This window comes from Manihot esculenta, chromosome 11, assembly GCF_001659605.2.
Source record: "Manihot esculenta cultivar AM560-2 chromosome 11, M.esculenta_v8, whole genome shotgun sequence".
Classification (NCBI taxonomy): domain Eukaryota; kingdom Viridiplantae; phylum Streptophyta; class Magnoliopsida; order Malpighiales; family Euphorbiaceae; genus Manihot; species Manihot esculenta.
Window position 1 is genome coordinate 30,436,369 of NC_035171.2, and position 72,089 is coordinate 30,508,457.

A 72,089-nucleotide genomic window follows, 5' to 3' on the forward strand; every position below is an offset into this window, starting at 1 on the left:
TGTCTCTGCTATACGGATATGGACGCTACAGGCGTAACGGCCTCTGATTCTCCTCGGGCACGCATGCTGAGGGACCCATAAGACGGATGGATCAGCTTCCTTCTTGGTTCCGAGCTGAGCCGGAAGATAAGATTAGAACTGAGCCCAAAGAGGATCTGCTTGATAAGCCGTATGGGCTGGGCTGGCCTGATTGAGAAATTTAGATGGAGCCCGGTCTCAAGGCAGCGCGGGCTGGACCTGGTTCACGCAGGAGACTTGAGGGCCTCCAGATAATGGGCTATTGTCATGGGCCTGGCCCCAGACCGAGATGAAGAAATCCAGCGGTCATCAATTGCCCCTTTACCTTCTCGTCAGTTATTGTCCGACTTATGAGGGGGTAAATATCGAGAGTAATAATGACCGCGCCACCCAAGGACAAAACTGCTCAAAACATCTTTTCGGCTTTTCATTGTTTCAAATTTCGTCTTCTGCCAGTCTTCTTAGAACGTTTGCTCTCCTCCGCTCTTCTCCTCTCTTTGCTTTCCTCTGCTCATCAGTCCTAACTGTATTCCAGGTACGCCTCTCCTTCCATCATGGATAGCTCTAGTCTTCCTGATGTTGTCAACCTAGAGTCTAGCATTACCCCGTCCAACATTAGGAATTTCATCTCTAGGGAATACCTGGATACCCCTCTTTATCACATTAGGGCTCCTTACCGGAATGAAAGGATCGTTCTCCCCGATCCTTCTCCCCCTGGCCTAGTCGACCCTCAAAGGGACGTCAGTCTAGTCTTCTTCATCAAGTAGAGGGAGTATGGCTTGTCTTTCCCCTTTTCTCCATTCTTCAAAGAGGTCTTCCGGTATTTCGAGATCACCCCTCGAATGCTAACCCTTAACTCTATTCTTTTCATGTCTTCTTTTGAATCTGTGTGTCTGAGCTGGGGGTTCACACCCACGGTTCATCTGTTCGTCAGCTTCTTCAGGCTGGTCAAAGAGAGCAAAAAATTCTACTACTTTGTCCCTCGCGAAGGATTGTCCATCTTTACGGGCTATAAGGACTCTATCAAAGGCTGGGTAGAGGGGTTTTTGGTGGTGGAGTTGAAGAAAGAGATGGGGTTGGCTTGGGAGTTTGATCTCCCCTGGGAGGATGTCTCTCTGGGTTGCAATGATCTGCCCCAGCTGAGCCTTACCGACCAGGTCGAATTCCTTCGACTGACTTCTGTGGATAAGAAGTATGACATCGAAAAGTGCTTGTACGCGTCCAACCTTCGGGATATTAAGGACGCGGGTACCTTATTTCATTTATCTGTTTTGCTTTATTTTTTCGTTTTTTGTTGAGAATTGCTTCTGACTTGCCGTGTTTTTGGATTTTTGCAGCTTCCGAGGTAAAAATGGACCAGATCAAGCCTCCCAAGAATCTCGTGCTGTCCCAGGAGAGCATGGACGCTGCTCTGGATGCCCTCCTGGCTGGGCAATCCGTGAGGGAGGCTACTCAAAGTGTGGCCGAGGCTATTTCTTCCAGGTCGGTTACCCGACCTCCTCTTCCCCCGGTATCTTCTCAGGCTCCCAGACTGAGCTCCCGACGTAGCAAGTCGTCTCGGCCCTCCAGCCGCAGCAGATCAAGCTCGGCTCGCCAGTCCTCTCAAGCCCCCCGGCCTCGACGCTCTTCTACTGAGAGGACAGAAGAGGTTCCAAGAGTTACTTCTGCAGTGATTGAGGACACCGGGCTGATGAGGACGAATCCTGTTTCTCCTTCCGAGGAAGCTCCTGAAGTGCGGCTGGAGGCTCCCGTCGCTGAAGAGGATGCTCTAGAGGAGAGAATGGAGGTTATTCTCGCAAGTGAAGGTGCCCAGGAGGCCCTTGTCGGAGTTTCCCCTGCTTCTGAGGGGGTTGGACCCAGTCCTGTTGATAGCGGGAGTGTCGGAGAGAACGTTGGAGACAAGCGTCCTGCCCCCCACCGAAGCGCCTGCCGGCTCCTGTCCCAAAGAAGTCCCGGGCTTCCAGGAGGCCGGCTCCAGTTCTCCCTCCTCTTGAGAAGAAGAAAGAGGCTCCCGTGGTCCCTTTGTTGTCTGCTCTTGACAACAACATCTTGAATGCAGAGGATATCTGTAACGACCCGGAAATCGGACTGCTACCGGCGCTAGGATCCAGATCGGTTTAAGGCCGTCGGGACCCGTAGCAAGCCTATCCTGAACTCTGTGTACCTGATAAATCCCATACATGATCAAACATAAACATGAAAAACTTTTCTTCCAGTTACCAAGCTTGACCTGTATGCACTATGTCTGTAAACATAGAACCCACTCTCATAGGGTCAGCATATCATATGTCAGCCTTGGTTCAACACATTTCTCATCAAGAAACATAAAACAGGATCCATGTACAAAGGGATTTTCCATACACCAGGGCAAAGTACAACTCTATCCATAAACACATTGACGTACAATCTATTACATAACTATACATCATTTTACAAAAACTGAAAAACTTTTCTTCTAGTTACCAAGCTTGACCTGTATGCACTATGTCTGTAAACATAGAATCCACTCTCATAGGGTCAGCATATCATATGTCAGCCTTGGTTCAACACATTTCTCATCAAGAAACATAAACCAGGATCCATGTACAAAGGGATTATCCATACACCAGGGCAAAGCACAACTCTATCCATAAACACATTGACATACAATCTATTACGTAACTATACATCATTTTACATTACATCACTTTGAATTTCATCATGTCCACTACTATTCTATTACATACACTTCATCCTAGCTGCTATCCCGTGCTATCTCTGACTGGCCCTGCAAAACTGGGAATTTGGGAGAGGGATGAGCTACTGATAGGCGGTTGTCGAAGCCGTCAAAAATAAACCTATTTAAACAATCAACAATAAACTTGTAGATAGTGGCAATAGGGTCGAACCACAGGGAATTGACACTAAAGATCTTCCTAATAATAACCAAGATGAGTAAATAACAAATAATTAAAAGAGGGGGGTTTGAGTTGATGAATTAAAACTAAATAGCAAAAGAAAGCAATAATTTAAAGATGAGTAAATCAATAAGAGAAAAGCTTCTAGTTGAAGTATGGATCTTATTTCAGATTGTTTAGAATTGATCATTGATTCTTTAACTCTCCTATTTATTCCAATAAATTAGTTTTGGATGTGGAAGACGCTTCTCACAATCCAAATTCCTCCTTAGTTCTAGTTTGATTAGGAAACGTTCGCTAATCAAACACTAGTTAACAAGTTGCCAAGGAACGTCCTTGGGGCATTATAGCATCGAACAACTGTTAACTGCATTAAGACTTAGAGAAACCTAATTCTATCCTTGCCAACCGCGTGGTCAAGTTTAGATTATGCAATTTGATTAAATGTGTATTTGAACAACCTAAGCAATTACGGACCTAAACCATTCAAACAATATTACTTCAGCAATTTAAAAGCAATGGGCCCTTATTGATTCTAAAAGCAAAGTAATATTTATGGAAAGCTCAAATTGCATAAATATTGAAAATAAATAGAAGTTTAACAATGGAGATTTAAATCTCCCAATTCATCACAAAATCTGAAATTCACCAACTTCAACTAGAAAAGAAAGAGTTTAGCCACTCATGGTGGACTAAATACACAAAAAGATGAAAAGAAAAGAAAAAGGAAGATGCTGGAGAGTTTCTGGCGAGTTGAGTTGCTGATCAGAAGATAAGATTGCTGGCTTGGAGGCTCTCCTTTTATAGTTGCAGAATTTTATCCATCTAGGGTTTTGAAATCCCTCTTTGATTTGGTGTTGGACTCCTCTTTTGATGTTGAATTTAATTGCAATTGGATTTCCTTGGATGAGAAGCTCTTTCGTGGCTCTTGGATAAGTGCTGGAAGTGATTGGATTGGATTTGGACTTCTGAAAATTCGGATTTCTGTTTGCTGTCCATTTTCCCGCTCTGCTGTAATTTTCTGCTGTCAAAGTGATTTGCCCGGCGATTTGACCAGTTTCTTGGGCAAATCACTGGGCAAATCGCTTCTCTGTGAGTCAGTCCTCTATGCCTCTGCGAGTGATTTGGCCAGTGATCCTCGATTGTCTTGGTCAAATCGCTTGCCCATGTCACTGCTGTCTGTTGCCTCTGGGTATCTGTTTTAGCTTGATCTGGGCAGTGATTGGAGCAGATTTTTGGGCAAATCACTGGGCAAATCATCCTTTTGCAAATTTTCTGCACTTTTTCTCCCATTTTCCAGATTCTTCCTTTTCTGTAAAAACAAGATAAAAACCATAAATTAAGCTAGAAAATGTGTAAATAAGCAATAAAAGGGATAATAAAAATGTGGCTAAATTGTGCTTGATCAAATACCCCCACACCTAGCTTTTTGCTTGTCCTCAAGCAACAAATAACTTAGCCAATCAAGTCCCTTTTTTCTTAGAACCTAAGCACCACTTAATCAGCCCCCCTAGACTCCTAATTTGAACTATCACAGTATAGAGTACATGCACTAAGGTCATCCTCTCCTTTCCTTGTTTCCTTTCACCTACCATGGTCAAGGGAAAGGTTTTTGATTCAATCATGCTTATTCTTTTATGTTAGGTTTAATGTAACCCCTAGGAGTGACTTGCCACCTTCTCTCTTTCTCTTTTTATTTATATTTTTATTTTCAGCAGCACTTATTCTTATCCTTGCCTGAAAAAGTCACTAACCTTTTTACACGATTGTGTACATGGGTGATACACCCCCGGTTACTCAGTTAGTCACTTGTTCAAGTGGCTACTAGCTCTGTTCATAGTCTAGACCATCGAAACTTATTTGCTTGAAAAAGTTACTGACCTTTTTACGCGATTGTGTACATGGGTGATACACCCCCGGTTACTCAGTCAGTTACTTCTCCAAGTGGCTATTAGGCTCAGTTCATAGTCTTAGACCATTGGAACAAGTTTGTGATTTGTGCTTTGTGCTGGTTTTTCATGATAATTTGGGCAAATCAGCTCATAGGGAGTTACACTAGCTTTGTGTTTGCATGTATTTGTATTTTTATTTCCCTTGACCTTAGCATATTTAAGGATTCAATTCAAGAGAAAAACTCCCTAAGTGAAGGTAACATACTGTGAATGATTCAATTTAGGCTTAAAGGGGTGGCAAATCAATGGGGTCATGAGATAAGGAAACTCTTTCAACCTTGTTATCTATGTTGAGTAGAGCAATTAGCTAAGACAAAATTCTGTGTGTGTGTGCAAAAAGTGAAAAAAATTCTGGTGTGTGCAAAAAGGGGTAAGAACAATGCAAAAAGAAACAAAAAGAAACAAATAAAAAGAAACAAAAAGATGATGGAATCGATGCAAAAATAACCTAACAGTACCCCCACACCTAGTCCAAACATTGTCCTCAATGTAAAACATATAAAGGAAAAATTTAAGAATGAAAGGGAAAGGGACTTCCTGGCCTGGGGGTGATTTGACCAGTGACTTGGGCAAGCACCGGGCAAATCACTGGGCAAATCGCTATCTGTCACGGTGCTGGGGCAGAAAGTGTTGAACCAGCAGCTGCCACATGCTTTCCATGTGTTGCATCCTGTCTTGAGCCTCCACCGAATGGTCTTGAGGTGCCTTTTATGTCCTCCAAGGTCCACCCAATTGCCTTTTTGTGTTTCCTCAATACATCAAGGAGCTTTTCCTCTTCTTCTTGGCTGAGCTGGTTGGAAATAATTACTGGAAGTGTATTTCCAGCTCCCAAGTAGGCATATTTGAGGTGGCTAGGCAAGGGTTTCAGATCTGGTGCATTCTCTGTCTGCTGGTTTTTTGTCTGCTTACTGTCTGATTTGAGCTGTGATTTGAGCAGATTTTCTGGTATTCTGGGCAAATCACTGGGCAAATCACTCACTTCCAGCAAGTTACAGCAGTCTGCTGTTTTCTTTGTTTCAGTGATGTTGCTGTCCACTTCTTCTCTCCTGCAAAGACCTTCATAGAGTAAGTTTTCTTGATCAAAATCAAAAATTTCTTGACTTAAATCATCAATTATATCAAGGCCATAAACAGGAGAAACATCATTGGGGAATTTCATGGCATCATAAACATTAAATTTTATAATTTCCCCTTCAAACTCCATGGTCAATGTGCCATCATGCACATCAATTTTTGTTCTTGCTGTGCTCAAGAATGGTCTCCCAAGTAAGATATCAGAGGTGATGTTGCCCTTGTCCTCCTCCATGTCAATCACATAAAAATCAGCTGGGAAGACTAGTTGGTCCACTTGCACCAACACATCTTCAAGCACTCCCTTGGGGTAGACAATGGATCGGTCAGCCAATTGGATCACAATGTTGGTGCCCTTGAGTGTACCTGCATTTAACAAGTTAAAAATAGAAAGGGGCATAACATTAATTGAAGCTCCAAGGTCACACATGGCTTTCTTTATCCCCACATTGCCTATCTTGCATGAAATGGCAAACATTCCTCTATCCTTGCATTTGGTTGGAAGTTTCCTTTGGATTACAGCTGAAACACACTCCCCCACACTTACCTTTTTATGTTCAGCAAGTTTCCTCCTATTGGTGCATAGCTCTTTGAGAAATTTAGCATACCTTGGTATTTGTTTGATAGCATCAAGTAGAGGTATGTTGATTTCTACCTTGCGAAGTGTCTCCAATATCTCTTTTTCCTCTTTCTCCTTTTGGGACCTTGCAAATCTCTTTGGGAAGGGAGGAAGTACCTTGAATTTCTCCATAGGTTGCTGTTTCTGCCTTTGGCTGGATTCTGCCTGGTCTGTTGATTTGGGCAGATCACTGCTGGACAGCTTAGTTTGCCCAGCGATCGGGTCAGAATTGGGCAAATCACTGCCCTGATCACTTTCTGGCAGAATTTCTTCCCTGGTCTGTTTTTGCAATTTTTCAACCCTATTGTCTTGCAACTCCTTTCCACTCCTCAATGTGATGGCACTAGCATTTTGCCTTGGATTTATCTCAGTTTGGGAGGGCAAACAACAATTTACCTGTGCTAGCAATCTGGTTGTGCTGGATTGTCCAGGGGGCTGGTTTGTTTCAGAAATTTCAGCAGATTTTGGTTCAGTTGGGGCACTTCCAGCAGTTGCTGGTTTATGGACAACAGCAGGGGATGTACCAGGAACTTCGGCTGGTGCTGATTTGCGGGCAGCAGTGGTTGTGGCAGTTTGACAGCAGTTGCTGTCTCTATTTTCAGCAACTTGGACAGCAGCAAATTCTGTAATTTCTGGTGTAATTTTGGCAGTTTCAGCAAGTGTAGCAACTTCTGGTTCAGTTGGGGCAATTTCTGAGGTTGCTGATTTTTGGACAGCAGGTGCTGTTTTTGCAGCAGGAGCTTCGGTTGGTGCTGATTTTTGGACAGCAGCAGGTTCTGCAGTGGTGATTTGTGCCGCAGATTCAGCAGCTTGGTCTGTTTCTTCGTCATTGTCCCATAGATCTTGAAGCTCTTCCTCTCTTCTTAATATGTGCGCGTTCATTGAGTTGACCGCTTGATCCACTTGCTGTTGGAGAATTTTTCCAGAAATTTCCAATTTTCTCACCATCTCTTCAAGTTCCTTATGGGAGTTTTTAGGTATTGCTTGGGCTTGATAGTTTTGGTAGTAGTCAGCCCTTGCATAGCCATAATTCGGATTGTCCCCCCAACATGGATTGTATTGCAGATCTCTTTGGTAGTCATGGTCTGTCCTTGTATAGCCATAGCTCATATTGTCTCCCCAACCTGAATTATATGTGTCAAGGTAGGGATTATGTCTTGGCTGTCCATAGAATCCTTCAAATGTATGTGCTTGTTGAAGTTGTTGAACTTGTCGAGCTTGACTATAATTTCTCACAATAGAGGTTAGTTCAGAAATTTGAGAAGAGAGAAAAGACATACTTACCGTAGCCATGCTTGTAAGGTCTTGGCAGTGCGTTCAATTTCAGGATCGTAAAGAAGAGCTTCTTTACGATCAGCCCTGATCATAAAAGGAAAATACGTTAGTTTAAATCAATTCCCCGGCAACGGCGCCAATTTTTGATAGGCGGTTGTCGAAGCCGTCAAAAATAAACCTATTTAAACAATCAACAATAAACTTGTAGATAGTGGCAATAGGGTCGAACCACAGGGAATTGACACTAAAGATCTTCCTAATAATAACCAAGATGAGTAAATAACAAATAATTAAAAGAGGGGGGTTTGAGTTGATGAATTAAAACTAAATAGCAAAAGAAAGCAATAATTTAAAGATGAGTAAATCAATAAGAGAAAAGCTTCTAGTTGAAGTATGGATCTTATTTCAGATTGTTTAGAATTGATCATTGATTCTTTAACTCTCCTATTTATTCCAATAAATTAGTTTTGGATGTGGAAGACGCTTCTCACAATCCAAATTCCTCCTTAGTTCTAGTTTGATTAGGAAACGTTCGCTAATCAAACACTAGTTAACAAGTTGCCAAGGAACGTCCTTGGGGCATTATAGCATCGAACAACTGTTAACTGCATTAAGACTTAGAGAAACCTAATTCTATCCTTGCCAACCGCGTGGTCAAGTTTAGATTATGCAATTTGATTAAATGTGTATTTGAACAACCTAAGCAATTACGGACCTAAACCATTCAAACAATATTACTTCAGCAATTTAAAAGCAATGGGCCCTTATTGATTCTAAAAGCAAAGTAATATTTATGGAAAGCTCAAATTGCATAAATATTGAAAATAAATAGAAGTTTAACAATGGAGATTTAAATCTCCCAATTCATCACAAAATCTGAAATTCACCAACTTCAACTAGAAAAGAAAGAGTTTAGCCACTCATGGTGGACTAAATACACAAAAAGATGAAAAGAAAAGAAAAAGGAAGATGCTGGAGAGTTTCTGGCGAGTTGAGTTGCTGATCAGAAGATAAGATTGCTGGCTTGGAGGCTCTCCTTTTATAGTTGCAGAATTTTATCCATCTAGGGTTTTGAAATCCCTCTTTGATTTGGTGTTGGACTCCTCTTTTGATGTTGAATTTAATTGCAATTGGATTTCCTTGGATGAGAAGCTCTTTCGTGGCTCTTGGATAAGTGCTGGAAGTGATTGGATTGGATTTGGACTTCTGAAAATTCGGATTTCTGTTTGCTGTCCATTTTCCCGCTCTGCTGTAATTTTCTGCTGTCAAAGTGATTTGCCCGGCGATTTGACCAGTTTCTTGGGCAAATCACTGGGCAAATCGCTTCTCTGTGAGTCAGTCCTCTATGCCTCTGCGAGTGATTTGGCCAGTGATCCTCGATTGTCTTGGTCAAATCGCTTGCCCATGTCACTGCTGTCTGTTGCCTCTGGGTATCTGTTTTAGCTTGATCTGGGCAGTGATTGGAGCAGATTTTTGGGCAAATCACTGGGCAAATCATCCTTTTGCAAATTTTCTGCACTTTTTCTCCCATTTTCCAGATTCTTCCTTTTCTGTAAAAACAAGATAAAAACCATAAATTAAGCTAGAAAATGTGTAAATAAGCAATAAAAGGGATAATAAAAATGTGGCTAAATTGTGCTTGATCAGCTACTAAAGCCCAGTGAGCAGAATAATCATACAAATCCATTTAAAACATATGCTCTCATGAAATGCATCACAACACAAACATATCACATCAAGGATGAACTTGTCACCAATAGCCTTCTACATATCGTAATATGTCCAACTACGCCAGGGGCGATACGGCCTCACCTGGGCTTCTCTTACATCTAACATAGTGCCAGGGGCGACCTGGTCTTTCTTTCTCATATCATATCTCATCTCATCTCAAGGGCTAAGGATCATCCAACATTCATCCACATGAACAACATATTATGCAATGCATCATATTCGTGGATTCTAATGCAAAACAACCTAATACATATCATGGCATTATATGATGCAGGATCATGCTCTAAAAGCATTTAATTTCTCAATTTAAAACATGAAGTGTAGTTCCACTCACCTTTAGCAACTGCTGGGCTAACTCAGGACCAACTAACTCTGAAGCAGCTAACTCTGCCGACCTCCTCGGTTCCCCAGGTCCGATCCTACACAGGTGGACGCAAATGAGGGACCAAACAATTCTAACATAATACTAACATCTCCCCAAAAACCCCTCTAAAACTCCTCAAAACATGCATGCAAAACAGGCAAAAAAAGGCTGGACAGGGCACCTTCAGCGGCACCTTCGGCGGCCAAACCCCCTCTCCAGAGATGAAACTCGGGTACTTTCGGCGGCACCTTCGGCAGCCGAAAGTCCCTTTCCAGAGACGAAAGTCAGGCACCTTCGGCAGCCGAACCTTCCTTCGGCGGCCGAAAGTCTACTTTCAAGCCAAAACTCAACTTTCGGGGGCAAGGTTAGGCGACCAAACCAAGCAGTCAAGGGCATGTTCGGCGGCCGAAACTACCTTCGGCGGCCGAACCTGAGTTCATCCAGAACTCAGCCTCTCATGCATACAAGCCTCCCAAACCTTCCAACACCCAAAACATGCCTCAAACCTCTCCAAAACATGCATAACTCATACAACAAGCATATAGGGGTCTCAAACTAGCCTAAAGCCCCAACAAAACATCACATAACATGCAATAACATACTTTTGTCACAAAGGGTATCAAAACCCTAAACATGCAACTCATGCAACACATGCATAAAACCCTCTCAACCCTTCCTAAAACTCATTTAAAACTTTATAGAAGCTAAGGATCTACACTTACCTCTTGAAGTACAAGAGTTGGTGCGACCTCAAACGTGAAGATATGGAGAATCCAAGCTCCAAAGTCTTCAAACTTCAAAATCTTGCTCAAAGCTCACAACTCTTCAAAACAAGGAGAAAACTCATGAAAACCTTGAAAGATTTGAATAAACATCATGAAAACAACCAAAAGAGAGCATGAGCCTATCCTTTGCACGAAAAGAGAGTGAATGCTCACTCCATTTCCGGTCAACTGGGCTTTTATAGGTGGCCAACCGCCTCTCCTTCGGTGGCCAAACCTGCATGCAAAACCTCACCACTTTCGGCGGCCGAACTTGGGGTTTCGGAGGCCGAAAGTAAGCCTCTTTCGGGAGCCAAACTTGAGCTTCGGAGGCAGCAAAACCATGCAATGTTCGGCGGCCGAACTTCACCTTCGGTGGCCGAACCTTGCAAAAGCTTCATTGGTCTTTTCTCTTCAAACCTCAATTCCTTTTGCATTAAAACCATGAAATCATATAAAAATATTTTAGAAAACACATTTTACCCCTCTAGAAGACTCTGACATATTCAGAATTCCAGATTCCAACGGAAAGTCCGCCAGAATATAGGGATTCCGATGCCGGAATCTAGCTGGGTATTACAACATCACCCACCAGTCTCCTGCAAGTGTAGTCGCCGAAATTATCAAGGAGCGAATGTTTGGTGGCGTCACAGAGGCTTCAGACCCACACCTATTTGCTCTTACTGGTCTTCTAGCCAGTTCTACCAGGGAGCAGGCAGCGTTCCGGTCTCGACCTCGAGGGGAGCTTGGGGACAGGAGATGCTCCTGATGGTAGGCCATCCTTTTCGATTTTTGCTCATGTTCTAGTTTTCTTTGTTTCTTCGTTCTAACAGTTTTCTCTTTTTGTACTAGGTGATGGGCCTCTTCATGAAGGTGGATGCTCGTGACTACTCTCTCCGGGAGTCTGTGGATTGCCGGATCGAGGAGGCACGTCTGGAGGAGAACCTGTCTGCAACCAGTGACGCCCGGGGCAATCTCGCGGCTGCACGAGAACATTCTAGGTCCCTCTAGATGGAGCTACATACCGCACTGGAGGCCCTCAAAAGGGCTGATGGGAGGACGGCTGAGGCGGAGGATCAACGTGACGAAGCAATAAAGCAGCTGTCCTCCTTGGAGGGGGTCCAGCGGGCAAAGGTGGAGGCCCTGAGTCAGAGGGATGAGGCTCGGCACCAACACGAGCTGCTGAAGGCGGATTTTGATGCCGTGCTGGCACAGAAAGAAGAAGCCCAGGCTCGGGTGGTGGTCCTCGAGCAAGAGCTGGCCAAGCGGGCAGATAAAGAGAAGGATTTGGCCCTGGCAGTAGAGACAGCTAAACTTCAAAATCAGCACCTCTGCCAGGAGGTCGAGATTCTCAAGAAGAGATGTGCAGCCTTGCTTGAGGATGCCAAGCTAGCTGAGGATAGAGTCCAGCTGGAGTGCGAGGAGCGCCTCAGAGAGTATAAAGAGTCGGCTGAGCTGAAAAAGGAAATCCAGCAAGCCTGTGAAGCTTATCTCAAGAATTACAAAGAGTCCCCTGAGTTGAAGGCTGAGATAGCTGAGGCTTGTGAGAGGCGACTTGCGGAGTTCCAAGGCTCTGATGAAATGAAAACTGCCATATGGAATAAGAGCTTCCGCATGTTCGTCTCTGGGTATAATCGAGGTCTGAGGACCGCTAGATATAACCCCTCCACTCCTTTAGCCGAACTCCGAGGTGCTGAAGAAGACTCTGATGGAGAGGAGGTACTTTATGGGGAGGATGACAGACCTCTACCCAAAGGAGCTTCTCGCACTGCAGCTGGGCCTCCTGAGGCAGAACCCGAGCTGGGGAATGACGATGCTGGGCCTCAAGGGCAGGAGATCGTGCCTTTCGTGGGCACTGGAGGGTCTGAGCAGGAGGATGCTGGGCCTCCCATGAACAGCAATGTAAACAATGTAAATATAGATAATGTAGATGATAGTGCTCCTAGGCATGTAAGTCCTTTAAGGACAGTTTTCCCTCCATCCCGTGTAGATAATTAGAATAGGTTGTAATGTACTTTTCTTTTAATGAAACTTAATTTTGTAATTGTGTTGGTACTTTGAGTTATTTTACTCGTTATTTATTTCTCTGGCTTCATCAGATAATCTGTCAAAACCTTATTGAGTTAATGCATTAAGAAATAACATTTAAGCCACTTTCTCAGCGATAAACACTTAAGCCGTATGCTCAGTGATCCCTCTAAGGCCCTTGAGCTAATCAGGGCTAACAATTCAGTGAGAGACTTGCCCTTTGACTTATGAATTTCTTTAATCTTGCAAAGGTATTCTTACCCACAGGCCTTTTCCGAGCTGGATTTACTTTAAGGGTAAAAATTTTTAAGCTGTACTCTTTCACAGATTTTGACCTCATTAGGTTTTTACCCTGAGCTCGATTTTTAACAGCTGACTCAACATCTTTCATTTTCTTTCCATTATTTCATACATATGAGCTCAGGCGTATAGCCTTTATAACCAAAGTGAAATGCATCACATACCCTTTAAAGTGATGAGCAGGGCTGGCCTTCTTAGTTTTAGTTCTGTTCCGACAGGATTTGAGGCTGAGGCCTTATCTTCTCACGCCATTGGACTTTTTCTTAGCTTATAGGAGGTTTGTTGTCTTCAGTTTGTCTTTGAGCTTTCTGATTCTCTCTTGCTTGGCTTTCCGAGTTCGTGTTTTCAGGTCGGCACTTTTGGCCTCTTGTTGCCTTTGTCTTCTTAGCTCGGCTTCCCGCACTGGGAGATCTTGGGGATCCCAGTCTTGTTATGCCAGGAGATCTTGGGGATCCTGATGCTCTACCTCCCTGAGGTCTCGATGTCTCATTTCGGTTTATGTTGGTGCCGGGATATCTTGGGGATCCCGGTCTTCCACCTCCCTGAGGTCTCTATGTCTCAGTTCGGTTGGTGTTGGTGCCGGGAGATCTTGGGGATCCCGGTCTTCTACCTTCCTGAGGTCTCTAAGTCTCAGTTCGGTTTATGTTGGTGCCGGGAGATCTTGGGGATCCCGGTCTTCTACCTCCTTGAGGTCTCTATGTCTCAGTTTGGTGTTGGTGCCGGGAGATCTTGGGGATCTCGGTCTTCCACCTCCCTGAGGTCTCTATGTCTCAGTTTGGTGTTGGTGCTGGGAGATCTTGGGGATCCTGGTCTTCTACCTCCCTGAGGCCTTGGGCATTTATACCTGTTTCATTTTTTCTTTTTTGTTTCTTTCATGAAAGCAATGTGAGTAGAGACAAATAATGAATTAGGACGGTAAGCAACGTCTGTTTTATTATCATGCTTTAAAATACGATAGGTTTTTTACATTTGATAATACCTCAGGGGAAGTACCTTTTCAAGTGCTGGATATTCTCTACATAAACTTCTACGTTCCTGCCGATCTGACTTTTGAAGATTTTGTTCATCAGTCTTTGGTATGTCGCCCCGACGTTCTTCAGCCCGAAGGGCATTGCTTTATAACAATAAGCCCCATCTTCTATTATGAGCGAGGTATTTTCTTCATCCGACTTCCTCCCTGGTGGCCTGTTGCTTTTCCCTTCCTACCACCCTTTTCTTCTGCTTCACCGGTTCATTCAACCTCCTGTTCCTCCAACGATCATGTTAATGGTCCCACTGAACCCATCATTCACTGGCCCCGCTCCCATTCTCCTGAGTGTTTGCGCTGCTGGGTTCGGCTAAGGCCTTTGTCCCTCCGGTTTCTTCATAAAGTTCTTGAGGTGTCACCTCTTCATCAGCCTCTCGATCTCAACAATCAATTGGAAGCAGTTATTGGTGTCGTGGCCATGTGTGCGATGATACTGACAGTATTTGTCAGAATCTCGCTGGTCTGCTTCCGTCCTCATAGGTCTAGGCCATTGTAAGAACTCCTTGTCTTGGACGGCCATGAGCACTTCGGCTCTGGAGGCATTGAGTGGGGTCGGCTTCTCTGGAACCCACGGCGGAAGTGATTTTTGTTCTGGGACCCTGGGAGGGAGGGGTCTTTGGTCCCTTCGCTCCCAGGGTTATCTGTAGGGCTTAGGCCTTCTGCCTTGCTTTTTCTCCTGCCTTTCCGGCCTCCTTTCCTCCGGGGCTTTCTCCTTATCTGCCACTCCTTTGGCGAACCTGCTCGTCATCAAGGCATCATCCTGCCTTATGTATTTCTCTGCCCTCTTCATCAGCTCGGCCAGTGAGGTAGGGGGCTTCCTGCTCAACGAGCCAAAGAACTCGGGCGAGGTCGTCCCTTTCTGCATGGCCTCCACTGCTCTATCTTCATCTAGCTCGGGGATCTGCAAGGCCTCCGTATTGAAACGGGCAACGTACTCCCTGAGCGACTCATCCCTTCTCTGCCTGACTGTCTCCAGATAACTCGTCTTTCTGTCTGCAGGCACCCCGGCAATGAACCGGCTGATGAAGCGAGTGGCCAGATCTCCAAAGCTTCTTATGCTTCCTGTCTCAAGGCTGTTAAACCATGCCCGTGCTGGCCCCGAGAGCGTCATCGGGAATACCTTGCACATCAAGGCATCTGACAAAGTCTGCAGCTCCATGAAAGTCTTGTAGTTCAAGACGTGCTCCCGAGGGTTTCCAGCTCCATCATATGCGGCTATAGGTGGCATCATAAATTTCTTTGGGACAGTCTCCTGCTGCACCCACTTCGAGAAAGGTGAAGAGGTGGGCAGGAGAGTTTGATTCTGATCTTTCGTTCCCAACTCGGCGAAGAGCTGCTCTCTCATCTTTTGCAGCTTTTGGTCTACACTCTCCTCCTCCTGCCTGGGTTTCTTCTCCCGGCGGTACTCATCTTCCTCCACTTCGCTTCTCGTCCACTTGGTTGTTCCGACAGAATAACTGTCGGCCTCATCATTCTCTATCAGCTCCCTCACCCTCCTTCCGTGAGCTCGGGCCTCCGGTTCTTCCTCTCCCCCGGCTCTTCACCCCCTTTCTCCGGTTTCTCTGCTAGCGGTTTGAGGGTGGCTGAAGGTAGGTTGAGGTTCATTGGTCCGGGGTTCTTCTACTACTGGCAACACATTCGCAGGAGTACTGAGGCCCCTCTGTTGCAACATCTGCCCCAGCCAGTGAGCGGTGTTTTATAACTGGAGAGCCATGGTTTGAAGGTCCTGGTTGGATAAAGTAGCTGCGGGCACGTTCCCTGCCGAGTTCGGCGAGGGGTTGAAGGGAATGGGTGGTTGGTTGTTTGAAATTGTAAGACTGGAGAAAGAGAACTGTTGCCCCTCTTGGACAGAGTTCAAGTCGTTAGAGTGTTAACGGTGTTGTTTTCATTGTGGTTAGCCATCGTGGATCTCAGTGGGTGTGTTTAGAGTGGAACTCCGGTGATGAAAAGATCTCCTTCGTTTCCACAGACCATGCCAATTGATGATCTGAGATCCAGAAAATAGGATTTCACAAAGGGTTTTGTGAACCTAGCCAAAAGCTCCTCTATGAGAAGAGTGTTTCTCCTTTTATCCATTTCCTTTTGTCCGCTAGTGACGTATAACGAAATTTCCACTATTGGGCCACGTGTCTCTGCTATACGGATATGGACGTACGAGAGGATCAGATTCCTGCCACAGGCGTAACGGCCTCTAATTCTCCCCGGGTGCACATGTTGAGGGACCCACAAGACGGATGGATCGACTTCCTTCTTGGTTTCAAGCTGGGCCGGAAGATAAGATTAGAACTGAGCCCAAAGAGGATCTGCTAGATAGAGTCCGGTCTCAAGGTAGAACGGGCTGAACCTGGTTCACGCGAGAGACTTTAGATAATGGCTTATTGTTATGGACTGGCCCTAAACCGAGATAAAAAAATTCAACAGTCATTGTAATGGATAAAAAAATACCCAACGAAGAAGAAAGAAAATATATATATATATATTGATGACACTAAAAAATTTTACAAAAAATAAAATTGTTCACTGTACATATTCTTTACCAGGAATACAGATCCAAATTCTTTTTTTAAAAAAAAAAAAAAAAAAAAAAAAAAACCCGTCTTCTTCAAGCCAATAGAAGGTCGAAAAAGAAGAAAAAGTGAAGAAATTATTCAAGACTCGAAAGAGGCATCTGAGTGATACCCAGTCGGAGTTGCTGGTGTTGATGGGGTTGAAATGTGGAAACCTCCATTTTCCTTGTGCTTTTTGCCATTTCCAGCAATTGCAGCTGCAGATCTCATGATGCTCTTGACGATCTTCTTCTTGATTTGTCCTCTCTTTGGGGGAATGATCTGGTGGGACTTGGCGGTAGAGTTATTAGCTGCAGCTAAATCCATTTTCTTGCAAAGGGATGGAGAAGATTTTGAAGACGAAAGAGAAAGTGAGAAAAGGAGAGGTGATTTGCTTAGTGAAGCAAAGAGATTGGAGAGTATTATATAGAGCAGAGCTTCAGACAGATAAATCTATATCCTTGCCCACCAAGATTTGACAAAGTCCCCCTTGACTATAATAAATTTTTTTTTTTTTCAGTCTTCAATGTCAATAGTTGGTTCGCCTTGTGATGGCTGATGATGGGTATATTTCAGGCAAGAAACAGAGAAGAAGAAAAAGTAAAAACAATAATAAATTTAAAAAACCAGTTCATATATAGAAAGAAACATCCCACCAAGAAAAAAAAAAACAAAAGGCATTTTTAAAATATAAATAATATATCTTTTTGAAGTTGCCACCAAAATGGCCGACCACATCACTATCCTATGAAGAATTAATGGTACGACTTTCTTATCCTGCTGCCATATTAATCAGTCTATTCTGTTTCTTTCAGGAATCTTTTGATATTTCTCCAGTCCCTGCTAGCTTAATTTCCATGAAAACGAAAAAGTTTCAAGCTTTGGACTGGTGTAAAATTAGGGTTAGATGTTTTCACATTAGGCTTATATATGATCTTTTTGAAAAGCTATTACCCATTTTATTTTTGTTTTCAACATATTTGATACGATGATTTTTATTATATTGCAAAAATTCTTATCTTAAAATATTTGAACAAATAAATCTGGACAGTGGCTTCTAGAAGGACCAAGCGGTAGTCTACTTATATGACTATTATAAAATTCTTACTATTTATATTTTTTTTCAAATTAATTTGATGTTAGAATTTAAAAATTAATTTTTTTTAAATCCCTATTAAACGAAAAGTCCACTTTTATTTGGATTAATCTTAGAACATAACTGTTACAAAACAGTTACTAGATAGCAGTTGCAACTTTTATCTCCAAATATGAATTTTTAAAAAATAAATTAAAAAATTATTTTCAATTATCAGAACTACTGAAATGTCATCTTTGACCTTTAAATATTTAATTTATTTTCAAGATCAATTCCAATTTACAATTTGGAGTTCTTTATCTTCCTTACCAATCAAATTTAGTTTTGATCATTTAAAGTTTATAAACACAAATAGTTTCTCATAAACTTTAGACGTGAGATTTGATAACTTTTCACTGACTGTTATGTTTAACATTGGATGGATATTTATCAAAATTATTAATTTATTTAGAGTTATTTGTATGAAAAATTTAAATTTTTTTGTTATTATATAATTTAATTTAAAATTATAAAAATTGATAAAATTATTTAAAATTATAAATTTTATTATAATTATATTAAAATTTAAAGCTTAAATTGAAAAAAGCGTTCAAACTTAAATCGAGTGTTTTGATATGAAAAGATAAATAAAAATTATTTATTATATTTATATATCATGTAAATAAATATTATTGATATAAAAATTTAATTTTTTTAATTATTTTATAATTTAATTTAAAATTTTTAAAAATAATATAATTTAATTTAAAATTTTTAAATTTATTTTCTTCCGCTGCTAAATATCCAGCATTTTATTATTATACTTAGTTTCTATATATTTGGTGTAAAAAATTATAACAGAATTTTTTTTTTTAATTATGATTGTTTTAATTTTTTTGAGTTTTAATTATTTTAGTTATTAATACAATATATCTCCTTATAATGGTAAGTGTTGGCTTGTATCGTATACTATTAAATTGTAATAGAAAATTAATAATACAATGGTAAATAGTAAGACTATAACAGATATAATGAAAATAATTATGATAGACATTTAATAAAGTATTTAAAAATTGATTCAAAAAAAATAAAGTATTTAAAAAATAAAAAATTAATAAATATAAGATTGTTAATTTTTTATTGAAATTAGTAGCAAATAAAAAAGTTAAAATTATAGGTTTTATATGATATCAAATGGAATAAAGATAAATAAATTTAAAGATTTTGGATTAAATTATAATAATTTTAAATTTTGAATTAAATTGTAAAATAGCTAAAAATTTTAAATCTTTTTATTAGTTCTGTGATATATAAATATAATAAAATAATTCATATTATTTTATCACAAGACACACTCTCTAATTTAAATTTTAAATTTGAAGATAATTATAATAAAATTTATATTTTAAATAATTTTATTAATTTTTAAATTAAATTATAAAATAGTAAAAAATTTTAGATTCTTCATACATTTATTTATTATTATTTAATAAAAATGACAGTTTTTAGTCCTTCATAATTATTTGTCCATAATTTTATTAATCGATAATGATTTGTTAATAGAGGAACTGAGATGGATTTTTGGATTTATGTTGTTCGTTAGTAAATGTTTTTGACATATGGGTCGTTTTGTTGTTAAGATTTTGGGTGATTTTTGTTGAATTTTAAATGATTTGTTAATGATTTTTGTAGGGTTATTTTTTTGAATTTTGGGTGATTTATATATATATAATATTTGTTATTATGAAAAAAATATTATTTAAATAAATGTATAATAATAAAATTCACAATTAACAAAATATAAATTTACTAACGATATATTAATAAAATCAAAATAAGAAAAATAAGAAAGTTAATATTAGCATATATTTATATATATATATATGAAATTTTTTTTTAAATAAAAAAAATAAATATTATTACCTTAAATTATAATGATCAAACAGACACATATCAACTCAGAGTTTAAAACGATCAAAACGAATAGACTGTCTTGCTAACAGATGAGCAGCCTTATTCGTACTACGTCTAATCCAGTATAACGAAATAATTGGACAAAAAAGCAGAATATCTTTACAATCCGAAACAATGACGCCAAACTCAGAAAAGTCCTCTGAATTAGAGCGAATGGCGAAAAATAAAACCTGACTATCAATGAAAATACTTTCAACCTGCAGGAAAGCATCACGAGCATACATTAAATATTGACGCAAGGCCAATGCCTCAGCAATAGCAGGAGAACCACGACCCTCAGTATAACCAGAAATTGCAATTGAAAAAACTTCTTCAGCATCTTCGAACACAGCACCAAATCCAAACAAATCCGAAGTTGAGAAAGTGGCACAATCCACATAAGCTAGCCAATCCAATGCACTAGAAGCCGAACCTGCATTATTAGAGAGAAGACTCGGACCTGGTGCACGTTGCTTATCAAAACCACAATCAAGATAATCTGTATAAAAAGTATTGGCAGTACTATGGATAGCTTATTATTTCACATTAACTTATTCCTTGCATGCCAAACTTTCTATGCATGAACCGTCAATCTTGAAGCACGTTCCCTGCCAAAACTCACATGGATATGAAGGAATAAGTCTTGAAATGACAACCAATAATTGGATAAGGCAACACCCACTAGTCTCCAAACCTCTCCGACCATGGGACAAGAAAAGAAAAGGTGGTCAATAGACTCATTCGCATCACAAAACAAGCATCCCAATGGAACGTCGACACCTCTCCTAGCCAAATTGTCACGAGTAGGCAAAACACCACGAAACAATCTCCATATAAAGTCCCGAACCTTTGGAGGGACATCAAGAGCCCACACTTTTATATATATGAAAATTTTGAATTTCATTTAATCGATTTAAGAGATTCTAAAAATATAAAATGAATACTCGGTTGTTTAGTAGTATCTCTTATTTTTATTTAATATTTATAAAATAATATAAAAATTAAAAATATAATTATTTTTTAAAATAATTTTTAATCATTTATTTTGTAATTATTATTTTTTAAATTATTTATTAATTTGTAGTTATTGATTTAATTAACTAGTAAAATAAATAATAATTGAAAGAAGAAAATTTATTATAGGCCCTTTAATGTATAAAATATTATTAAATGAGTTTTATAAAATTCATTTGAAATTCCATATGATAAAATTGATTTTTGTTATCAATTCAATTCTAAAAATTAAATTTTTTTTTAAATCAAACATACAAAATGTTGAATTTCACAAAATTTTAAAAATTAAAATTTAACTAAATATAATCTAAATAAAAACCAACATAAAATTCAATCAAATCTCACAAAATTTTAAAAATTAATCAGAAAAATATATTTTTTTTAAAACTAAATTTTACAAATTTCAAAACGAAAAAAGATTTTTCGTGAAAGAACTGGTGTTTTAATTAATTTTTTTTTCTCCTAAAAGTAAAAGTCCATTTATAAATTAAGCAGGTTGCACTATAAGAGCCAAAGTTACAAATAAGACTAAATCTAAAATTACTCGGCTAATCCAAACCAACTAAAAAACCTGGAGGCTCATCATTCAGCCGATCCAATTTGAATTAATTTATACTTCAAATGGAAATTGAAATAATTTAAAAATTAAAATTTATTAAAAATTTAAATCTAATAGTTCAATTTAGGTCTATCTCCATTATGGCAAACAATTATTGATTTTAATCTGAGATAAACCCAAAATTAGAGAAGTTTTCAAATTACATTTATTTAATCCAAATAAATTTTGAATGAGTTTACGTAGTATATAATTAATTATATATTTTATAATAATATTTATAATTTTTTTAATATAGTGTATATCAAACAAAAAGAATTTAAATATGTTTATTGAATAAATAAAAATTATAAATTAGTCTCTTAAATTATATATTAAATTAAAATTTATAAAATTAAACGATTTCAGATACTCTTCTATTTATAATAATTGAATTTAAAGTGGATTCGAAGATTCCTGAACATTTTCTTTTATCACTATCAATCTCAGGTCAAGCAGCCGTGGCCCGTGGAAATTGAATGTTTCAAGATGTGTTTTTGTCTAACAGATTATTGTTTTTGATTTTAGGTCTCTTGGCTACAAGATAAAATTCTTTTTTTAATTTTTTTTTATTAATACTTGGTGATGTTTATAAACATTACTATAAAAATAAATTTAATAATAATAGTAATTTTATATTAATTTAATGCATCAATATAAATGTTAGGCTGTTTGGCGGTAGAATATGGACCGATATTAACAATCTTTTTTCAGTCTTCAAAGTCAATAGTTGGTTTGCCTTGTGATGGCTGATGATGGGTGGCAAGAAAGAGAGAAGAAGAAAAAGCAAAAACAATAACAATTTAAAAAAAAAAACAGTTTATATATATATATAGAAAGAAACATTCCATCAAGAAAAAAAAAAAGACATTTTTAAAATATAAATAATATCTCTTTTTGGAGTTGCCACCAAAATGGCCGACCACATCACTATCCTATCCTATGGAGAGTGGTACCTGGATATACACAAAAAGCAGTACTAATTGTACAATTCAGTTTCGAATTTGATCGATTTGATTTTGCTTAAATTCACAATCCCAACCAGACTGTGATGTCTAGTTCTACTGCTATGTTATTGGTCTTATTCTTTTTTTTTTTTATTACTATTTACTGCGCAGTCTCCAATTTCTGATTGTTTTGGACTCTGTTAAGTGGCTGTTTCTATCACTTCCCATATTCTGTTTGTTTTAGGAAGCTTTTGATATATCAAATGGCTTGCTTTCCATGAAAATAAAGAAGTTCCAAGGTTTGGACCAGTATAAAATTAGGCTACGATCCACTTACATTAGGCTTAATAGTCCTTTTATAGTTTCTTACACATATATATATTAAATTTTTTTCGAAAGCTATTATCCTGTATCTCATGAAAATAAAGTTTAAAGATTAAATTACTATTTCTCAATTTTATAATTTTTATTTAATTTTTCTTAGTATCCTAAAATATCTTTTTACACTATATTAAAATATTAATCGATGATTATAATTATATTTAAATTTATTTTATTTTTAAAAAAGAATTAAAATAAGAGAAAGTCTTGAGATCAATAATTATGTTGACACGATTAAGGGAAGGTCCTGAGTTAATCTTTTTCAAGGAATGTTGATGATGATTAAAGGCTATAGTGTATGGTACGTGATGAAGAAAAAGTGTGCTTCAATATTTGAATTGTTCTTTAGGGAAACAAAAAAAAAAAGAAGCAAGAAATCTCACCATGCAAGAGAAGAATATGCCCTTAAAAAAAAAAAAGAATATGTCAACGTTTCTTGCTGGTAACTTCAAAATGAAGAAAATCCACAAATTAAAATTCTAAGTCATATTGTTAGGCATTAGATTAGCTGGCAATCTCCATTACGTGTCATAGTCGACATTGCCACCCAAATATTTCTATAGAGAACAACTTATAATATTAAATTCAACCCAGCACAACTCTAAAATAGAGAAAATCAAAAATCAAACAATAAATTTTATTACATTTTTTTTACACAATAAACTCTTACAAAATATAAAAAAGTTATTTTATATATATATATACCAAAAAATATAATAAAATATTTTATTAAACTCGAAATCAAAATTTTGCCCCTAATATTACGTAGGATGTATATATAATCTTAATTGAATTCCTTTAAGATTGCTTAATTAATCTATACTTTTTAATTTAGGTTTATCCAATTTATTTTTTTTGTTAAATTTAAATCACAATTTGTTTTTTATTCATCATATCTTAATTTTGATATCTTTAATATTTAGAATTATTTATCATTTTGAATCTTAACTACATTAAAAAAAAAAATAAAGAACAAACATTAGAATATAGAAGACTGCCAATAAAAAAAAAGCAGAAATTGCATGAAGACTAAAAATAAAATCCTCATCCAAAGTACAACAAATCAACCAAAGTAGAATTTGAAGATATATTTCAAGATTAAAATAAGAGAAATGTTACAGAATAATTTGAAGATTAAATTGAAACAAGGTGAGATAAAGCCATTCAGTGGAGAATGATAGTCGAAGCAGTGTGCTAGCGTCGGAAAGAGATTTCTGCCGATTTTGTGCTTGGGTTTTGTTATTTCCGTTTGTATTTTCAGTTTCATTTGGCCTTATTTGATTTTTACTCTGTTCTCTTTACTCTCTCATTAGGTGTAATTGTTTCTAGGTGAAGGGTCTGACGCCGCCTTTGGTTACTGGTGGTTAGTTTTGGTTTTGTTTCTATATATATATTTTTTTTAGATTTATGAAATTGTCTCTAAAGATACTTTGTTTTTTAAATCTGAGTGTGTTTATAAGATTGATGATTCCTTTTCTGGTTTTCTGAGAACATCTGTAATTTTACAATGTTAGCATCTTAGAACCGCACATATACGTTCGGTGAGTTATTACTGGCTGAGGTTTGCTATGCCTCCTCTCAGCATTTCCTGCTTTGTCATAGCCACTGTTGTCCATTCGTGACTTTCTCGTTTTCTACCGTTATATGCTTGTTTTGCTGGTTTGTTGTTTTCTTATTGTCATGGTGCTGAAATTTAGTTGTTGAGCTATCGGTCCTACGGCGATGGGTACAATTGACTGTGCAATGTTGGGTTGGATTCAATTGGAGTGTACTTTTGTACTTTAGCTCGAGCTGCTCTCTGAGTTTGCTTGTAGTATAAATGTATAAATTTTTTTTAAATTATTATTATATTATAATACAGATTTATATAAATTTGATTTAGGCCAAAATACGCATAAAAAATATTTTCAAAATAAAATTTTTGGTATTATCATTAACAGAATACAAGAAGTAGACATGACCTAACAGAGAATTAGAAGTACAAGACACCATCAAAAGTCCATAAATAAACAATCATCTCTTCCCTAAAACTCGAGAAATGATGAATACGACGCCTCAAAAAAAAAAAAGAAAGAAAGAGGCAAATCCACAGATTCAAACACACTGAAATTGCAAAATCTAAACAGAGATGGGTATAAATCCTGCTAAAACTAGCTCAAATACGAGTTTTGCAGAGAACCCATGTTGGAGTTCTACATCTTTAAGCTACTCAAAACGATTCAACTCGTTCACGGCCACCGATTTGATCGACTACAAGAACTCGGTATTTGTTTTGGAGTTGAAGGGACTAAGTGGTGGAGTTGGGGTTGCAGTGGAAGAACTTCCGTTATCTCCTCCGCCTTCACCTCCGGTTCTTTTCCGAGCTCCGCCTGCCTTGGAGGTTATGGAGACGACAGTCTTTGCAAAGCTCTCAAAAATTTGAGATTTGACTCGGCCTCTCTTTGGAACTGGAGGAAAAGTTGTGTTCCTGCTCTTCAGATGAGCACGAGGATCAGTTGGCATCACCACCATTAATTCTCTGTACTGCAAGAAGAAAACAGAGTATTCAAACAAAACCCAAAACCACAAAAATTAGCAAAAACGAACAGAATTTAGATCCAAAAAATCAAGCATATAAAGAAATGAAAACAAGGACTAACAATTTGAATTGGGTATTCTTGAAAGAAACGGAGTCTGTTTTTCAGTAACAAAAGAAAGCAATTCTGAAGATCTTTTGGCCTATCAAAGAGAAAATATGAGGAAGAAGAAGGGAAGAAGGCCCCAAGAGGGGGGCTTAGGAGGTTGAGTTGAAGGATAAATGAGAGGTGAAGTTGATAAAAGATTGGTGATTTGTATTTATAAGCAAAAGAAATTAGCACAAGGGCAATCCACGGAGAGTAGAGATCAAGGAAATGTTTTTTTTTTTTTTTTGGAAATTTATTATTTAATCTCGTAGGGCAATAAAGTCAGTGTCTTTCATTTCTGCCTAAAATCCCAACGCATGGTCCAGTTCGTGAGTTTGATCGCATTGTCATGCATCAAATTTCACTCTACTTCTTGCTTTCGAAATGGACCAAGCCATCACAGCAAAAAGTCCTATAAATAAAAATGTTGGGCATAAAAATTAATTAATTAATTTTTTTATAAAATTAAGCGATTTATTAATAAATTTTTAAAAATTATAAAAATTAAATAATAAAATATTTAACCATTAAAGTTAATAAAATGATTAATTATTAATTTTTTCAAAATTTTAAAAATATTTTAATATATTTTTAAAATTCAAAGGTTTTTCTAAAATAAAAAATTCATAAATATTGCACATTTATTGTCCCGTTAGGCAATAAGTTCATTAGTTTGGAGATGGTGGACCGGGGGCAAGTGGTTTCATAGCAAGTAGTGCTCGACTTCCTCCCAACTTCTGAACTCCACTAAGAAAATGCTTCACGTGGATTTTTTCAATATATATATATATATATATAATTTTATTTTAAACAATTTTTTTGAAATTTTTATTTTTTTAGTAAAAATTTAGATTTTAATTGTTTTATGAAAAATATTTTTTAGAAAAATATTTTTATATTTTTTAACATTTGAAAAACTTTAAAAAATTAGTTAAATATTATCTGATTAAAAAGAAAATTTAAATTATTTTTAAAAAATAACTCTTTTTTAAAAAGAAAAATTATCTTTCATATTTTAAAATTCTATTAAGATTTACATATAAATTATTGACATATTTTTTTTAAATAAAAAATTATTTATTAAAAAAATATTTTTCATAAAAAAAATTTTTACATACAAAAATATTTTTTAAATATAAGTTATTTTCTGTAAATAAATAAAATTTTACTTAATTTATTTTAATTATTATTAAAAAATTAAATAATATAAATATTTAAAATTATAAAAATTAAATAATATGACTGAAATTATAGACATTAAACTATATAAATACATGTATTCTATTTATTTTACATAGAATATTTTCTAACAATATTTTTAAAATATTTTTAATGTTTAGAGCACAAAAAAATTAAATTATTTTAAGGAAAGTTAATTATTTCTTTTTTGCATTTTAATAATTTTTTATATATAAGTTTATTATTATATTTTATTTTTAAAAAAATTTTCCAAATTATTTAAAAATATATTTTTTTAAATTTATTTAAAAATAAAGTATATCAATAAATTTATATAAATAATTTAAATAAAATTTTTAAAATTTAACAAAAGCTTCCTTTTTTAAAATAGATATTTTTCTTTAATAAAATATGTACCAATTTTTATATTAACAGTTTAACAATGTAATTCTTAAAAAACAAACTTTATTTTCTTAATGGAGCAGTGTCTAGGGTACAACGTTGACACTGTTTTTCTTTTTTTTTTTTAATTATAAGATATTTTATCATTTATAAAAAAAAAATCATCATTAAACCAATAGAAAAGAAAGGGCTAAAATGTATGAATATTTCTTTAGAAATTAATATAGTGGGCAAAAGTTTATACTAGATTACACAGCTACATTTGTAAAAAAAAAAATTATAATATTACTTAGAAAAACCAAAAGGAACTACTTAAAATGATTAATGTAGGATAATAGCTAAAATTAGGAAAATTAAGGATGCGTTGGCTATTATTTCATATTTTTTATTTTTTATTTTTTATTTTTAAAAATTAAAAATTGTTTTTCAATTTTTGTTTTACTTTTTAGAAACGTTTTTGAAAAACTCTTCGTATAAAAATAAGTATACATTTTTAGATGAAATGTTTTTTTTTTAATTATAATAATTTTTTTATATTATACAAATTAAATAATAATTTTCCATAAGCCGAATAACTAATTAATGAAATTTTCCATATCACATAAATTAAATAATAAAATATTTAATGATTAAAATTAATTAAAAAATTAATTAATAGATCTTTAAAAATATTAAAAATGTTTTAATTTATTTTTTAAAAATTAAAAAGTAATTAATAAAATTTTTTATATTATAAATATTAAATAGTAATTTTTTAAAGTAAATAGTAAATTTTTTATATAATAATAAAATAAAAATATATTTTATAAATTAATTAAATAAATATATATTTAAAAACATATATAAGATAAAATTTTAAAATTTTTTAATGATAATCTAATAAAAGTTGCCAAGAAAAATAATGGTTTGATAGAATTTATATTAAGAAAGCTAATCTTTATAGTTTTTATTTTTTATTTATTTTAAAAATATTTTTTAATAAATAGTAAAATAAATAAATAATATTTTTAAATAAATAAATTTTGTCTTTTTTATAAAATAAAAAATAAAAAATTACAACCATAACTAACGCATTCTAAATTAACTGCATAGGCAGTGGACCTAAGGTTATTTTTTATATCACACTTAAATAAAAACTAGTTATTTATATAACTACTATTAACATAATAAACTTTATAGAAATATAATTATTGAATTCTTATAAATTTTAAATATATATAGTATATATTTATCTATAAAAATTAAATAATTATATTTTCGTGAATACTGGGTGTCAAAAAATTAATAATAAAATATCAGAATATCAATTAAATTTTTATTAAAATTAAGAAACCAAATTATATATATTATTGTTTTATTTTTACTTTAATCACCCAATTGCAAGGATCTAGTTGCCGTAGGGATTACATTACAACATAAATTAAAGCCTAGGTGGCATAGTTATCGTTAACGTTGCCGCAGAAGAAACACGTGCAGTAAACCATAATAAAAAATGATTGGCTGCACCATATTAGTACTATAAATAAATAAATAAAAGATTCTTCCAAACTCAATACTATGTAACCTTTATAATAAGTCAATACTTATTAATTCATTTTTCGATTACGAAAATATATTAAAATATATTTAAAATTTTTAAAAATTTATTAGTATTTATATTAATTTTAATAATTAAATATTTTATTATTTAATTTTTATAATATGAAAAATTATTAATTAATTTTAAAATTTTATAAAAATATTTATTAATTAATTTCTCCATATTAAAAATATTTTAAATTTTTTTATAATTTTTAACCGTTAAAATTAATAAATAAATTATTATTTTTTAAATGAATAAATTAATTAATTAATATATTTTTAAAAATCTTATAAATATTATAATATATTTTTTAAAATTAAAAAATAATTAATATTTATATAACATATAGAATAAATAATAATTTATTTAAAAAATAGGAAAATGAGGTCTAGTTTTAGTCTCTTCGTTGATCTATTTTAAAATATTCACTTTTATATTTAATTTTTGTGTCTTCTCATTTGAATAAAAAAAAACACTAAATCTTATTAAATAAAATAGTTTCCTTCGTATATAGCTATTTAAGTTTTATTAAATGAATAAATTTAATTTTAAAGTTTTATAATTTATAAATAAATTAAGTTATTTTATATTATTAATAAATAAACAAACAAAATGATTTTAAAGCATTATGAGATAATTAAAATATTACGAAAATTTTATGAATATTTAAATTGATTAAAATATATAAAAATTGATTTGTATTTCAACAAACACGATTGAGGTTTTAAAAATCTCCAAATTACTAATTTGGGTAGTTTTAGGTGCGGAGTGTTTTACTATTACTTGTAATTTAGAAAAATTTAATAACTAATTTTTTTTAATTTTATAAAAGGTGAGAAGAAAACAATCTCTACAAACAACAAAATTAAAAAAAAAAGGCAAAATGAAAAAAAAATCACAGGTATAAATTAAAATTTTTCTCACTTTTAAAAATAAATCTGTAGAAAATAAACTAAAATCGTTATTTATTCATACAATCCACTTAAAAGAGATAAGAGAATAAATCCACGCTTTGAGTGAGGAAAGGAGACTGTCGGCTTTCCTAAAAGAGACAAGGCCACACAAACCGGTAAAAGAGAAAAATATATTCACTACAAAATCAGGAGGAGAGAGAAAAATGAGAGAGAGAGAGTTCTTTTTGAAAAAGGTTGAACCAAGCCCAAGACGAAGTAGAGATATGGGAAGCAAATTAAAGAATATCCTCAAAGAGAAAATGAAGCCGTACATGTATTTTTTTTCTTTTTGTGTTGACCCGTATGTGTTTTTAACCTTGTTAAATAAAGGTGGAAGAATGAAACGATATATGACATTTCAGCTTATGCACTGTGATTTTCTACTTCAATATAATAATTATAAAATTATTTTTATTTTATTTTTTAAATTTAATTAATTATATAAGTTTTTTATTTAAATTAAAATCGTTATACACTTATATTAGTATTTAACAAAATTATTAAGAGTTTATATCAATATTTTATTCTATTAAATTATATTTTTTATATTAATATTTAATTTATTAAATTATATTTTTTTATATAATCTAAAACAAAATTAAAACCTAAAAAGTATTATTTAAAAATCATAAAAATAATATTTTTAATAATACATACTTGAGTTCGATATTAATAATAAGATTAATGAGGATAAGTCTTAGCTCACTTTATAATATGATATGTTACATTTTTAAATGAAAATAATATACTTTTAAATAATTAAATATTTAAATTTAAAATTTTATTTGAATTTTTTTTTTAAACTGAAAATTAAGGATCGAAAGATAAAATTTAAGATCTCTCAAATTTATTTAGATTCACCTATCATCAGATTAAACTTGTGAGTACTTATTTAAAATTTTATAATTTTATTTATATATATTTAAATTTAGATAGATATTTGCTAATAAGAAAATGAGCGATTAAAAAAAAATTATAAAGTAATACCAATTATGTAGTCTATAAATATTAGTTATTAATAATTAAGCGTAAAATGTAGTTTAAAAAATATAATATGAATCAAGATTATGAGTAATCGATTAGTTATATGATGTGCTTTTAATTATTTTCTACTTATTAATCTTTAATTTAAGAATTTTCTTTTGCAATTTTCACACACATGTATATCTTAATTATATTTAAAATTTTTATATTAAGGCTTCCGCTTATTTGCAGAGATTAACTTATATTAGAAAAATCTTTTCTATAAAAATTTATGAAAAATATTTTTTAATGATATAATTTATTTTTTATTATTTAATTTTAATTTAAAAAATAAAATTTATTAACAAATTTATATATAATTCTTGATAAGGAATAATGAAATTAATAAAAATTAATATTATGCTAATAAAAATATATATTTAAGAGTTATTAGTAAAATAAAATTTTAGTGAATATATCATAATTTATTGTTAGCTTTTTAAATTTAATTTAATCCAATCCCTTTTTTACCTCTTACATTTTCTTCTTCCAAAAGCATTAGGTTTAGTGGCGGGAAGATCAAAAGACCGAGAAAGAGAGAGAGAGAGAGGAAATGGCTAATAAGCAGATAAGCGAAAAGGGACTGCCAAGGTACACTTTCTGGCTGAGAATCGTTGAAGGAGATTGACTAATCACCTGTTTGGAATTTTTGTTACTAATTCATTTTTTTTTCTTTTGGATTTTTCTAATGTTGTCATTTTGTTTGGATTCCTTGAAATATTAAACTGTTTTTGTTTGGTTCCAGGAGGAATCCTTGATAGAATTCGAGTTGAAGGAGCGTAGATGTGAAAATGGCGGATGTAGCATCTGCCGTAGCCCTCATCAGTGCAATTGTGTCGCCTCCATATCAAACTGTGACGATATCATGATAATAATAGTTCTAGTTTTATATAGTTCATTCAATTTACTAGAGCAATTTCATACTTTTGATTCATCGGAATTTGGATTTTTTTATTGTTCCCTTTTTAAATTCTTGCTCTTATTTCTGAGCAGGATTGTTTTCTCAGGAACTTTTTATGAGCAATTTTGCAGTCCATCTCCCTCTCCTGCCCTTCTCAAGGGATTAGATAATGCATTGAATATCATTCAGTGTTTTGACAGAGTTGGTCCAGCTGGAATTGGTAAAATACAAGTATGGCTTTGAAGTTTGAACTAACATCATTTTCACGTAATTTTCTTTGGCTTTGGGCTTATGGATAGCGTACTTGTGAGTTTAGTTTTATCATGTGTGTGTTTATGTGAGATTCGCATGCACATGCATTCTATATGAAGCTTTTAGACCACTGGGATTATGATGAATCTTGTAGCTTCACTCAACTTACGTTTAATAGATTAATCAAATCCTATGCTCAACGCAAAGCTGAATGTGGTTTTGTTTATTGTTTGCAGTCTGTGCATTTTGCATCACAATTTAAGCTTTTGGTGAAGCTGATGCGGGACAGGTTTATGTAATGGTTATTATAAGTAGAAATTTAGGTACATAATAGGGGCATGAAAAGTAATGGGTTTAAGATACAAAAATTTAGACTCTAAATAGAGGATTTTAGATTGATTTTGCTGCTGGTTAGTCCATGCACACATTAATTTATAACAAAAATGACTGTGTAGAGAGTAGAACTAGCATATAGCCGTAGATTTCTCACCTCTATTACAAATAAACCTTCAATAATCTATGATCTTGGCTCAAGAAGTGAAAGATTTGTCAAAAAAAAAAAGATAGGGGGGAAAGTTGGGAGAATTGCGAAACAGAGAAGCCTAAACCCCTACAAACCAGAAACAAAACAATGAATTGAGTTACTGACCCCATAAAAAAGAAAAAAGCAAGCGGTCATGTGACGCTTTATAAAGCTCACAAAGATAGCACACACTCGGACATGAGAGTGAACATTGAGAAAACTTCTCTACCAAAATTTATATTAATCAAAAGTTGAAATTCTGAACTGGAATTACATAAATTTAGTTCCTATTTGTAGAGTTTTAAAGTAATCCTAATAGGAATACCAAACTACTATTTAGGAACTCTAGATAAACTAAATACAAATAGAAAGATATAAATTAAATAGGAATGCTAAATTCTAACTAGAACAGGAAACTTAAATAACTAGTCCTAATTAAATAAGGAAACATAAAACAATCCGATTTGGAGGCTAAAAATCTTTCAGAATAGGCAGAAACTCTTACAAAACAGGTTGGATTATATTAGGATTGTAGGGGATCCATTTGGAGATGTATTTAACATGTTTTGAGGCTGTTAAGGTTGACTTTCGCAACTGATCCAAGAGATAGACGCCAAAGGGTAAAGTGTGTTGGATGTACGACTAAGGTTGCTTGAAGCTCGCAGCATTGGACATGCCCTGAGACATGTGGAGGGCTTTGCTGCTGTTGATTTATGCACTTTTAGTCTTCTTTCCTTCCTTGAGTTGTTTTCTCTTATTTTAATTTCAAAATGCTCACATCATCATGTGTAGACTGTTACCGTTACTCAACAGTAAATAATAACTTTACCATTAGCAACAGCCATTTCTGATAATTTTTTTTCCTATAAATATGGGGATAATGGTGAAGGAAGCCTGAAAAACCCGATGATATCATTATGTAACAACCGTTATGGCCCAAGTATAATAAATGCGGAGGAAGAATCTCAAGAAATGGTGAAATAATGTCTTGCAGTTGCCGCTTAGTTAGATGCATCTCTATTCTCTATGGATAATGTTAAATTTAGTAGTTCAATGATGTTTTGGTTTAACTGTAGTTTGCCTGAAGATATCACTGTTGGCTTCATTGCCTGAAAATTATAAAAGTTTAGATGGCCATGTAATATATATTGATTTACTGTCCAAATTTAGAACAAGAAGGTAATTGATATTACTTAGTTAATGTTTGTGACATTATTTTTCTTTTGTATATTCAGAGGCATAGAAAGATGTTTCAGCCTAGTTTGGCTTGGCCCAGTGGCTAAAGGTATTTGTAATTCACCTGGTTCTACTAGGTTCGTGTCCCCATTTTCTCATCCCTTACTTGAAGAAAAAGAAAAAGGGAAAGATGTTTCAAATTATGAAATACTTCCGGAGCAACAAGTTTTCTAGAGATATTTTGAAGGAGGGGAATGGCACAGGAGGTACAAGATGTCATCACTTGAGTTTTCAAGGACTGATTTTCCATCTATATTGCAGATGGCTGGTGGTATTCTTGTTTTGCAGCCAAGATCACTTTTTGGACAGTGATCCTACCTTATATACTTTTCCGCTCTTTTCATCAGCTCCCCAAGGTGGTAGGCAGCTTCCTGAACAGCGACCCAAAGAACTCTTAGGGAGGTGGTGCCCTTCTGCTTTGCTTCCACAACTGTTGCCTTATCGAGCTCTGGTATTTGCAAAGTCTCCGAGTTGAACTGGCCACATACTCCCTTACGGACTAGTTCCTCCTCTGCCGGATCGTCTCTAAATAACTTGTTAGGGCTCATTAATGTCCAATTTAATGGTGAAAATATCAAGCTGCAAAACCATTTTTCAAAGAAGTAAATCTTGCAAATAAATATTTAGATTGGAATTGCCTAAAATGTTCTAAAAGTAAAATATTTGAATAGACAATTATGGAACAGAGGATTGCCTTGGATCAATTTTTATAAATGTAGTGCACAAGATTGGTGTCATGTTATAATTTTGAACTGTGTTAGAAGCTGCAAGTTAAGAAATTGTTTTGTCCACTTTATTTTGGACAAATGAAGAGAATGCCTGCTACTTTGCTATATGATTGATTCAGTGATGAGTAATATTTGATCCTTAGTGCTGATGTCAAGGAAATTAAAGCAGGTCATTTTGCCTGTATAAAAGTGAATGATGGGATTAGACAGCAATGATTTTCGCTTTGTTTTGTTTCAACAGGAGGCTATAAATAAATGGTTGCAGTTGTGTTGTATTTAAGACCAATCATACCAAGAGAAAGTGTTGAATATATTGGGGAACACACTAATCACATTTGGTACAAAAGCTTCTTGCTTGGGCACATCAGAAAAAAAGTTTTAGGATGGTGCATCAAGCAAACTAAGAAGCAATTGGATGCATCTGCTTTTGATTATACAACTACTTTTTCTTGTAGACTATGAATGTTTGTCAAGGATAATGATACTAAAAGAAACATGTGATTATGCATCAAGGATAATGATTCCAAAGGAAACATGTGATTATGCATCTAAGATTTATTCTATGCTATGCTGGAAGGTGAGATTAGGATCATCCAATCCCCATTCACTTGCAAAAGGAAAAGTTATATTGATAACTTTTGTATCCTTGGAGGGTTATAAAAGTAGAAGAAGCTGGTGCAATTTTGTAAGCTAGGATTCTATTATTGATAATGATAAAGGGAAATTCATGTTTCTTTTTTGCCCCCCTTTTCTTCTAAGGCTGAAAAAGGATACTGTAATAGGAACTCCAGTAAAAACTTGGTAAATGGATCCTGAGAGTAAAAGCTTCAGCAATTTTGAGGTTTTGGTAATAGCTGATATGCTATGATTAAGTTAGAATTAAATTCTGTTTCTGTGCTTTTTTTACTTCTTTTTCCTCCCTTTGTTTTCTCCAGCTCATTGTTTGAATTATCTTTGTATGCTTGCTACAAAAAAAAAAAAAAAAAAAAACCTTTTTTATTGGTTGTTGCCTCCCCCTTCAATAATGCAGCCTAATTGTACTTTTTTTTTCCAGCTTGTTGGTAACAAATACTGTTGTTTATTTAGTAGCCTTAACTTGGAGCTTGGGACATGAGAAATCCAAGATAAGGACAGCTGATGGGTTTTGCCTACCTAGATTTCAAGGTAAGAGTCACTTTTTCTTTGTACAATATATTATGGAGGAAATATGCTTAACAAGCTGCAGAGGTCATTACATAGACCAATGCTTTCCTTGTGGGGCTTTTCAGTTTAGCCCCACAAAAATCAGCATAAGATCCAAAATCAAAGGCCTTAAACCCTCTGGATATTTATTGCTTGCATTTCCCTTAGTACAGTGGCATTATCGTCTTTTCTTGTTCTTATCTTCAACAAGAATACCGTAGCATGCACTCCATTAAGCTTCAAACAAAGTTGCTGTAGTTTAATCTTTAATCTTTGTTTGCAGTGACCGAGGAAAGGAACTATTAAATTATATAGAACATTTAAAAAAAAAAAAAAAGGTGAACCATGCTTTTTTTCCTTACTCTACAACCTTAAGGTATTGGTTTCTGAAACAAGAGAAGAAGTCTTGGAAGAAGAAGCCAAAGGTTGTGCTAGCCTTTAAGGTTACTTTCTTTTTTCCTTCTTTAGGTTTTGAATATAGTATATTGAGCAACTTTATCTACATAAAAAATCGTTTATTTGCATAGCTGTTTTGTATTTTTTGAAATCTAAATCATTCGCCCGGTGATAATAGTACTGTTTCTATCGATGTTACAGATCCTTACATCAAATGCTTATCTCATACTATTCTTTAAAGGTCACAAATAAATTTAAAATTAGGTGAGATTATTTATTTTAATATATTTGTAGCTAGAAACCAGCCTAACATTGACTTATACACGGAGATAATTTTCAAAATCTTGGTAAGCTGATGTGTTATTAAACTTATTTATGTTCTTAACTGCAGATGCATGCAAATCATGTTATATTAAATTAATGTAGAGTATACTTTCATTCTACTCTTAATGAATTATCATGTTTTTGTTTATTAATTGTTTTGGCATCTTAATCTCCCCGAAATATTATGATCAGGTGCTGTATTTGAATCAAGATATTTTCTCCATTTGGGATTATTTTATTAATTAGTGGCATCGTATCCAATGGCCACCATTAACAATGTAGTCTTTGTTTATTGGTCAATTATCTGTTCTGATGTCTATTAAGGTAAATTTGCTTGTGATAGCTACTGGAGGTTGCAATTGATTCTATTAGGCCTTTTCACCCCCAACATTTTCTCTGTTCCAAAACCTTTTTGTTTTCCCCTTTTTTTTAATCTTGAACTTTAATATTTGGCAAAAAAAAAATGAATTAAATTTGTTTGACCTTGAATAAAGGTGTATAGATTTAATTAGACTTATTTCAGAAAAAATCACTCAAATTCTAATTTTACTGTAGGATAATTTCATGCTTATTGCCATAAATTGTTTGGTTACCAAAACATATACAGAAAGGGAAAGAAAAGAGAAAATCTTGCAGGGTACAACAAAATCAGATATTATTTGAAAATGAGTTGAGTTGATTTGATTTGAGATTATCATTTATAGCTGGAATATTGAGTTTGTTTTTATGCTGAATGGCATTGCTTTTATTTGTGGCAATGCCTATTACTGTGCAAATAATATTATATGACGTGTTTGGTGTGATTTGCTAGTAATTCAACTTTATAAACAGCCTGTTAATTTTAATATTAAATAAATATCAATTTAGTATTTCTATACTCTGTTATGGGGCCAATCTATGAGTGTTATAGAAAAGCCCACCTATTTCATAATTTATTTTTAACTTTTCTATTTTTTGTGATTCTCAAATAGGGATATTATTATTATTATTATTATTTACCATTAATTGAAAAAGGGAAGATTAAAAGATCAAAATCGAAGAAAATTATAGTTAAAATTGGCTAATGAATTTCCTTTATATTACAAGGATAAGTACTTCTCAATTCGTAATTCTGATAATAAATAAATAAATATTAAAATTTCTTATATATAAATTTACATTAATTAGAAATACGCATTGGTAGGCAGTGGATTGGAAACAAATAATTTAAAAATCCTTAAACAAAACAAATGTCACATTTTTTTTTCGCAGTATATAATTGATGGATTGATGTTGACCACACCTTAGCCTATCTCCAAGACATCAATGTTTTTTCAGTACAAAGGCGGAAAGGCTGAGTGAGAAAAACGAAAGGACCAGAGCAAACCAAACCAATCCAATCTATCCTACGGGTTGGGTCCGAAGGGGCATTTATGTAAATTTATAAAGGTATATTATATCATTATTACTATATATATTTTTTTAATTGTGGCATTTTCAATCATTTCAAACTAATCAATAATTGCTGCGGTTGAAGGCAAATAAAGTATTTTTTATTGAAGAAAAAGGGAAATTGATTAAAATAATTATGACAGAAATAGTAATAATAATAATAATAAAAAGAAACTTTGACAAAACGACATGATTAAAATATTAATTTGTAGGAATGGACATGAAGCATCCACGTCTCCGTAGGTCTAAACCTCGTACGTCTCTTGCCGACAATATACCCACATTAAAAGAAGACCCCTTATTGTACTCGCCTTTTTATTTACCCCAATTTTATTTTTATTATTTTATTTTTTAGATATGGAGCTTTATTTTTCCTGCTCATTTTACTTAGATAATTTATAATAAATAAAATTCATAATTTAATCTCTACTATCTTTTTAATTTATTTTCAGATTATAATAATTTAATTTTTTAAATTTTATCTTTTTAACCATTTTCATTTTTTAGTTATAAATATAAATCATTTCTTATAATTTGTTTATTTATTATAATGTAATCCTTTAATTTAAATTAATTTATCTATTAATTTGTAGTCTGTTAATAATAAATTTAATAAAAAATTACTTTATTAATAAAACACAATTTTAAAAATTAAGTTAATTATTTTTAAAAATATACAATTTAGATTATAAATTTTGATAAATCTCAGTAAAATTTATATGACTTAAATTATAAATTTTTAAAAATATATGACTTAAATTATAAATTTTGATAAATGTAAGTAAAAATATGAGTTAAAAATCTATTTATAAGAATTTTTTTTTTCTAATCAGAATGTCATATAACTATTTTACATATTTAAATATAAATTTTTTTGATTTGTCACAATTATAATAAAAAATTAAATTAAATTTAAAAAATAATAATAAATTATAATATAATTTCTAAAATTTTATATGATTAATAAAACTTAAATATATATTTTTATTACAATAATATTATCTTTATTAATTACATTATTTATGAGCTATTCTCCTTTTTATATAATATTATATATTATTAATAAAAATTTAAAATATAAAAAAATTATAATTTAAAATATATAATATTTTATTTTATTTAGAATATTATTGATAAATAGTAAAATTTTCTGGATATAAAAAATATATTAAAATTGAGTATAAATATTTAATTAAATATTTTAATATATATTATTTATATATGATATTTTATATAATAAATTTTATTTATAATAAATATATAATTAATATAATATATAATAAATATAAAATAAATTTAATTTTAATATAAAATTTAAATTAAAAACTATATATTTTATTAATAATATAAAACTTTAAAAATATATTATAATTTATAATTAATTTTTTTCAAATTCAATTTAATTCTTTGAATTATAGTTGTGATAAATTAAAAAAATTATAATTTTATTATTTAAAATATAATTTGAATTATCATAAATTTTAAATTTTTTTTATCTAATACACTTAAATTTACATATTACTATTTCGAGCAATTATTTTTAATTATATATATATAATTATAGATATTTTAATTTTATTTTCACCGAATTGATTCATTAAAATGATAAAAATGCATTAATAATTTAAATAAATTATTATATTAAATTTTTGTATCAATTGTCTGCATTATCAGTAGACATTTAAATAAATTTAATATTATTATATTAAATTTTTATATCAAAATTTATGCAATGTAATTAATAATTATTGCGCAAAACACTATTTAATTATTTTAATTTTAACAAAATCAATTTGTAATTTAATATCTATGATAAAAATTAAAGTTTTAAGTAAAATCACAAGAAAATCATTTATTTCAAACTCTTTTTTTAAAGAAAATCTCGTTTCTTCCTAGTGGGAATTAGACTGAATTTGATTAGCTAACTAAATTTCTTGAAGAGCAAAACTCATATTCTAACCAAATTTCAATGATTTCATGTTAATCATCAGGGGAAAAATTATTACATTTTAGCAACTAGGCCCTATAAAATAATTATATTATCTTATTATAATATAATTAGTGAAATTTAAATTAAAAATTAAATTTATTGAGTAAATTAATAACGAAATAATTATTTTATTAAATTTATTGAGTAAATTGATAAAATAAATTTAAATTAAAAGGATTAAATTATTATAAAAATTAAAAATATTATAAATTATTAAAATTAAATAAACTGAATTATTATAAAAATAAATTTTAAAAATTAAATTATTATAATCTAACGGTAATCTTGATAAAATAACTTTATTGATATAATACATTTTTAAAAATTATATTATTTTTTATTAAAATGATTGAGATTAAATTATAAATTTTGTTAAATCTTTAATTTTATATTCTATATATATATTTTTTAGTTAAATTCCCAGAGGCATGGGTCAGTAACAGGAACCGTTGGATGAGAAGGTGATGGCATCCGTCAATTGATTAGAAGTGGCTGAAGAAGGGTAGAGTTGCCAATCAGAGAAAGGCAGAACACGTGGCATATAGCAATTGGTAAGAGGAGTGACTAAGCTTGGGAGATATTTTTTTAATCATGGGCAACCGGCAACCGGCTAGATGCGGTTGAGAGATCACGATCATGGAGGTTGTTTAGAAATTGCCAAAATAGGAAATAAGGTCACCAAACAAATTTTAAGGTAAGAGGATTACCTTAAGAGGAAGGTACTAACTGCTAATCATAGTTTTAAAGTAGTATAATATTCCTTTCATTGTCTTAATCTCTCTCCTTTAATTTTCATTCTTAACTGCCACGTGTAAGTTCTTTTAAAAATTATTCGTATTTTCTTTATAAAGTAAATCAAGGACCCATTGGTATTTCAATATTCTCTTTTTTTTTCGTGATATTTTTATCTAAAAGGAAACAGTATTAGTTTTAAATTATATTTTCTCAGTTTTATAATTTTTATAATTTTTTAAATTATTTTAAAATTATTATTTTTTAGATTATAATAATAAATAAATTAATTATTATTATTTTATTTTATTTTATTTTTAAAAAAATTTAAAATATTTCTAAATATTTAATATAATTTAATATAATTAAAATAAATATAATTAAAAAGTTAATAAAAAATTATATTTTATAATATAGGTAAAGTGTATAAAAATTATAAAACAGAAAAAGTATTAAAATATTTAATTTGAATTTAATTCTTTAATTCTCAGTTATATATTATTTATTGCAGTTTTCTTGTAAGTATAAAATTATTTTTTAATAAAGTTTTAAGGCAAAAAGTCTTTCCAATTATATCTACAATACTTTTACTCCACTTAATTAGATTTGAAATTAAGACTCCATATATTTTTCATAAAATACTTTTTAAAAAAAATATTTACTATACCTTTTTGTATTTAAAGTATTGAGAAAAATTAATTAATAAAAAATATTTTTATAATAAAAAAATTAATTCATTTTAAAGACTTTTGAAATTTTTATAATAATAATAATAATAATAAGCTACTTGATTTTGAAATTTATAATTTTATTAATTGAAATTTATTAGCTGTAAGTGGCCGAATCAAAAAAAGATCTCGCTGTCGATAACTTTGATGAAGAAAACATGCGATTAATATTAAAATTTTTGTAGACATTAAGTGACACGTGTCATTAAAAAATTGGATAACTGATGAAGAATTATACATGTGAGTTGAAACTATGTATTGCTTGAATGACACTAATAATGACGCCTGCCAGTGCCGAATGGTCAAGTCCAATTGTTACTGGAAAAGGTCTCTTTTTTTTTTTTTTTTTAAAAAAACTTTAATTTAAATATTTAATTTTAATATATTAATAATTTTAATTAAATTTAAAAATAAATAATTTAAATGATAAAACATGTAATTCTCACCTTTAATAATTTTTAATAAGGATTAATTTTATTACTTATGAATGAAGTACTAAATTTTCCATAAAAAAATCTTAATTATATAAATTCATGTGTTATATTAAAATTATGCAATAAACTAAATTATTAATAACTTAAAATCAAATAAAAAAAATTACCATTTCAAATAACATCACAAATCATGTGATATAAGAATATAAGAGCAATGCCATTAATCTTTGGCAAAAGGCAAAAAGCGAAAGACAAGGTGGTGGGTAGCCAACCAATTGGATTAAACCTTTTTATAAATAATTTATATTTTTATTATATACAAATCCCAATTAGTCAAAAATTGCAACTGAGAGAGATGGGGTTTTCTCAAAATCAATAAACAAAGCAAAATGTGAAAACTCCTAATCCTAGGAAACCAATGCCTTAGCTATTTTTTATTATTATTTTATTTTATTTTATTTTTGCATACCCATTTAGCTCGTGCTTAATGAGGTTGCCTACAAATCCAAGAAATCATGCTAAATTTTATTAATTTCTACAATCTTTTTCTAACTTTGTCGGTGAAACCCTAACTTCTTTTCACCTTATCAAGGTGGTAGGTGCAAATGCAATTTCTTTTTCTTGTTTTTTTTAATATTTTCTATTTTCTAATTTTTCTACCTTTACTTACATTTACCAATAAATTAAGAAGCTTCCACACTCCAAAACGTTGCGTTTTGGACACCATCGTCTTCTTCTCCATGTGTTATATTGACTTTAATTAGACATTGCTTGAGGATTGTGCAACTATATTAAAATATAAGTTTATTAATATTTGAGTTAATTAGATTAAAAAAATAAATCATAAATTTTAAAAAATAAATTCTATGATTGGATTAAATATTTTAAATTAATGAAATTATTATTCACAAGCTTGTATTTTCTTGGAAAAGTCTAGCCATGAGCTCTTTAATTCAAGCAGAATATTTAAAAAATAATAAATAAAATCAATTATACTTTTAATTTTCCTATCCTAAAATACTTAAGAATAAAAACATTAATGAAAAAATCAAAATTTTATAATATTTATCCCTAAATATAATAAATACTTACAACTATTTTCAAGAAAAAAGGGGGCACTTGGCTCTAAATATAACTTTTTCTCTAGGGAACAAATTGGCTAGGCACACAAGAAAAGGAAAAAAAAAAGGGTAATTTCGTAAATCAAAAAGCTTTTAACTCAAGGGTAACTATAACAGGGAAAAGAAAAACCGAGTGTAACGCATGTTAGGGAGAGGGCGGCGGCAAAGTCCCCATAATAATTTTTTTATAATATTTAATAATTAAAATTAATAAAAAAATTAATTAATAAACTTTTTAAAATACTTAAAATATTGTAATATATTTTTAAAATTAAAAAATTAATTAAAAATATCTTTATATTATAAAAATAAATAATAATTTCCCATATAAAATATAAATTATAATTTTTTATATATTTTATTTCAAAATTAGAATTTAATTTTTTAAAATAAAAATTATTAATTAAATTCTTTTTATATAGATTAAAATAATTAAAATTAAATCTTTTAAATTATTTCTTCATCATTTTCTTATTTTTTAAATTTATATTATCTAATATCATAGAAATCACAAATTATTAAATGATTTGGCTTTACATAAAATTTGAAATGATACGAATTTAAATAAATCATAAATTCAGAGTTTAATTGAAGGTTAAATTAATGATTTATATGACTTACAAATAATTAGATAAATTTAAATTCTGCCTTCAAAATTAAATTAATAATGAATATTTTTTTCAACTATTAAATATAAAATAATAATAATAATAATAAATAAATAAATATTATTCATATAATTATAAATTAATATTTTAAAAAAATTATACTTAAAATATAAAAAAGTATATTTTGATAATATTGTAGAAATAAATATTTTTAGTATTAATTGTTTATTTTATTATTAATTAATTATATTTTTAATGTAAAATAAAAAAAATAAAATTGAAATTCTTAGCCAGGCCTAGATAAGAATAATGAGACAGACAAACAAAACATGTCTGTAAACTTTAAATGGAAAAGTCCGAAAAACTTGAAAGGACAATTCTTAGACCTGCTCCATATAGTACTGTAACTTAAACCCTAACCGTTGGATTTCAGTCAATCCTCTTTTTTACTTTAATCTGATTGGATGGTCAAAAGTAGTTTGGCCCCACTAAACCAATCACTCTACTTACTCTGATTTGATTTGGATATCAGAGGTAAGATATCATTGTCCGTTACAGTCGTCAATACGATTTGGTATTTTCAACTCCATCACTTTGGAAAAAAAAAAAAAGAAACTCTACTTTTTTACTATATTTTTTTTAAAATTTCAGAACTTTTGAATAAAAAATATTTTTTTATATCTGAATTATGTCTAAACTAATATATCAAATTTAATATTCATCAATTGACTTTAATATTTTCATTTTTTTATTTTAATTTAAATATCTAAATTTTAAATGGATGGATTAAATAAATATTTAAATGTAACTTTGGTATATGCTGTATATAATATTTTTTTAAATATAAATTAATTGTATATATAAAAGTAATATTAATTTATACTTAAATATAATTAATGGATATATTTAATTAGAAAAAAATAAAAAATTTATTAATTCATATTAACTATAAATAATTGATATATTTAATTTTAAAAAATATTAATCTAATTGTAAATAAACGGTTCACACTTTAAATAGTAATAAATTTTATTTTATAATAATAATTATAAAAATTTTATAATTTTTTTTAATATGAAAAATTTTATAATTATATATTTAATTTAAAATATAAAAAAAATAATATATCTATTATAAAACTTTTATAATTCTTGTCGCAAGACAAATTTTATCACTATGGAAGGTGTTGATAGTATATTAAATCATTAAATAGCTTATTTTTATTTTTAATTTTAAAATAAAATTATATATAAATGTAAATATTGAGTCAATTTTTTAAATTTATATATTTAAATTAAAATATAAATAATTTAAACGTTAAGATTTTTTTCAGTCAATTAATCTTTAATTTTTATATTTTAATTAAAAAGTTTTTCATTGAATTTTTTAGTTAATTTTAGAAGAATTATCAAAATACCTTTAAGAATATACTAAAATTTTCATTCTTCAATTATATAAAAGTTAGTAATTGATTTTTTAAATATAAATGTTTTAATTTTTATATTTTAATTTAAATATTTTTTTTTACTTTGAATAGAGGAATGTTTCCAATTGGACGAAATGGCGAACTTTTTTTTTTTTTGAAGTTCTTCTTCAACTGAACTTAAAAATTTAATTAAATATAATTGTAAAAGAAATTACTTATTAAATTATTTATTTTTTTATAAAAAAATATTAACCAAATCAAGGTAATTAATTAGTATAAATATTTAAAATTATAAAAATAAAATTGAAGATTGTGCATATGAATGCTATCGTAAGCATAGAATTAGTTTATTTAAAAAAAATAAAGTTTGAATTATATTATATTTTTAATTTTCACATATAAAATTATTTCAATATTTCATATATTATTTCATGATAAAATTACTAAATGAAATCTTGAGCTCTTTTGGATTGGATTGATTGGTTGAATTTAAATATTCCGCAATGCGATCAAGATAATTACTATTTTTATATATATTATATATTTTTTTCGTAAAAAAATAGGGAGAAAATAAGAAAATGACCAAATTGCCAAAAGTAGCCTTATAGGCAAATAAAATAGAGTACAACATTAGGAAACATGTGACCTAAATCCCCTAGAAAAAAAGGTTAAAGAAAACCGACAAACTACATTAAATATTTCAACAAATCAACATTTATAAGGAAGAAGAAGAGGGAGAAAGGCTCTCCTGTCTCATCCTCACCTAAATTACAAATCATGCTTCCAATTGTTGCAAATAATATTTTTTTAATTTATAAATTATGAAAATATTTAACTATATTTTTACCTTTATTAAAAATGATAAATTGTAGATCATGTAAAATATGTTTACTAAAATAAATATGTATATCATATATTTATTATTTTTAATTTTAAATTTTAAATTTTAAAATGAATAAATTATTTTTCATTAAAAAATATTTTTCTTTGATTAATTTCTAAACACCTTAAAACTACCAAAAAATGAAAAAAGTTAAATCGAATTTTTCTTTTTAGGTGAAAAAAAGCTATATTATTTTACATAACGAGTTTTTTTATGTTAAAAATTAACTTATAAGCAATCTAAAAATACTAAATACATATTTAAAAAAAGATTTTGCAATTAATAAAATATAACTTAAAAATTAAGAGGGATATGTATGAAAAAATAAAAATTAATATTATTAAAAATTTTAAAGTAATGAGAGGTAATATAGTATTGCAGAAAATAAATAAATAAATAAATTTGATATGTGGTACTTGTATTAATGTTCCAAGCTGTTAGTAATACGAACAGCAGTCTAGAAGTCGTGGTATGGTCCTGCTCTGCAGCAAAGCCTAATAATAATAATAATAATAAATAAATAAATATTAATTAATTAATAAAAAAATCTCTCTTGGCAATACCAAAAAAACAGAGAGTACGGAGGAGGGACTGGTGACCGGCCAAGCCAGTTGTCTCTGTAGCTAAAATGAGAGAGAAAATGTTTATATATTGTCCATTGCCCTCTTCTCTTCACCCTCTGAAATGTTCACTCAAACGTCCCATCTCTTTCTCTCTTCGATGGAATCACCTACTCGCCGATGGTTCCACTAATGCCTACTCTACAACTCATAAACGCCCGTCGATTACTTTTCTAACTTTAAGATTCTTCTTCTCCGGCGACCGGAAACCTTCTCCGGTGACTTCATAGACAGGAGTACCTCATCTCTCTCTGTATCTCTCTCTCTCTCGCTCTTGCTCTCCGCTTTTTCTCTATATAGAAACACACTGATTTCAGCTCTTTGTTTTCTTTTTTCCTGCCTGCTCTATATTCGTTTATCTTCGATGCTTTGGACTTTTGTTTTATTTGAAATTTCGATCGGATCGATCTTCGGATTTGGATTATTCTTTGTTAGCTAGAAAAAGATACGTGCATCGAAGCTGAATTATTATTATTATTATTATTTGGCTATTTGAGCTTAGATAGCTTCAAAAATTGAGCTTAATTTTGGTTGAGGTGAGAAAAGAAAAAGAGTAACGTCTAGCGTGAAGATAATTCGTGAAGTGCTACTATGTTGGATCTTAATCTGAATGCTGAATCGTCCGAGTCTATTCAGAACTCGGACTCTGTGGCTTTGATGGACAAGTATCAGTACCAGTACCCGGAAGGATCGGGGACGTCAAATTCTTCAATCGTCAATGCGGATGTCTCCAGCAACGACGACTCGTGTTCTACACGCGCCTGCACTGGTGATGCTAGTAATAGCAGTAAGAACAATACTAGTAGTATGTTCACTTTCAACTTCGATATTTTGAAAGTGGGTGGTGGTGGTGGTGGAGGAAATGAGAATGAAACCGTCGCCGCTGTGACCAAGGAGTTTTTCCCGCTGAGTAATGGGAAGGGAGTGGCTGGAGATTACGGAAATTTTTTTGGGCAAGGCTCCTCTAAGAACTGGATCGATCTCTCCTTCGAAAGGCGGCATGATATTGGTGATGGAGAGGTACGGAAGGTGCAGCCACCGCTGCAGCAGGTGAAGAAGAGCAGGAGGGGACCCAGGTCCAGGAGTTCGCAATACAGAGGAGTCACCTTCTATAGGAGGACTGGACGATGGGAATCTCATATCTGGTACTATATATTGTTTTGTTTTTCCTGGATTTTGTGTTCTTTAGTTAACAGAATTTCCTTTAATTTTTTATGGGTTTTGACTTGGTGGTTGAACTTAGTTTTTTGTTTGTTTACTTGAGGTCAAAATTTTTAAAGAATTTGGAAGTGTTTGGTTGTTTGGACTGGTGGATGAATTGAATTCTTCGTGTTTACTGTCTTTATTGGATCTAAATTTTATTTCACTCGAACTTACTTTCTACTGAAAAAGTTATATTAGTGAAGGAAGTGTATGAGAACTGACAGTGATCCGTTTCTTTTACTGAATTTCCAAATTTGGAATCGTTTGGTTAATTATTTCTGTTATTTTCCCCTTTCGTGCAGGGATTGCGGGAAACAAGTCTATTTGGGTATGGATGCGATGTCTTTTGTTTATTCGATCATAAATTCATAATCAAGTTGTATTAGCAACGAAAATTTTTATTTTCATCATTAGGGGTATCTGTTAATTTGACTTTGAAGTTGAAATTTTCCAGGTGGATTTGACACTGCTCATGCTGCGGCAAGGTAAATTATGTTTATAAATTTGTCCTTATCCACCCATCTCCCTTTTCTTTTCCCCTCATTCCTAATCTGGATTTTTGTATTCAGGGCCTATGATCGAGCTGCTATCAAATTTAGGGGTGTTGATGCTGATATCAATTTCAATCTGAGCGACTACGAGGAGGATCTGAAACAGGTTGGGTGATAATAGTACCAATTTGAGCAAATTCTGCTTGTTTTAATGTGGTTAATACATTGGTGTCTAATTAGATTATCTAACTCTGATCAACTGGCAGATGAAGAACCTGACCAAGGAAGAATTTGTACACATACTTCGTCGTCAGAGCACTGGTTTCTCAAGAGGGAGCTCAAAATACCGAGGGGTGACACTGCATAAGTGTGGCCGATGGGAAGCAAGAATGGGGCAATTCCTTGGCAAAAAGTGAGATATCATTCTAAGTAACTTAGATTTGTTTCATGTTGTTCTGAGATTAGTGATATGACACACTTGAATTCTGTGCATGCAAAACTGAGAATTGATTTCAAATTAATTCTCAATGGGTTATCTCTTTTTGTTTTTATTTCTTTTTGGTTTTTTTCCTTGTATGGAAATACTACAAATGCCTATTTCAAAGAAGAAAAATTGGCGATGGTGTTTTCATCGTGAAGATTACGATGCTTGCATGCAGGTATATTTATCTTGGGCTGTTCGACAGTGAAGTAGAAGCTGCAAGGTCCTAGTGATCATGAATTACACTCTGATACTCAATTTATTACCCTGAATTCTCATCCTCAATAGCGTTCCATCCAACATATCTCCCTTTTGATTTTCTGGAAATCAGGGCTTATGACAAGGCAGCTATCAAATGTAACGGAAGGGAGGCAGTGACCAACTTTGAGCCCAGTACATATGAAGGGGAAATGATGTCCGAGGCTAGTAATGAAGGTATTATTTGATTAAATAATATGCTATTGGTTATTACTCCTTTTATATTTTAAATAATCCTTGTTTGGGAATGGGTTTAAAGCTTACTTGATTGGAGCTTGAAAATGGTTTCTGCTGCAGGTAGCGAACACAATCTTGATCTGAACTTGGGCATATCCCCTTCTTTGGATGATGGTCCCAGGGAAAATGAGGGGCATCTACAATTTCACTTGGGCCCTTATGACATGGACCGCAAGAGTTTAAGGGTAACTTTTGACTTAAGAATATTTGAATATCAGTGGTCTATGTTATATTTTTCATACATAGTGCACCGGGTTTTTGAACATTCTTTCCTTTATTAGATTTCTACTGTTGACAGATAAATCTTGTAGGCATTTTCTGTTAAGCAATTGCCTATCTGTTGAAAATTTTGATAAAGCTTTGCAGATTCATTCACGTGTATGATGAAACATATTCTGGTCATTTTGGTATTATTGTTGTCAGAGGTTTATGTTTTCTGTTGTCTGATTCAGCAGGAGAACCCAACAGCTCTAATGGTGGGTGATCTGCCTTTCAAAGGGCCAGTAACTACAGATCAACCAACATCCAGGAACAATGTCTATGCTAGTTTCTTTCCTAATGAGGTATTCATTGTCGCCATGTTGCTAGTCGCCAAAACTTTTCCATATTGACCCATTATTGGCAGCTGAATTTACTAAAGAATTTCCCTCGCCCTGTTACATGAACTGTTTTTCCAGTTTAGCATGAAGTTTTTAGCTCTACATAATAAGTACATACGACAACTAAAAAAAAATTTTTTTCCTCGATGAATTTAATACCAAGAAGCTAATATCACAGGGAAGAACAGAGTAACAACTTTTTTTTTTGAAATAGCAACAGCTAGTAGTTTAATGGAGTGTCATATCGGTTGATGTTTCTGCTATATGATTTTTTCACCAGATCTTCAAACGTTTTCCTTCTTTTTTTAACTAGCCACTAAAAGGAATGATGAGAGTTTCATGCATGTTTCTAACTGAAAAAAAAAGTATTATTTTTACCACGCTACCGTGCATAATGTCTGGCCAAGAATAAATCTTGTTATAACTAAAGGCATAAATTCTTTTCAGCAGGAAGGAGCTCCAGATAAGAGAATTGAATTAGGTTCTTCACAGGGACTCCCCAACTGGGCATGGCAAATGCACGGTCATGTCACTGCTACCCCAATGACAATGTTCTCTACTGCAGCATCATCAGGATTCTCTTTTTCAGCTACACCTCCCTCTGCTGCCACTCTTCCATCGAAAACTCTCAACCAAGCAGCCCAAAATTTATGTTTTACGCCACCTGCTACCATGACTCCTAGTAGCTCTCACTTCTATTATCCAGTGAAGCCACCACGGGCTCCACCATAACTATTCCCTCTGCACTGGATGGAGGTAGAAAAATTCATAATCATGATCGATTGAAAATATTGATTCGATACATTTGCATTTACTCTTTTGATATAATCATTACTTTGTTGGATATGTAAAGAATACCAATCCCATTTGCAAGCGTTTGTCAAGCATTTTAACATTCTTCTAATGTGATTTTGTTCCCGAAGAGGGAACTTAACTTTAGCAGCTCCTCTTATGTCTGTTGTTGAACCCCTTTTTACCTATACTTTTTCTGATGTGTGATATTTTGCAGATTAGTTCAATCTTTGAAGGGTCCCACACCTTCAGATAACGATTGTACAATACCTCGTAACCCTAGCAAAAATATGCTCCACTAACAAGGTATGAAGTTTGTAGAAGTACAACTAAAGCGCAGGGACATCTTTTATAGTGGTGAAATAGATTGGTACATAACATAATGCTCTTTACAAGTGGGAGAGGAACCAAAGAGAGAAAGTTGTTTCCCATTGAATTCATTGATGAGTGATAAAATATTCTTTTACACAATATAGAGAGATGGGTATTTGCCTCTTCCAAACTTGAAGGACTAATCTTTTAGATTTAAAGAGACCTGTCACTGTAAACCTTAAAAGAGTGATAGAAAAATTTGAAGAGGTTGACAAAAAGGTGAAAAAAAAAAACTGAAGAGAATGACAAAAAGGTAATTGCCACTAAGGGGAAAAGGGATCTGGGTCTTAAAAGGATATTGCAAAATCACTAGTTGAATGTGACTTTGAAAGGCACTAAACAATGTGGGAATCAGCTAGTATGCATTACAATGTTGTGCTATAATTAAAAAAAAAAAAAACACTTAGTTTTAAAGAAATTGATTAATCATGCGTTTTTAAATAACAAAACTATTCAAGTTTATGAAAAATTTTACTTTTTCTAATTTATTTACCCTAATTTACTCGAAAATATTGGTCATAGAAAAGCAATTGATTTCGTGTGTATATACACACAAATTGGTATGAAGATTGAAGATGAGTATGTGAATTGATAAGTGAGGGAGCAGCCACGTAAGAGTGAGAACAAAGACATTTTACATAGATGCGTACATTAATTTCATGTCACTTTTGATGGTTACTTTGCAAAAAAGAAAAAAGCACAAAAACCATTCATTTGTCAAATCTATCACAATTCTCTTTCTCTCTCTGTCTTACTGGCTGTTTGGATGGAAGGAAAGAGATAAGAAATGAAGGGTGATTTTAGTAACAAAAGAAGAGAAGGGAAAAAATACAAATGCATAGGTATTTGGTAAAGGTCAAATGTTTGTGTTAATATCATTTGTATTTTAATTTAAATGTTTAAATTTTTAATAAATTAATTTAATATTATTTTTAAAATTAAAATATAAAGATTAAGATAAAATATTAAATATAATATTTTATTTTTTTTTAAATATAAATTAATTTTATATAAAAAAATAATAGTAATTTTATTGTTAATATGCATTAATAACTTCATAAATTTTATTTTGTATTAATAATTATAAAAATTTTATAATAAATATATTATTAGATATTTAAATTGATGATAATTATATTCGAATAAATTTAAGAGATTTTAAATTTTATTTTTTTGATTTTTATTTTAAAAAAACATAAATATATTATTTTTAATTATTTTATATATTTAATAATTAAATTATATATTTTTAATTTTAATTTTAAAAATTCATTAAAATGATATTTAAACTAATTTATTTAAAATTTAAATATTTAAATTAAAATATAAAATTACACAAACATTAAACTTTTTGATTGGGCTTTCATAAAATAACCATTTTAAGGACAATAGCAAAAATATTAATTTAAGCATTCAAGCAAATTTTCTCCTTCAATAGGTTATTGATTTTAATTAAACACCCATATTCAGAATCCTATTCAATTATTACTAAATTATTATATTTACATTTGATTCAGCCAATTATAATTTTATTTTAAAAATAGTAAATGAATAAAATATATTTAATTCTTAAGAAAAATTAATACAAATTTCTTAAATTTTAAAGAAATTTACTAATATGTTTCTATTTTAAAATTATTAAATTAAAACAAATCTTTATTTTATAAAAATAAATTCCTTAATCACTCCAGCGAAAAAACTGTTAGCTCTTGAAACTTGTATAATGTTTATTCCCTGTATTTTAATTATATTATTTAATTTATGTAATTTAAATATTTAAATTATTTACCAATACTGAATAAGTTTACAATTTAATTTATTAAAAAATAGTAGATAAACTAATAAAATAATCCTCCATCATTCTTAATAAAGTGATCCATTTAATCATGCATTTGACCTGCCACCAAAAACAGCATTCATTTTCCTCTTTTCCAATCGCGTCCTCTGCAGATACCGACTTCACATCTCGTTTCTTGGTATTTCGGTTTGAGTTTTTAATAAATATATTAATTAGTTATTTTTATAATTTTATTTTAAAAAAAAATATATTTAATATAAAAATATTAATTATTTAATATTTTTATAAAATTAAAAAATCAACTAATAGATTAAAATTAATAAAATAACTAATTATTATAATTCTTAAAAAATTTTAATAGCATTTTTAATATATTTTTTTTTAAATTGAGAGCTAATTATTGTTTTGTGGATGTTTGATATTTGAGCAATAAATTTCTCTATATAGAAATTAGTGGTTTAATTATTGGTCTATTATTTGGGATTAAGCCTTTAAATAAGTGAACTAAAATTAAAACTCGTTCAATAATTTATTAAAAATTAAAAATAATTTTATAAATTACTAATTTTATTTTAAATTTTATTAATTATGGTATAAAATTTTATAATTATTTTATGAAAATTTAAAATAGTACTGATAAAATTTAAAATATAATTAAAAATATAAAATGGCTATTTTTTAACACTATTGTGAAGTTATTAATAGTATTATTAATTTTTATTTAATTGTTACAATTTTATAAATTTAATTATTAAATAAATTTTAATTTTAGTTTAAAATCCAATGAGTTGGCTTTAAATAGAATTTAATACTTTTATGTTCATGAAGGATTGGAAATGTTGTTCACCCGCTTTGAATATCTATTAGTGGTATCACATTCAACTTCCATTTGTTTTGATAGGATTTTTTTTTTTGAAGAAAATGAAATATTCATTACTGTAAATCAGCAGCAAGAGCTGCGATGATAAAATCGGGAGGAGTAAAACCCCACACAGAAAGACCTGAATTGAATTGAGCGGCCCTAACAAGGTGATGAGCCGCAAAATTCGCAGTTCTCCTAATGAACTCAACTCTCACATCCTGCAAAGTTGACAACACATACTGACAATCTCTGCAAGCTTCTAAAAACATTGAACTTTCAAAATCTAAAAAACTCAACTGATCAACTGCAACTTGACAATCAGACTCTACAATTACTTTGCTTCGTCCACGATTTTTCAACCAACTGAGCGATTCTCGGATAGCCAACATTTCCAGCAGCGTCGGATCAGAAATGCCTTCGAAAATTTTACTATAGCCACCAACAAATCTGCCCTCGTCATCTCTAAACACTGCTCCCACTGCTCCTTTTGACTCAAACACAGCTGCATCAACATTTGCTTTAGTCCAACCAGCATTCGGCTTCTTCCATTTGCAACATGGGTTGTCAGAGAATTGTCCTGACCTGCAAAGAGGTCTAAAATCTTGTGCATTACGCCAGGAATGAAGGAATGAGAAGGCTGAACAAACCACAAACCGTATAGAAGAACATTTCTGACTCCATACCACACGGTTTCTATTTTTCCATATTGCCCAGCAAATCGCAGCCACACTAGCTCTTTGATCCAGATCAAAAATGTCAAAAGCAGAACGCAACCACTCCTTAACATCACCAGACCTATCAACAGGCCAACTCAAACCCGCAAAGCTCCAGCAACTCTTAGCAAACTCGCACGTACTCAGAATATGCAAAGATGATTCAGTATCCACACTACAAACTGGGCAGGTGTCTTCCTGAATGATGTGCTTCTGAAGGAGGCGATGTTTAGTTGGAAGACAATTATTTGCGGCGCGCCACAATAGATCCAACATTTTTGGAGGAGCTTTGATTTTCCAGAGTTTCCTCCAAAACTCATCTTGACCTCTGTGTTGAGTAGGCTGCCCATCGCTTCTTAATAACTGATAACCACTTTTCACTGAATAGGTACCTCCCCTTTCATGAGTCCACATCCATTCATCTCTCACACATCTAAGAGAAAGAGGAATTGAAAGAATTAACCTCTTGTCCCTTTCATTAAATGTAACAGAGATTTTTGGCACATTCCACGCTCTAACTTGCTCATCTATAAGATCACACACTCTAAGATGCATGGTCTCCTCACTTCTTTGGGTTGTGACTTTACCATCAGCAACATTAGGCAACCAGGGGCTGTTCCATACATTAATGTCTTGTCCATCGCCCACTCTAACTCGTACTCCACGGAGAATAACTTTCTTTGCTTCCCAGATACTTCTCCACACCATGCTTGGGTTACCGCCTAATTGAGAATAAAGGTAATTGCCTTCCCGAAAATACTTTGCTTTCATAACACGAGCCATCAAGCACGTATCCATAACCAGCAACCTCCAGCCCTGTTTTGCTAGCATAGCTAAATTGAAATCACGCAAATTCCGGAAACCCAAACCTCCATCATTCTTACTCTCACAAACTCTATTCCAATTCATCCACCTAACTTTACCCCACCAGTACTTATTCATCAGCTTCTGCAACTCATCACAAATAGACCTAGGCAACAAATAAAGACTCATCACATAGGTCGGTAAAGCCTGCGCCACAGTCTTAAGGAGGATACCTTTTCCAGCTCTAGACAACAATTTGCCAGACCAATTTTCCATGCGATGTTTCAGCTTTGTTTTAAGGAAATCGAATATGACTTTTTTCTTTCTACCCACCATAATAGGCATACCCAGGTACCGTTCAGAGCCCACATCCTCAGTCACACCTAAAATCTGACAAAGCAAGTCCCGAATACGTCTACTAACATTCTGACTGAAAAACACAGTAGACTTGGCCAGACTGACCTCCTGCCCAGAACCCTGTTTATAAGTCTCCAACAATAGCCTGACCGTTTCCCCTTCGGCTTCATTAGCTCTGAAAAATAGGTATGAATCATCCGCAAATAGGAGATGACTAACTGTTGGTGCTCGTTCACAAATACGACATCCATGAAGGGCTCCAACTGCTTCTTTCTTTCGAATTAAAGCTGAAAGACCTTCTGCCCCAATAATAAACAATGCAGGGGACAAAGGATCTCCTTGTCTCAATCCCCTTGATGGAACAATGGGACCTATTATCGACTCCCCCAGAAGAATATTGTAACGAACAGTTGTGACACACATCATCATCAAATTAATCCATTTATCATCAAATCCCAATGCAGCCAACATTGATTCAATGTATCTCCACTCCAACCGGTCATAAGCCTTTGTTATATCAAGCTTTAGCGCCGCGTACCCCACTTTACCCCTCCGCAATCCTCGCATGTAATGTACCATCTCGTTAGCCACTATAATATTATCAGTAATTAACCGACCGCCCACAAATGCACTTTGCGTTTCAGAGATGATATTTGGGAGCACACTACGCAATCTGCTTGCCAATGCCTTAGCAAGAATTTTGTAAATAACCTTACATAAGGCAATAGGTCGGAGCTCTTTAATCGTAGTGGGCCGATTCTTCTTTGGGATTAATACGATGTTGGTATTATTAATTCCCTCAGGGAGAACCCCTTCAGTAAACCACTTCTTGCACTCCGAAATAACCTCCCTGCCAACAATATGCCAATACCGTTTGTAGAATCCTGGATTAAACCCGTCATCTCCTGGCGATTTATCTGAATGCATCGAAAATGCAGCTGCCTTAATCTCATCATCAGTTAAAGGACGTGTAAGATCCATATTCTGTTCCAGAGTGACTCTTGCTTCTACACATTGCGTGATTTCAGTATACAAAATGTCCTGTTGAGTATAAAGCTCTGCAAAGTACCCAGCAACATGGTTCTCCAAACCCCGACCAGATTCTAACCACTCTCCATTTGAACCCTGAAGCATTACAATAGAGTTCTTTTTTCGTCTTCCATTTGCAGCATTATGAAAGGCTCTGGTGTTATCATCCCCAGATTGAAGCCAAAACAATTTAGCCCTTTGTTTCCAAAACACCTCTTCCTGATTCAGTAGTTTAAAAAGTTCCCCCTCCGCTGCACATAATTCTTGAACAGCCCAGCTTTCTCGACGGCCTTTTAGACGATCAATACAATCCTTTTTCATTTTAATCCTCTTCCGTAAATCTCCACCCTTGGATTTGCTCCATTCCAACAAAGTGGTACTACAAACATTAAGTCGGTCTTGAATACTCAGTCCAGCCGCTCTAGACCAGGAATTCTGAATCAATCGGCCACACTCCTCTTCGTAAGACCAATGATTCTCAAACTTAAAGTTTTTGTATCGTACCTTAGGAATGAATTTGCGCAAATCAAGGAAGATGGGGATGTGATCTGACGACGTGTGAGAGATATGATAAATCCTTGCAGCTCCAAACCGTGAAATCCACGACTGAGATGCAACGGCACGATCCAACCGCTCCTCCACCCATCTTTCAGTACCCCTCCATTTTTTCCAAGTAAACTGGGTACCAACATAACCTAAGTCTTGAAGGTCTAGGTCAAGCAACACCCGTTGAAATTGGTTACTGAGAGAAGATGGATGACCTAAAATCCCATTTTTTTCATGTGCCCCTAGAAGTTCATTAAAATCACCAATGATAATCCATGGCATAGACATATGGCTGGCCAAAGCCCTCAACAAGGCCCAGGATTGGTGCCTTTGAGAACGATTTGAAAACCCATAAAACCCGGTCCATCTATAAGGCTCCTCATTAGCTAGTTGAACAATACCGTCAATATGATGGTCTGAACTCCCACTTATCGTAACTTTAATATTTTGTTTCCAAAATAGTGCCAAACCACCACTACGACCTTTTCGTGGAACAACGAAACACTCATCATAACCAATCTTACGTTTTATTTCCAAAACTTTTTCAATGTCACAAATAGTCTCAATAAGAAATAACATAGAAGGCCTATGATCACGGACTAAGTCCGACAAAAGACGAATCGCACGTGGGTTGGCCAGACCACGGCAATTCCAACTTAAACAACTCATGGCGACTGGCGGGCCTGAGCGACAGGTCCCGCCAATAACTCATTTTTTGGACTTGGGCCATCTTTAGAAGAACCTCCCTCATCCATAGGAGTATCACAATGATGAGCTTCAATAACTGGGCCCATCCTTTTCCTCTTTGACTCCACGTAGTCAACAGAATCATCCTCCTCAAATTCGGTTGAATTTAAAAAATCACCTACCTTCTTAGAAACCCCAATCTTCAGCCCTGTTTCCTTGTCTATAACACGTTTCCTTGTCTATAACACCAGGTGTCGTCTTTAGTGCCACATCACCCGCCACTTCCAGCTTTTCGCCAACAATTCCACTATCGGCATTATCTCCTACATCATCGCTAGTTACCTTATTTGTCTCCTGAAAATTAGCGCCACTATTCCGGCCAAATGCACCAGTGTGTCCCGGCACCGCCCCCTTCAGTAGAGGATTCTGAATCAGCCACCGATCACCAATCACGAGTTTTTGATTGCGTCTATTTTGAGCACGCAATTCTGGACCAAATATTCTCGGCACTTCCCCATTGTCTGCCTCATAGTTACGCCGACAAAACCGTTCTCCATGACCAATCAAACCACAACGAAAACAAAATGTGGGAAGACGTTCAAACTTCAGGATCACTTTATGATTTTGGACCGCACCACCGTTGCGAATTTTGAGTACAACATGATCCTTCAACGGTTTAGTTATATCCAACATCACTCTCAGCCGCAGATATTCCTTGGAGACACTGGTAAAGTTATTGGGATCAATTTCCATAATGTCACCCAACTTACTGCCAATTCTTTTAACCACATTATCGGAAATATAGCCTAATGGCATGTAATGCAATTGAATCCAGAAAGCTGCTTTTTCCAAACTGACATCAACCGGGTTTACTCCGTCTGCAACCCTCTCATAAACCAATAAATGGTTTTCATAAGCCCAAGGACCACCTTCAACAATCCGACGTATATCCGCCTCATGAGCAAATTGAAAGAGAAAATGTTTTGATAGGATTTTGATTGAAGTCTCCATTTATTTATAAAAATTAATTTTATATTTAAAAGATATTTTTTATAGAAAATATTTTTTAAAAAATAATTTATTTTCATATTTATCTGTGATTTAAAAAGTAAAGAATATTAGTAAATTTATATATAAAAATATAAATAAGAATATTAAAATCTAAAAAATAACTTTCTTTCAGAAAGAAAAAATTATTTTCCCTAATAATTACTTAATTTTTTTTAATGTTTCAAATATGAAAAAAATAGAAATATTTAGTGAATTTTCTTTATACATCATTAGCTATAATAGCTTATTTCATGTACGGTCAAGAGAGATATGTCATCTTATACTATTTGTATTAAATTAAATTTGATTAGATGGTTTATAAAAAAAATTTAATTCATTATTTACGTATTTTAATTTAAAAATAAAATAAATTTAATTTAAATTTTTAAAAAATTATAAATCAAATAAATTTTAATATAATATAATTATTTTTTTCATAATAAAATATTATTTTTATATATTTTTTAATTTTATATTAATTAAAATATTATGTTTTATATTTTAAAATAATATTATTTTATTATTAAAAAATAATATTATTTTTTTAAAAAAAATTAATATTTATGTATATCGGTAAATATTTAGTCTTAAATTTAAAATTATAGAGTGATTTAACTCAAAAAATTAAAATAAATCTTTTTTTTTTGGGTGATTCACAAGAGTTAATTTAAACCTATAAACAAGTCATACATATCTTCGTGTATTGAACTCATTTACAGAATTGTGAAATTAAATATATTAAAAAGAATAAAATACATAAATTTATATTCTTAAAATTTATTTTATTTTATTTTATTTTTGTTTAAGAAAGAGTCTCATAGCACGTGAAACTTCAAAAATTTACATGAACTTCGGCCATAAACATATCTTATCATTCTGACTTATCATTGAATGGGTTTCTTATTTGGCACAAAAAAAAAAAAAGAGGGTTTAAATGGTAGATCAGTGAAGTGGTGGGCCCAAACCCAGTTGGATTTGTCTACTTATCTCCATCATCTTTGTTCGGAGAGGGCCCACCCACACACCTTTTAGAAGAAGAGGCTGTAATTGAAGGGCTGACGTGGCACTAAATGAAACCACTCCAATGTATAGGAACCATTGAGTGGTTGTGAGATTAAAGGAACCAACTTTTGCTGGCTCCAACTTTGTCTTTTCCATAATAAATATAATTTTTTTAATAACTTTTTAATTATATTTATTTTAAATACATTAAATTTTATTAAATATTTAAAAATTATTTTTTAAAAAAATAAAATAAAATAAAATTATAATAATAAATTTATATATTATTATAGTCTAAAAAATAAATAATAATTTTAAGATAATAAAAAAATAATAAAAACTATAAAATAAAAGAAGTAATAAAAATATAAATAAATTAATGTTAAACTTCTGAATTTTATTGAAATTAATTAGTTGATTTTTATTTCATAATTATTCAATTAAAATATTCTTTATTTTATGAAATATAATTAATAAATTTTTTAAAAAAATTTATTAATTACCTTAAATTATTATACTATTTAATATTTTTAATATATATTATTTAATTTTTATAGTTTTAAATATTTATATTATTTAACCACTCTTTAAGATTAAAATAAATCAATTAATAGCTTATTTAATAAAATGACTAAATAATTTAATTTAATATAATATAAATTTTAAAATAAAAATAAATTAATAATTTTATAAAAATTTAAATTAATTGAGTAATTAAGAATTTTGAATATAGAACACCTTGGAAGGAGTGCTTTACTTTTAATAATTGAGACAGTAAATCTAAATTAGAGGGTTTGCGAAGAAAGAGAGGTTCTTTCCCATAAAGACCCAGCCAACCCAAATGCAGAGTTTAGGTGGCGTGGGGAACAGAGTTGGTGGGAGTAACATCTTTTAAGGAAACCGAAATCCAAAACCTATCCAATAGGATTACTATTGCTACTGTTATCTAACACCACCACAAACCCGCCTTCCCTTTTTATTTTAGATTTAAAGTTAATATGAAATCAAAAATTTTTAATTAAGCCGCTTGGCTTTGGAAAAAAAAAAAAAAAAAAAAAAAAAAAAAAAAAAACACAAACTTTTATACTTACTATATTATATAGTTTTTATACATCAATAGTTTTTTTTCTGGTAGTTATATATTATATATAATTACATATTATTTTTTTCTCGTAGTTATATATTATATATAATTACATAGTATTATTAAAGGGGAGATTTATAATTTAATTCTTAAATATTGTCATTATTAACAAGTCAATCTCTAGATTTTTAGAAACCTATTAAAACATTTTTATATATTTTTTTCGTCAATAAAATAATCATTCCATTCTTTTTTCATTAAAGTTAAAATTAGATATAAGAAGAAATAAAAAATTTTTTAAAATCTAATTTTACTCTCAAATAAAACTGTTTATTTAATCCTTAAATATTATTATTATTAACAAATTAGTCGTTATATTTTCAAAAATCTATTAAAATGTTTTTATCTTTTTTCATATCTATTAAAACAGAATAAAATAGTCATCATCTTTTCTCATATCTATTAAAACGTTCTTATCGTTTCTTTCCGTCAACGAAATCATCCCTTCCTAAATTTTTAAAAATTTATTAAAACGTCATTTATCGTTTCTTTTTGTCAACAAAATAGTTCCTATTTTTTCATATCTATTAAAACATCTTTATCGTTTATTTTTTTTTCAACGAAATAATCTATATATTTTCTTTCATCCTCCTCCTCCTCCGAAAAAGAAGAAAAATAAGGAGAAAAGAAAGGAGAGAGAGAAAAAAAAAGAAGCAAAAGAAAAAGGAGAAGAAGAAAGAATCTAGGGTGCAGCACGACACTTGTATTGCTCTCCCACAACCCCGTTTTCACGGTTTAGGCTACTCCCATTTCGCTCGCCGCTGCTACAACCAGTCCATAAATCGTTAAAACTTCCATAAAAGCCAGATTAAACAATAAAATACCTCGTATTTTTCCCTCCGCCTCAGGTTGTCTGGTAATACCTCATTCCATTAAAAATAAATAAAAATAAAAAAAAATTGAAAGAATAGGCAAAGAAATCTTATATTATATATGGTAATCTTTTTGATATCTGAATTGTATCCAGACTTCCTATTTGTGAAAAAACAAAAAAGAAAGAACAGGTTTCTAATATTATTCCTTTTAAATTACATTAGTTAATACTTGAAGAGGATTTTTTTTTTTTTATTTATTTTTAATAGAATAAAAGAACAAACAAAAAGAATGGATTAAGAAAAAAAAATTTTATTTTTATTTATTTTTAATGGAATAAAAGAACAAACAAAAAGAATGGATTAAGAAGAAAAGGGAGGAGGCAAATAATGAAATAATTTAGTCTTTTATTATATTTTAACAGTAAAAATTTTACTATATTAAAATGACTATTTCTTCGTTGACAGAGAGAAAAAATAAAAATATTTTAATAGATTTTTAAAAATATAAAAATTATTAACAAAATATAGAGATTGACTTGACTTGTTAATAATGGCATAATAATGGCAAATTGTAAATCTCCCGGTGATTTAGACAATAAGACATGAAGTTTGTGAGTTTATACGAGGCAAGGAATCCAATTAACTATAAATCATTACCAATCATAATCATCCTTTGTTTCTATTAAAACTATAACAACACAGTTCTCGCATGCTTCAATGAAAAACAAAAAACCCACAATTATCTGATGGATGAATGGAATTGGATCCTTGCCACAATAACAATAATAATTGCTTCTTATATTAAGTTGTGAAGAAATCAATCACCCAAAGGCAAACTGAAGAAAAAGAAAAAGTAGGGGACAAGGATGTTTCTAACTTCATCTATTTAGATGTGAATGAGTAGAAACCAAAATTTTCTCTTTCTTTATATGACAAGAGCAAGAGCAAAACACTCAACTGACTGCAGCCAGTTTTGACAAATATTACACCATTTCACAATATAAATCTCCATATCAAATGTAGGTTGCAGCTTTGTCCACCTGTATACAATATACACAACAAAACTAAAATAATAAATCAAACTGATTGACTTATTAGATTAATGCTTGTGCAACCAAATAACAAGTCAAACATAGCCCTCAACAAAAATTCCACAAAACAATATAAACAACTGGTCACATTATTATCAGTCAAACGTAGCACCAGAATTTTTTTTTTTTGAAAAAAAAAAAATCCATTGCTACAAACCAATTAATTAAATTTAAGAAAAATTTACTATTTAATCCCCTATGGTATGAGAATTTATTAGTTAATCCCTCAATTTTAAAAAACCTCAGAAGCATTTAAAGACTGACTAGTTAGTTTTCCTATTCATTTAAGTGCATTCACTCAATTTCAACTTGTGACATAAACATATACTTCACATAGTATTCAAATAAGGTCACCGAATTACTATGAGAAAATGGCAATAAAGACCTTATTAAACACACAAATTAAGATCAAGTATTCCTTTTTTTTTTTCACTGTTGACTTCACAAGAATACCAAATCAATGATCAGTGCTGAAATTCTGCTAATTTCCTAAAAATAATCACTTTCAATATCAACTAATGATTGCACATTCACTATACAAGGAAACATGTAAAAAGATTAACCATTACCTGCTGCCCTCAAGACCCCGATTTTTGGGAGTTTATCCTTCATCAGGCAGGCTCAAAGAGACCAGTGATGAGTCAAGTCCCATCCTTTGTATAAGGCCACTTAATTTGCATAAAGATCATTTTTATGCTTCTCTGTAGGCCATTGCTAGCCAGGGAAAAATTTGTCACTCCAACAGCATTACCATCTCAATGTTCTGTTATACAAGTCTCCTGAACTTGGCATCTGGAACTTAGAATCATCATAAGCAGCATTATAGAACTTATTCAATCCTAGTCTCTCATTACGTAGGAGTTCTGCCACACCAAGATTATTTCCCCCTTGAACCTCATTCAATCCATCCCAGTGCCCATTAGACAAAAGTGCATTCCTGGAATGCTGAAGGGACATTTGCATAAAAGGAGATAGATTGCTCATTTGTGATTGATCCACAAGCCTTGAAGAAATGCCATAAGAATCTGTAAGAGAAGAAAAGCTATCCCCAATTTCAGCAAATCTCAGGTTCTGGTGTGGTGGGAGAGATCGCTGCATCAATAATTGAAGTCTTGCCTCATTCTCAAAGGCACCTGGCTGTTGTGGGAAATTTGCTCTCATGTCAAAACCTGGATTGTTAAGCCCACCTTGAAGTCTCCCTTTACCAACTGCCAAAATAGCAGGATCCATGAATTCAATATCCCCACCGCTGCTAATGTATCCAGTTGATGGTGGCTGATATGAATTCCTCAGCATGGAAGAAGAGTCGAGCATATGATTCCCTTCATAGAAGGAAAGGAAAAAAAATTACAATGTAGAAACAATATCTTGCTGGATGAACGACAATCTGGATAAAAAATATTAAAACTTACCAGATATAGGATCAAAAATATGATCCATCCTTTCATGGGAAGAAAAGCCAGGGGGTGGAGCTCTGTTAGGAACAGAGAATCCAGGAGGGGCAGAAATTTGGGCTCTCGAAACTGCTAAATAGCAAAATTAATGTTCAGTAAAATATCCCCTCTGGAAACCAACTTGTTCAATCTAACAGGTTAACCAGTTTATTTTTTGATACAAACTTTGCAAAAAAAAAAATGAAGTAGAAAATTAATAAAACCTGAAGGCATTGGGTAACACTGAAGTATTCAAGGATCAAGATTATATTAGAATTTAGAAAACAAAAATAAAAATTGCCTAATTGCAAAAGATGCAAAGACAAAGTGGATTTAAATTTTAATTAAAAAATACTATATTTACAAAACTAATCACCAGTCAAATTATTATGCCCTCCAATCAGTGTCCTCTACAAATAATACTTTCTACAGATCTGAAGCATATATTCATTCATAGGGATCATAGGTCGGCCACAATTCTTGGATGGCACATTTCACCTTACCAACAACAAAAAGATTTTGCAACAAAATGGGCACTTCAAAGATGGGAAGCCAGAAACCCAACAATAATCATTTCTGGAAGCTCAAAATGTCAATTTACACTCGTTAAAAAGGGGTTGAACAAAATGGTAGACAATCTCATAATCCAGCCTAAACCCTCAACTTTGTTTCCCAAGAGCAACATTAAGCAAGTGACGAATTGAAAGACAGAAGCATAAGACAACAAAATTTCAGCATTCTGTGCTTTTTGTTACAACCTTAAAGACATGTTCAAAAATGTTAAAATGCCAACTGCAGGCAGTAAATAGGAATATGGCACAAGCAATGTAGACCACACGTAATGTTATACTAAGGCTAGTAATGAATTTTAGCAATCAAGAAATGAGGATGGTGAGGCATCCCATCCTAAATTTCATGTCCCATGCACAAGCACCGTACGTATAAGAAATCAAGTAATGATTATTTTAATATCAGTTTCCCACTCTCAGTTTTCAAGCTGACAAATATACCAACCTAAGAGAAATACATGCCCATTCTCGCTTCAAGTAACCCATTTCCACTTTTAACAAGAAAAAACTCTGTAACTTAGAATTCAAAGAAAATAGATACTCACCAGATGGCTTGTTAGAATTTAAAACTGAAGGAACAGTGGTAAAATTTTCAGATTCCTCAAAATTACAGGTAGAGAAACCATTACCCATCCCAACCTTATCCAAATATGAATTTCTTTCTTCAGAAAACTCCTGATTTAATGAGAGATTCTTTGTCAACTTCCCAAAAACACTAAAAGATGAATCAACATCAACTGCTTGATTTCTTGATTCCTCCTGTCTTGCAAAAGAGAACCTAGACTGACTGCTATTTTGAACTTTCCAGGAACCCGACATTTTGAGAGAACTAGGCTGTTTATCAGTTTCCCCCAACAGTTTAGCCAAATTCTGAGGTGATGTTAATGGGTCATCCCATCCATCAAGATCTAGTGATAGTATATTTGAAATTATGCTGTTCTCACCCACATCCCATGCTGTAGCATCGCCCTGAAATCTTCCTTTGTGCTCCCCTTCCCATTCATTTGGAAGAGAGAAGGAATGCTCCATGTTTCTATCAAAACCAGCAGAACTGCTGAGCAATTTCTCAGGATATCCATTTGATAATACAGCATTACTAGATGCATGTATAAGTGTGTGGTCACCAACTCTATTATCCATGAATAGAGGATCAGCAGTTAGATTCACAGCAGCAAAAGGCTCACTGTGTTGCGAAGAATGAGACCTAGAATGGTTTGAAATATTAGCTGAATTTGGCTGGTATGAAGTATGACTCACAACTTCTGGGTCTTTGAGTCGTTGATTATCAAATGATATTATATCTTCCTCCGCTTCAGAAACGGTATTTATAATTGATTGAATCTGAGGATCTGTTCTACAATCAGGCTGCAGTTCTCTTGGACCATACATTTTCTCAGCTCCCAAAGATTCTTTACATTGGTTAGTATATGATTGCTGTAACCCTCGATTCCTAGGTGATAAAGGCGATTTTATCACACTATCATCTGTAAGTGGGCTACCATTTCTTGTTGCATCATAAACTTCACTTCTTCCATTATTGTCAAACTTTACTGGTTCCTTATCAGTAGCAGCGATTCCCAACTTTTCAGATCCAGAAGATGGCACAACATGAGCAGAGTTTTTACCATTTGACACTAAAGCAGAGCCCCAGTCATGATTAGATGGAGGACTAGATGACTTGTTAGTTGATGTTACATCAACAATAGCATCAATAATGGCTGGTTTTTCTGGTACATTGGCTGGAAAATCTTCTCCATTCTGTTTTCCGGAAATCAATGGATCCTGTTTGCCTTTACCATTGGTAGTTTGACCATCCTCACTCCAAATTGCCCTTTTTCCCATATCACTATGCAATGTAGACGCATGATTTGCACTTGCAACTGCTGCTGGGAATCCTAACATACCATTAACTGTGTCCAGTTTTGGTTTAGTAGACCCATTAGAAGATGTCAAACTAGCAGCTTGTGGCTGACTAGAGGCACGCATTCCCCTGATATAGAAGTTATTCAGGAATGCTGACTAACAAAAAGCAAAGACTAAACATACAAGTGATTGACATACCATGAAGCTGCAGCAGGAAGTGCAATAGATCTACCAGAGCTTCCATTTGGAGGAGAACCCTTGCCTGTACTCACAATATTCTGCAATATATATACATATAAAACCAAATTAAAACCACTGCCACCAACAGGGATGTATCTCATCCAATGTCTAAACTTTCTTGTCAAGGGAATAGGTGAGGGAGAGAGGAAATGAATAAATTCCATTATTCAGTAATTTAATGAGAAAGCAAAATGTCAAGAATACTAAAGGAACTACAAGTTACCAACCCAGTATTTATTTCTCCTGGAAAACAAAGAGACTACTGCATAATTTATTACAACAAAAACAAAATCTTACATTTGAAGTACTTTTGACAATAGGTTTTGCTACAGAAGCAGAACTATTGCTGCTATAATCATCTACAGGTGGGGGCAAAGTACTCCCTGAACGCCATAGCATATTGTTTGTTGCACCGGTAATCTGTTGCACTCTACTCCTTCAAGACCAAAATGAGTTGATTAATCATCTGATGAAAAAGATTTAAGAAAAAATACTAAGCAACACAATGCTAACACATTAGCTTCATGCTAAAATATTAATAGAAAAAGGGAGTGTACAATCATCACTGACGACAGAAGAATGATAAGGGACAAGCAGACAAACTAGAGATCTAAATGTAGTTAATAGACATAAACTTCAGAGGACCAAACAAAACAGTATGCTATAATTAACCAAAGAATATAAACATCATCTATTTGACTCCGCTTTGAGCTATAACCAATTTCAATATTTTCAATCTTCTACCTAGTACATGGGATGGAAGACCTTTAGAAACAAAAGGATCACAACTAATATTTTCTAAAGAAGGGCTCAAGAAGTATCCTTCTAAATATTTATTATCAAACCAATGGAAATCTATTTCCCATTTCTAACACAATAAACTGAACTAAATTTAACAAACAAAGAAATGCATTTCTATTCAGTTAAATCAACTCAATCATTTGTCATCAACTAGAAAACAAATATACCTGGTGTATGCTGATATTATCTCATCTTTAGTAAAACTGTCTTCTTGGGAACCTATCTCATGCAAGTATAGACAATCTGGATTGGTGCAAGGCTGGAACAGAAGAGTTTCATTCCCAATTAAAATGTATTCTATTCATCTCTTTTCTTCCAGTGAAAATGAGCATGCAATTCATAAGTCCAATGAGATAAAGAAGATTTAATCATGGACCATACCACATTTCTCAGCCACGCATGACAATATTTTGTGGTCCCAAAGCATGCCCTGCAATTTCCCCGAATTATTAGGCATATATTGACCCTTAAAACATATTATCCATGAAAAGAATTCAGAGATGTAAAGCTGCACATACTTTAAAGATCTACCATCCAAGACAAATCCATGTACAGATTGAATACAACGAATTGCTTCATCCTCCTTTGAGTAAGTAATATATCTGCCAAAAAAAACATAAAAAGTGAGAAAACCGTCAGAGAGAAGGGAACAATAATTGCATTAAATGAGTAGAAAATATAAATAAAAACAAAGGGAAACCACAAATTTTTAGAATAATGTATTATAACAACGTAAGAAAGACATCAAGTAAATTGATTAGTACTCTACTGTTACTAAAACTCACAAGCATCAGTAATTTAAGATCAAGGAATCCAACTGCCCTGAAGGAATTTCAATGCCGAAGCTCCATTGGCAATGGTAAAAAAAGCATCAACCAAATAGTCCAAAAGACTTGACAACAGCAAAGACATAGACACTTACACACTACAAGTATTGTTTGGAAACTGCTGAATGGCACCAGCTGCTGTTCGAGACATAGACACTTTTAGAACCTTTCCATACTGGCCAAAATACTCTCTACGCTGGAGAAGCTGCTTAAAATTAAAAATATTCATTCAGCAACTAATGCAGGTAGAGAGAGATAAACAACCAACACATTGAGTGAATGAGAGAAAGAGAGAGATTACATCTTCATCTGCCAGATTAAGAGGCAACCCAACTATGTACACAAGGTTTCGTTGGATCACCCGCACACTGCTGAGTTGCTTTCTTCCTTCAGATGGTTTTATCTTTGCCTTCTGTGATTTCTTACGCTCAATATTAATTTCAGCCACCAATCTTTGGAAAGGAAAGATAGATATCAATATAGTCCTCAAATACTTGAACTAATCAATAAACAACTAGGCGTCAATAGAATCAGTTAACGTGAAAACAAGTAAACAACCTTCCACAGCTAGCAGCCATCCCTACTATTTTCTCTTTGTCATAAGGGACCCGACATGCTGGGCACCGCCCCTCTGAATCATCCTTCTCTGCCATGTCCATTATGTGATGCCAACACCAAACACATATCTGTATGAAGCATAAAGAGACCACAATACGTAATTATAACTTAAAATCAGCTATAAAGATGGAAATGAGAAAAGCACCATATGCCAAAAATTCACAAAATACAATAGAAAGCTAACAACGAGAACATTAAAAAATAGAATGGAATATTCTCCTCCCTCTAATCCTCTTGATGCAAAATATAGACCACAAAATTGTATATGTGTGTGTGTGTGTGTGTATATATGTGTGTGTGTGTGTGTGTGAAGATGGCTTGTAGGGACACTTCTTACTGGAAGAGTGACAACAATTAGGCAATGTGTGACAAATATCACTCACTACCCCTACAGTAAATAGCACCGTTCAAATAGAACCATAGAAAGCAGACCACAATACAGAAGTTGCTAAATGCAGGTACACCCAAGAGGGCAAACTATGATTCTCCTAAACTGTCATATCAATTACCTAAGGCTGTCCTTAACTACAGAGAGAGGGGAAGAAGACAAAGAAGACATACAGACCTCGTAACCACATTTGCAAGGCTTCAATTGCTGATCAGTCAAGTCCATCTCTTCTGTGCAAAGTGGGCAGGTCTTTTCTCCTTCGTCACTCATGGTTGCCCTGAACAGAACAGTTGCAGATAACAACACCAAATGTAAATTAAAAATATAGGCCTAAACTAGCAATTATTCAAAAAATTAACCAAACCCAAATATGGAATCTTTCCCATAAAACATACCGAAGATAAAAGTATAAAAATGTTTTAGAGGACCTATAAAAAGCTCTTAAAAGACCTTTATGTTGTGTTTGGATGAAATGGAGTGAGGTTTTTAAAGTAAGCAAAAATAATAAATTCTCCTGAATCCACCAATTTGGGGTAGAAAAAGTGAAGCTTTTTGGAGGATTCTCCTTTAGAAAAACTTCTCTCAAACAAACTCAATCCTTTAAATCCATTCATTATCTCCACAAACTTCCTAGCAAACGTAGTGTTAATTGAACTTAAGGGCGCAAAATAAATTATTCAATAGTGTTATTATATCCTACTATTCTTGTTCTCCAATAAAAATTAAACAGCAAGCCTACAGCCAACACTGTGAAGTGTACGAGTCCCACATTCACATTACAGAGACCCAACCAACTCAAAATGAGGGAAAAAAAAAACAACAAAACGAGGGAAAATGTTGTCGATAATAAATTTAAAAATTGTCAGAACCTGGCAAAATATCCGATCGAAATAAGTCTAAAATACACAATTAAACTAACAATTGTTTCCGCAAAATCCGATATAAAACCCTAATAGCCCAATTTCGCTTTCAATATATCTATCACAACCAAAAAAAAAAATCATTACCATACCGCAGCAGAATGACAAAAAGAAACCAAAGCAGATCAAGATAATCAATTCGCATACAATCAACAAATTAAACTCAATAGTCGAAATCAGTTGCATGCAACCCAAATAATAAACATATCAAACAAACAAATCAACTACAAAAGTGTCAGGAAATTATTTAGATTGAAGGCAAAAGTTAGGGATCCCGCAAATAAGACGAAGATCGAGGGTTAGACTGTAAAATTAAGCCATTTCGAGACTTACAGTTTGGGGATCGAGAAGAGGGATAGAGAGAATCTGTGATGATGAGCTTGAGAGAAATGAAAAACGCTAGAGGAGAGAAATGAAACCACAAGGGAAGCTTTTAAAGGCGTAGAGAGAGAGAGAGAGAGAAGGCTCTTGTGTTGTTTGCTTTGGATGGCTTTTTTGGCTGCTGGCTTTCTCTCGTTTCTGAGTCGCTGTCGTTTAAATATTATACTTTTCCTCTTTTGCCCCTCTAATTTTCCTTTATTTACCGATATTGCCCCTCCGGCCCTGACTAGTTGGCTTGGGACTACTACTGCTTTCGCTTCCGGGATGCTCTCCGGTTTTAGGATCACGTGTGGCAGTTCCTGGACGTGCCGCGTGTATGGTTTTTAAGATCCTACGGTTGATTTTTCTGTTTGTGGTCTTCATTTTCGGCCTTTTGATTTGTACCCGAGTCTTTATCAGTAGGGCCATGTGGAAGTTCGATGTTGGATCCAAATGCCACGTGTATAGTCATTTTGAATCGGATGGCACATATTTGTTTTCACGTTCCTATTTTTGTTCACACAAATATTTCCTTGATGTGTGTTAGACACAAATCTCATTTACAAGTAATGGATTTTATTTTTAAATGTTAATTTACAGTTAAAATCAAGTCCTTAAATTTTAGTAAATTTCATAAATTAAACCATATTTAAAATTTATATGACAATTAAATTTTTAAATTTCAAATCAGTTAAATAAATTAGTACCAATTTACCGTTAATTATATTTTTAATGACAAAATTACCACTTAACACTCACTATGTTAGCTCTCACTTACCATTTGTTCTGAAACAGATTACCATGTTTCCCATTCTTGTTGTTGGACATTTGATTGGATGAGGAGGGAGGTCCACGGTGGAGACGTCACTAGATGACTGCAGGAGAATGATACTCATTGGTAACCTCTGAAAACTCCTAAAGGCAAGCAAACCAAAACTTATTGAGAGGGAAGATGAAGTTTTTGGAGGTGGGCATTTTTATCCGAATCAAATTAATGAATTAAAATTTTAAATATAAGTATTTATAAAATTAAATTGGATGAAAAATTAATTTTAATTGGACTTATTTAATACAATATGATTTGATTCATAAGACTATTTAATAAATTTTTTATTTTAGGTTAATTATCAACAAAATTTTATAATTTTATTATGTATTTTAAAAATAACTGATTTAAATTTAAATTTTTAATTTTTTAAAAATTATATTTAATTATAAATTAACATAAATATTACATCATCACTGAATTATCATCCTAACATCATTATAATATAAAATGAAATAATTATCAAAAAATCTATACACGTTACAATCTTTATAATTACATCCTATATTTTAAAAATAATCAATTAATCTTATACTTTCAAAATTTTTATCAATAATAACTATTAAGCAACTAATAAAAATAAAATGAAAATGCTATATCACATTATCATATTATCGCCACATCACTATAATATAATGTAATATATTTATATGTATATAATGTTTACATTTATGAAATAATTATTAAAATTAAAAAAAATTAATTAGTAATTTTATAGAATAAAAAAATCAAATTTACTTTTAAAATCTATAACAGATTAAAAATATCAAATTTTATTTTTATTTTAAATTTATTAATAAACTATTATTAAAAATTTAAATAATATCAAATAGACCAAAAATTTTAAAAAAAATAGATAAATGATGGTCTTATTTAGCTTTTACTAATAGTATCTTTTAACCAATTTTATAGTATGTGGTATGATTATATAATATTTTCATTAATGACATAATAAAAAATTAGACTTCTTTTATTTGCGAAAAAAACTTATATTTAAAAATTATTTTATGAAAAATATTTTTCTTATGAAATATTTTTCAAC

General features: G+C 32.1%; 2 protein-coding genes and 2 long non-coding RNA genes across 13 annotated transcripts; 2 read left to right on the forward strand and 2 right to left on the reverse strand.

Moving 5' to 3' along the window:
* Positions 1-24,458: 24,458 nt before the first annotated feature.
* LOC110626877 lies at positions 24,459-25,479 on the reverse strand. The gene is made up of 2 exons (XR_002489798.2): positions 25,194-25,479; positions 24,459-25,077 (listed from the first exon to the last, which is right to left on the reverse strand). It is a non-coding gene; the product is annotated as an uncharacterized LOC110626877 (long non-coding RNA).
* Positions 25,480-30,818: 5,339 nt separating this feature from the next.
* LOC110626364 lies at positions 30,819-35,515 on the forward strand. 3 transcript variants are annotated; one of them, XR_002489710.2, is made up of 3 exons: positions 30,819-30,947; positions 31,102-31,488; positions 35,051-35,515. It is a non-coding gene; the product is annotated as an uncharacterized LOC110626364 (long non-coding RNA). The 3 variants fall into 3 exon arrangements; XR_002489708.2 differs by lacking the exon at positions 35,051-35,515 and adding an exon at positions 33,268-34,230 and having other exon boundaries at positions 31,102-31,524; XR_002489709.2 differs by lacking the exon at positions 35,051-35,515 and adding an exon at positions 33,268-34,230.
* Positions 35,516-45,917: 10,402 nt separating this feature from the next.
* Positions 45,918-50,079, forward strand: LOC110626784 (ethylene-responsive transcription factor RAP2-7). Of its 5 annotated transcripts, none has more exons than XM_021772868.2 (10): positions 45,919-47,016; positions 47,377-47,402; positions 47,529-47,559; positions 47,644-47,731; positions 47,832-47,977; positions 48,225-48,269; positions 48,378-48,481; positions 48,602-48,726; positions 48,994-49,104; positions 49,588-50,079. In XM_021772868.2, the coding sequence occupies exons 1-10, from the start codon at positions 46,463-46,465 to the stop codon at positions 49,870-49,872; spliced, it is 1,515 nt and encodes a 504-aa protein (XP_021628560.1). In that variant the 5' UTR covers positions 45,919-46,462; the 3' UTR covers positions 49,873-50,079. The 5 variants fall into 5 exon arrangements, 4 of the variants coding, with proteins under 4 accessions (XP_043817875.1, XP_021628560.1, XP_021628561.1 ...); XM_021772869.2 differs by having other exon boundaries at positions 48,997-49,104; positions 49,591-50,079; XR_006352583.1 differs by having other exon boundaries at positions 45,918-47,016; positions 48,225-48,481; positions 49,591-50,079.
* Positions 50,080-61,888: 11,809 nt separating this feature from the next.
* On the reverse strand, positions 61,889-70,362 carry LOC110625930 (general negative regulator of transcription subunit 4). 4 transcript variants are annotated; one of them, XM_021771639.2, is made up of 14 exons: positions 70,195-70,362; positions 69,119-69,218; positions 68,494-68,621; positions 68,237-68,387; positions 68,031-68,140; positions 67,627-67,710; positions 67,490-67,538; positions 67,276-67,367; positions 66,605-66,737; positions 66,266-66,345; positions 64,750-66,194; positions 63,615-63,725; positions 62,772-63,524; positions 61,889-62,151 (listed from the first exon to the last, which is right to left on the reverse strand). In XM_021771639.2, the coding sequence occupies exons 2-13, from the start codon at positions 69,209-69,211 to the stop codon at positions 62,950-62,952; spliced, it is 3,051 nt and encodes a 1,016-aa protein (XP_021627331.1). In that variant the 5' UTR covers positions 69,212-69,218; positions 70,195-70,362; the 3' UTR covers positions 61,889-62,151; positions 62,772-62,949. The 4 variants fall into 4 exon arrangements, with proteins under 4 accessions (XP_021627331.1, XP_021627330.1, XP_021627329.1 ...); XM_021771638.2 differs by having other exon boundaries at positions 63,615-63,728; XM_021771637.2 differs by having other exon boundaries at positions 66,605-66,743.
* Positions 70,363-72,089: the final 1,727 nt, after the last annotated feature.

Bases quoted from the DNA above. Each gene is read 5' to 3' on its own strand.
- LOC110626784 (XM_021772868.2), top strand. From the start codon at position 46,463: ATGTTGGATCTTAATCTGAATGCTGAATCGTCCGAGTCTATTCAGAAC. The intron at 47,017-47,376 runs GTACTATATATT...CCTTTCGTGCAG, and splicing joins CGATGGGAATCTCATATCTG to GGATTGCGGGAAACAAGTCT. The intron at 47,732-47,831 runs GTTGGGTGATAA...ATCAACTGGCAG, and splicing joins ACGAGGAGGATCTGAAACAG to ATGAAGAACCTGACCAAGGA.
- LOC110625930 (XM_021771636.2), bottom strand. From the start codon at position 69,211: ATGAGTGACGAAGGAGAAAAGACCTGCCCACTTTGCACAGAAGAGATG. The intron at 67,368-67,489 runs GTATGGTCCATG...CTTCTGTTCCAG, and splicing joins ATGCGTGGCTGAGAAATGTG to CCTTGCACCAATCCAGATTG. The intron at 66,744-67,275 runs GTATATTTGTTT...TTGGTCTTGAAG, and splicing joins ATAATATCAGCATACACCAG to GAGTAGAGTGCAACAGATTA.